Here is a 72089-nt window from a genome sequence, read left to right on the forward strand (position 1 = left end):
TACATAAAAATGGTTGCCAGCAGGGGTGCACACGTAGATTTATTAAATACACCTTGTTCGCCACCTAGGAACCAAATCTAGAACCCGACACTCGAAATATTTGCTCTGTTACAAACGTACCCTGTTACAATTGACCCCACTCTCCCCTAACTATTAGACCGTTTTTTATGATTAAAAAATATTAAAATATATTTTTGCTTGTAATTAAAGTGCCAGAAAAAAAAATATTAAAAAGACACTGGAGTCCCATCTGTCTCAAAGGCTTGAAAAGTGTTTTTACATCCGTAGAGCATAAGCTGTGTAAAACAATATAGACGTAATCAAGTCGCATTGCAATGTATTCCCTTAAAAGGCCTGCCTCTACCCTCACTATCCTCACTATCTTGGATTCTAAGTTAAATTTCTTATTCGTGTTTTATTGATATTTTTTATGCTTAAGAAAATTTTGATGATATAGTATTATAAAGCAGCACCATACCTCTCAAAAAAGGTGGAAAATAAAAGGGTTGCTTTATTAGATTAGTAGAAATATCGCTTCACAATTTTTAGAACTTCTACGAATTTTTCTTCAAAACTTAAAGACAACAAAATGATGCGAGTGGTTCTGAGTATGGGATTTAAAATTAAAAGCTGCTTAGTGTTTAGATTTTTTTTAAAATCTGATTTTATTACAATTTAAACTGATGAAACCAATTTGGATGACTTCAGAAATTTCCTTTAACTTTAATTGCATAAAAATAAAGATACTTATCAAAATTCTTTAACAGATAACCGCATATTATTTAACTCCCTATCGGAGACTGCTGATTGCCGAATTCTATTAGTATAATTTTGGCGCAAAAAATTAATGGAGAATCCATAAAACTACAGCGTTATATTTCAAATTCTTACTCTGTGGCGGCCTGCGATTTATCATGTATAGAAAAATATTGTCAAATAGAGTAAATATCCCTCATGAGTTTATTTATGAAAAATAAATGAAAAGGATTAAAAGCATATTTAGAATTTTCTCCCCCCGCCTCCACCCCTTTGACAGTTGAGTTCTTTCAGGAGGGTCACTTAACGCAGGTCAAAGAAACTTAAATAAAAACATGCTTTTATTTATATTACAACAAGTTCAAATACAAGTTTCCAACAAAACAAAGTTTCATTGAATTAGTTAAAACATAGTTTTATTCTATTGCTTTCAAATGGCCTCTTCTATTCTACTTAATTGTGGTCTAATGGACATCCAAATTAAGAAGCTATTTCATACTGGTGTTCTTATATTAAGAGCGCCTGTTCAATATTCCAGCAACGTTCATTGCCAGTGAGTAATACTCCACCCTCGATCAAGCGATTACTACATTCTCCCGAATACCACCTCCCACAGCATCTCTTAATCCAGGTTAAATCCAGGTCTCAACTCCCTCGTTTCAACCCCATTTCCCGACAGTTTCATCACCACACACACTCACTGCAGTGTGATGTCAGACGGCTGGTATAACAAAAAGGCAAATTTACACGGGGAAAAAAAACTCAAATAACTGAAACATATTTTTTTGCATTTTCTGAATGGATTCATTTAGTTCCTTTTTCTCTCATTTTGTAATTGTTTTGATTCATTTAATGAGTTCAAGGGAAACTTCTTCTAATGGGATTTTTAATTTTAATTAAAAGTAATCTTGGTTATTGATTCGGGTTTCCCAGGAGGTTTAGGAAGGAGAGATTAAAGTTGGGGCTGGTAAAAATGAAAGATGTTAAAATTCAATTGTAATTGTAAAAATTAGAATTTTTTGGATGAAGAACTATGAGGAATTATTGATTATTTGATTTATAGTTTTTTTTCCTTTTGTTATCAAGAGAGATTTCGTTAGAAAAAACAATAGTATTCGTGCTTAAATTTCATAGCAAGCGAGAAGTTTCATAGCAAGAGGAATGTTATTAAGGTTTGCAATTATTTGCAGTGTTGAATAAATTAATTGTGTTATAATAAGAAAGGATAGTACTTTGAAATGTTCTAAAAAACGATATTTTCAAGAATATTTGACAACCCACCTTGGTGAACCAAATTTAGATCTTTACACTTAGATTGGAAACCCTTGTATTAAGCCTGAAAAAATTAGGGGGAGAGACATAATAAACTGAAATGAAATTAATAACCCTAAAAAGATTTATATTTGGGCATAAATAATGTGAATTAATAACCCTAAAAAGATTTATATTTGGGCATAAATAATGCGAATTAAATGTGTAAAAGGTTATGTATGGCACATGCTTGCTTGTAGGGAAAATTTATATGGACAAAACTCGGACTGTTTGATATCTAAGGGTTGTTCCTATAAATTACGTTAGCACTTATCGAGAGGAGGAGGCTTGTGATTTGATAATTTTCGCCGACAGTGGGAGAGTACATCATAATTAACTCATTTTAAAAAGTTTCTTAAAAAGCAAAATAAAAAATGTAACTAATAGGCAGTTCAAATGCTACAGCAAACTACAGTTCAACTACATGCAAAATTGCATTTTATAATTCAAATTAATTCCAAAGTTAAATTACAATAGTAAAAATCAAAGTTAAAGAAAAAACTAGAAGGGGGCTGCTGGAACTTTTTGATTCGCTTATTTTTTGCTGATACGAGAAAAAGGAAGGCTGAAATTGAAATATGAATATATGCTTACGTAATATTTAAATGGTCCCTTATTTATTTGTTTTTTTTTTTTCTTTCTTCAAAAATGCACTCGTTCTTTTTTTTTCTTAAAAAAAAATATTTTTTCCTTAATGTTAAAATTTCTTGGCAAAGATAGCATACTTATTCAAATACACCGCTCTCTTATTAAAACATTTTTTAATGCATAAAATCTTAATTTAAAGATTAAATAAATTGTCACTAATCTTTGATGAACTTAACACTGCATCTCTCAGTGACTTAACAATCAGGCGCCCCCCTTCGACACTTTGAGCAAACCAGATGTTCATTCAGATAGCTCTAGAAAGAACAATACAAAACTCCAGACGACTTTCCCCTCCCCCTTTTTAATCATTTTTCAGCATTCGAAATCATTCTCCTACTCGCGTCGGGGGAGTTCGAGAGTTTGTCATCGTTTGTCTATGGACGATCGAAGGGGGAAGATGATCCCTTCCTTCGGAGCAGAGGGGTGGACGAAGTAATCCCGTCCGCAAATCCCTGGGATTACCTGGATCGACCCTGAATCAAGGAAAGAGAGGAAAAGGTCGTTTTTATGCAAATTAGGATGTCGCACGTTGATGGACAGTCTCTTGAGGCATCCTCTAATGTCTTAACTATGGAATAGAACAATAAACTGATACTAAAATTGTCCTCAAACTGCGGAACAGATGAATGTTTATGTTGATGATTCATCTATCTACGAGACCCATTTAATGCAGAAAATGAATCCTAATTTACGAGTATAAAGAATTCCCAACCTGCATACAATACTGTTGGGTATAGTCAATGCATGTAACTTAAACAATTTTTTACAGTTATAGAACACGATACAAAAACTTAATGATTGTACATATGAATGCATTACTAAATACTTACGCAGCTGTATAATGAAAAAAAAAAGTCGTTTTTCTGCAAATTAGGATGTCGCACGTTGATGAACAGTCTCTTGGGGCATCCTCCAATACCTTATAGTAATGGAAAAGAACAATAAGCTGATGCTGGAATCGTTCTTTAACAACGGAATAGAATGTTTATATTGATGATTCGTCTATCTATGAGGCCCATGTAATGCAAAAAATGAATCCTAATATACGAGCACATAAATAAACTAAAATAACCGAACTGTCCTAAATAGGGAATACGGAGTAATTTTTTAAATTCACAATTCAAGAAAAATTAAGTTTCAGAACATATAGGCAATGATACAAACAAACAAGTTACGCAATGATTCACCACTAAAAGTGGGTTGAGCGGCAACTACGAAATTAAATCCATAGTAAATAAACCATAGAAAAATAAAATCATGCAAGGGGATAAAACACTGGTATAAGGCAACCAAGTATAAAAGATGATTTTAAAAATGAGGGGAAAAAAAGAGTTAAATGGTGTTGAGATAGATAAATCTAAGAGAACAATAAAATCAAGTAAATTGTAAAATCAAAAGCCAAAAGGGCTTTTTGAATCAGAAAAAAGTTTAAATCAAAAGGGCTTGTAAAATCTAAAATAGTTAAAATTAATTAGAGAAGTTGTTAAAAATAAGAAAAGCCAAGATGAAAACAATTAAAATAAAAAAAGGGAGGCTAAGAACAAGAAAATTGGTTAAAATTCGAAGTTAAAACAGCGTAAAAAGTGCAAAAGTCGAGTTAAAGCAATCAAAACATTAAAAAAAACTGAGCAGACAATTAAAATTCAGCGGGATAAAAGGTGATAAAAACAGTGAGACACCCAAATAAAATGAGAAATTGGTAAAACCTAAGTAGACAAGATAAGTGATTAAGTGTCTGGAGCAGACAGGTTTTGATGCCAGGTGATTATATTTGTCAGTACCTTTGTAGGCGTGGTTTTGAAGATTGTTTTGATTTTATTCCCGCAAGCCAACTCTCCATAACACTGGTGTTGATTTTTACCTTCAAATTGATCTCCACAGAGTGTCTGGAAGTGGGCTCAGTCAAATACGAGGTGGTCTATTGTCTGTTCAATATACGAGTATAAAGAATTCCCAATCTGGCATACAATAGTATCTAAGTATATTAAATACGTATTACTTAAATGATTTTTTTTACAGTTATAGAAAATGGTGACTGGTTAAATCTGACGGGTCACAAAGGCCTCTATGTTCCCATAACAAATCAAACCTCTGGGGGTACTGAATTGGAGATTGATCGTTCTCTGGTTCGGGTCAAAATTACGATCGGTGAAAGAATGATGTATGAATGTGTCCAGCCTCTACATCGGGCTATGACGTGAGTGTGGCTGCAGTCGTATTCTTAGCCATAGATGGCACCACTGAAAAACTATGAACGCATCCTCTGCCTTAAATTCGCTTGATTTCACCAAGCCAGGATCGCTTGAATCGGCAAGTGGCATTAGAAATAACAACCAGCTATATAATAAGGGAAAAAATCTTTTTTATGTAAATTAGGATATCACACGTTGATGAACAGTCTCTTGAGGCAAGCTCCAATGCCTTAACTATGGAAAAGTACAATAAACAGATACAGAAATAGTCCTTTAACGGCGGAACAGATGAATGTTTATGTTTATTATTCGTCTATGAAGCTCATTTAATGCAGAAAATAAATTCGTTCATTTCTGCATTACGAGTATAAAGAATTTCAAAAATACAAGATGCAAAGCATTAAAATTTAATAAATGTAATTATTGCTCCATTTTTTTATGATTTGTGGAGTTTTTTATTTGGCATCAGAAATGTATTGCAGGTGTATTGGTTTTAAAATAAGTATGTCGAATCCCACTTTTTAATAGTTAGGACGCTTCGCACCCTGACCACTCATGATCGCTTCGCATATTTTATTGTTTTTCTTCTTAAAAATTTATACTTTCTACAAAAATAAAGAACATTTGGTTTATTCAATGTATATTATTGCAATTTTACGTAAGAACACTTTGTTTACAAGTTGACTGTAACGAAATGAACAATTACAGGATTTAAATAATAAATTGTACTGGAAAAAATAAATTAACCAAAAAGAAATGGGATTCAATTTCGCGACTCAATAAGAAGAAAAAGTAAATTTACTTGTTAACGAGACTTAAATCATTATAGTAGTTCAAACAGGAAACAGCTTTTCTCTCTCTTGAATTTAATTTTTTACATATTTAAAAAATTTCCATATAAATCTTGAGATCAAGATCAATCAATATTAATCTGACTATCTTTAATCTCTTTATCTTCATGGCAACATCTACGTTCGCAATCAACTCAAGCTTGAGCTTTTAAAACAAAGATCTTGAGCTCGAGATGTCTCAATGATTCTGATTCTATCTTTCAGATATCTATTCTCTATATGTTGAAGGTCAAACATACTAATCAATTCACAAATATGCATGTTTATTCAAAATAAGAAAAAAACAAGCATTAGTGTCGTATAGAAAACGCAACCATGCGGCATAGTTTAAATCTCTCCATTTTAAAAGGTCCTAAGGGCCGCCTCCGTTTTAGGTGTTAAACTCAAAGTTGAAATTTATTTTGCAGAGCAAAAATATTTAGAAATCTGAAATTAGGAAGGTGGGTAGGAAAAATGAACAGATAATACAAAGGAATAAAAAAAAATTATAATATTCAATAATTAGTTTGAGAATTATTAACTATTATACTGAAAAAATAAAATACTTGCCGAACTACAGAGTTGAAATTTGGTAGACTGAAAGAGCCAATTTGTTTTTGAACATATCACACAGTTTTTCAAAATTCTAATTTGTTCGAAAGTTATTGCAATTTTAAGTGCTTTTCTTACGATTTTTTTCCAATTTTTTTTATTTTAAGATATATTTTGTTTTGCTGCACAAAATCTATAGCACTTAGAAACGTGCAATTAAGAAGGTATGTAGAAAATGTACAAGAAATTTGAGGGAATGAAAAAATTGATCAATGATATTGAGAATTATCAATTGTTAAACTTGTAATTAAACAACAAAAACCATGTTGCCCGATCTACTGCTTGCTGAAATGCAACTAAGAGCTGTAAGTTGACTAGCTGAAAGTGCTATTTAAAATTATATATTTAACGAGAGTTAAAAGAGAGAGGGGCCTCCCTGGCCGAGCGGTATCGCCGGTCCAAACTCTCTGTTAAGCGTGGAGGTAGCGGGTTCGAATCCCGCCGTAACCCTGGATGTATTCTTTGTGATGTCTTTCTCTGAATTGTTCTATCTGTATTTTCTACTTGACAATGACTTATAAGCCTATACTGAGCACACAAGTCAGCAAATGTATGTAATTTCAATAAATCAATCTTAAAAGAGAGAGTGATTAGATGTTGCCAGAAGTATGAAAGTCGGTTTCTATTTGATCTGTGGCTTATATGTCTAACGATATTATATGTCTCGTTCGTTAATAAGTAAAATTATTTTTAACTCATCTCTTCGTATCGTACCACAAAATTCATTCCTACTTTTGATTTTTTTTAATGAAGTTAACTGCAATTTCTAATCCAGGTAATCTTTTACTTTATTAAGTAGTGAAAAAATAAGTCCAGGCAATCTTTTATTTAATCCAGTTAAGTAAAATTGGTAGATTAGGAATTTATAATTATATTTTAATTAACAATATAAAATTTAAGTACCTCCATATCGAACGAAGTTTTTTTTTTAATTTTTTATTCGCGATATGTGTATTTTTTGAAGTTATACTTCTTATGCGACTTCCAACAAGGTTGCGTTAAACGTTTAACGCTACATTTTTATTGCCCGGGAAATCACGTGGTTGGATCCAGTTTTCCATATTGTTTTGCTTCTCACTAGCATAAAAATAATAAAAGTATTGTTTTTCTATAAATATTTTTTTTAGTTTGTTTTGATACACATATAATTTAATAATGTAGTATTTTTTATTTTCAAATTTAGTGGACAACAATTGTAAAAAATGCGTGAAAACAATTCCACGGACAATGCGACGGATTTAAGGTTATGTCAAGGTACGTCTCTTGTGAATATCAATTGATTGTTAGGTTTTCTCTTCTGAAATTTCATTATGACGCATTCACATACATTATTAATACAAATACATTTTCCAGGGCGAGACGATGAGGCAACCACAAACACTTCCACTGGTTCAAGAGGTCCACGAGGGAAAAATGCACAATATTACCGTGATTACAGAGCACGGAAGTGAGCGGAGCAGGAAAAAGAGTCGTTGAATAGAACTAGTGATCCTTCTACGACTGCTGATTCTTCTACAATTAATGTCGGAGGTTGCGAAGTTTAACTTCTTCCGCGCGGAGGGACTCCACGCACTATTTTTTTTCAATTTAGTTTGAGAATTCAGAATAAAACTTAAAAATATAATATTTTAAGATTTTTTAATTTGCTTCAAGCGTATAGTTTAAAGGAAGAAAATAAAATTGAATGAAGGAAATCTTATAACTTTTATCGGGTAGACTATATTTGATTGTGCCCCTTGATTCTCCCCAAGCTGGGTGATGAAACCCAATCGTGATTCTGATTGGTTTAGATTTTAGCGTTATTTTTAAATGTTCATCGGTATATGTAATTTCAGACGTCCGTTAGTTCTAAGTTGGATACCGGCTGGTAAGGTTACTTTTGAATCTGGTCAATAAGATCGAAGGTATGTGGGCAGTCATAAAAAGAAATATCATTCTGGCTGCTATTCCTGTTACCACGGTGTTCCGCGCAAACATAAGTCGCTAATTTCGCCAAGGGGCACTCTCCAGTATATTTTCCCCCTTTTATCGTTTGATTGAGTCATTGTAAGAAACTGGGATAAAAACTGCTATCAATTATTCCACTTCAAATAAATAAAGTTTCAGATACAACTATTGCTCTGTAACTTCAATTTATATATAAATTCTTGTTCGTTTATTTTGTTCTAAATAATATTACGACTTAATGTCTTTTTTTTTTTAACAATATATTGTTGAATTTCTATTCTCCTCTATATTAAATAAAATTGGTGTTAGAATAATATTATAAAATTCTTGTTAACAAAATGTTTTTGTTTGATAATTATATTTCAATAACAAAAATTTTCTTCGCTAAGTAATTAGATACTTGCAAAAGACGGCACGCATTGGTTCACCAATCAGAATCGACATACAAGTATGATGTAGCCAAAAAGTATAAAAATAAATCGAATACAAAAATTGATTCAGCTAAACTAAAGACTTAAAGTTGTAACGTTAACACGCCACACACAACTACACGAGTAGACAAATATGAGGTTAGTTGTAAGTACCCAATCGTTTCGGTGGAAATAATTTCCACCCTCGCCACATCAGCTCATCTTGATATCCTGGAATCCTATTTTATTCTTTCGAAAGCCGATTCCCCTGTTAATGACATTAGTTCCTCCACACTTATCCATAACATGTCAAAAGTACATTTTACCCTGATTTGCCTCTCTGCCACTGTGTTTTTTCTTGTTCTGTTTTTCATCTTTTTTTTTCCTAACTTGGCTTTGGGCCGTGGTAGCCTAGAGGTTAGAGAATTGGTTTTCATTCTAGAGGACCCGATGTTCGATCCTCGACTCCGCCAAGACCCACCTGGTACATGCGATATACGTGCTCTTAAAATCTGTGGAATTGAAAACCCTGTGGTTGGTTGCTGAGCTGTACCACAAGTACAGAGATCCAAAGAAAATTTCCTTGCCCTTTAGTCTAAATTGAGGAAGTGACCTAACAAATAAGATCTCTTTTGCAGAGGATAAAAATTAAGATAGGTCTTCAGAGCATCCTCGTGGGTGTTTCCCAGAGCGTCGCTAATAGCACATTGTGCAGCTCTATTGATACCTCTTTCAGCTTCTATGGTTCTCTAATTTTTCTTTCTTACCTTTATTTCCCCATTTTTCGTTGACCACTTTATGTTTTTTTCCAAATCATTATTGTTGCACTACTTTCAAGTCAGTCAAGTCTTAAAAATGGGTGAATATTTCTGATGTGCTTGAACCATGTCGACTGTCCTTTCGTTTTTGTATATTTTTGAAGCGTATAAAGTTTTTGATCAGGTAAATTTTACCGCTTCAGTTTTTTGGAATTTATTTAAGAATGTTGTCTTTATAGCAGGTATACAAAAAGTAGGAGTGTTTCAGAACTCAATTTACTCGCATCATTATTATTTGTATTGCAGGGTCATAACTAAATGTATAGATATTTTACAGTAAAAACAAAAAAAGTGTGATTAATTGTACTTCTTTTTTTGAGAAATCCTTAAAATAACGCTAAAACAATACTGATAACAAAAAAAATTTAATAATTTAAAGCATTTCAATTGTTTACAAAAGTTCCATAAAAGTTATAAAAATATGAATTATGTACAAATAAAAATATATTAATGTACAAATATATACTCTGATAACATGGGATTAAAACAAATCCATTTCAAATTCATAAATAAAAATAGTGGTATAATATCTCAACAATGATATTATATTAAAAATATAAAAGTGAAATTTTAAAATAAAACAAAAGTGAAAAACTTAAAAGTGAAATTTTCTAACAATAAGAATTCAAAACACAAACAATAGAAAAGATTTCATATACAGTAAAAGCTCCAAGTTACAAAGCTCAATCCAGGGGGCACACTATTCTATATTGTAACCTTAAAAATTACTGATAAAAACTTTATATTTGAAGAAGGATAATTAGAATAAACATAAACTTGCATAAAATTTATCATTGACACTAATGTTGTCATTTTTAAAAAACAGCTTCAATAAAAAAATTTAATTTAGTTTACAATGAAGCTGTGGTGACAGAATTGCATGATAGAGAAATTTCATGCAATATATTAAGTACATAAAATTGAATGGTATTATTTTCAGTCATTTAAAAACATATAATTGTGCTATGTTCTCATTCGGCTGAATATTAATTCCTATACTTTTCATCATAAATTGAATAAATATTTAAAATATGGTTTCTTCTGACATGATGTCTTCACAAGTAAATGAGCATTCTAACATCGCAGCTGCTTCAGCCGTTATGATTTCATCTTCATCAGAGGTTAAATCTGAATTTGAATTTTCCTTAGATAATTCATTTGTATCTTCATTAAAAAAATTTTCATCAATGGCGCTATTAAGATAGACATTGTTATTTTCCGGTGCTTTGGAATCTGAAAAAAAAGAAGCTTATTTAAAGTAAGTGAATGAAGTTTGAAGGGAGTTTATTTCTCAATTTTTATGAATGTCAAAAATTAGAAGTAAATTTGGTTCATTTAGTAAAAATCTTATAACATGGGTAGATATTTAGGGTGGGTTAACATAAGGTAGAAATAAAACTGAAACAGACATTTGTCTTCCATATTTGACTTCAAAAAACCTGCTTGTGAAAAAAAATATATAACAACAGAAGCTTGCCTCCCCCCTTAACCCCATGCATTACTATAAATTATGAGCGCTCGCATCGGAGATTTTAAAAACTCAGAGCATTTTATGAATTTTTTACGTCTTTGATATTCTGTGAAAGGGATACAGGGTGCAAATGCAAATGTATGCAATGGCAATTAATTTTATTTTTACTCTCCTGAAGTAGTTGTAGCTTTAAAGAAACTATTTGACATTCCCTTGGAGGGGATAGTATTATTTTAAAATAAACTCTTTTGAATACCATTACGGTTTTGTCGCAAAAGACAGTGAATTTTGCTGAGCAAGGAAATTATCTACAGGTGACACTGTAGTTAGACAAGTTATAAATTGTGGAACAATAAATATTCAATTTGCTAGTCTAAAAAATTTGCATTTTGAGTATTATTGAAAATTACGTTAAGTTGACACAAAGCGTTAAGAAACTTAATCACATATGCTAAAATAATTGAGACATTAAGAAAAGAGATCGCCCATCATATTTTAAGTCGTTAAGGAGACGATTGATTTAATCATGCTGAATTAGCACAAGAATTGGACATTTACATAACATCCAAAAATATATCACACAGAGAAACATCAAGTCATAAATATGCAGAAATTACATTTTCCTGAAGCCAATGCAGAAACTTACGGGGAAAAAACCTTAATGTACAGTTTACCCAATTTCTTGATAGACTATTAAATAAAGATAAACATTGCTACCTATGTGGAGATATTAAGCAAGTCTGAAACGGTAAAAAAAATCATACGTCGTGAGAGAAGAAATAAATTAATCCTCATCAGAGAAACCTATAAATAAATCTTTGTCCTGCAATGCTGCACATTGGTAGCTTATAGATTTTGATATTAAAATATTGAAGTTAAAATATTGAGAAAAGATGGAAAATAATAAAAAATAATGACAAGAGAAGAAAATTATTAAAAATATTTTTCAAAAGTATTTAAAAAAAATATTTTTTATACATTATTATTATATTTATATATATATTATTCATTATATTTTTATTACATTATACATACAATATATATTATTATTATTACAGTCGAACTCGTTAATAACGAGCACAAAGGGACCATAACATGTACTCATTAAATCCGAGTGCTCGTAATAAACGGGTCCTTAAGGCAGGCGTGCAACCAGAAGAGGGGGGGGAGGGTTTGGAGGTCAAATTATTGAGTTTACATAAAATTTAATTTATACTTACTTACTTAATTTAATTAAATACTTTTCTTATTTTAATGACAACTATCCCCCCCTCAACCAGCAAAAAATTTCTAGTTGCGCTACAGTCTTAAAGGAATTAAGCAATAAACAGAAAGAAAAATAAAGGAAAAGATTCTTACCAAAACATTTATTTTTTTCATTAATCTACATATTTAAAATAGTAGTTTGTCAGCTTACTTTGAAGTTTCAGTTCGCGGTTTTTTTTTTATTTTGCGCGCATTTCTTATCATTTTGAAAAAAAGATTGCAAGACAGAAAAATATTGCTCCCTAAAACCGGGTCTTGTTCGTTAAAAGCGACTTCTGTTCCATAGACTTAACATTGATCCAACCAAATATTCTCGTTTCCCTCGGTAAATCCGAGTTCTCGTTAAATCAGAGCTCGTTATAAACGAGTTCGACTGTGTATATATATATATATACCGTCAAACCCCGCTATAGTGAACTCTCGGTTATAGTGAACAAAATGTTCGTTCCCGTGCCTTGCTATACGCATATAATATTATTTTTTTTGTGGAAGTAGTGAACCAAAAGAAAAGAGGAAATTGGTTATTGTGAACTTTTTTGTCTTCGACTGATTTTTTCCTTCATTTTTTGGTAATTTTGTAATTTCTACATAAAATACATATACCGATTTTTAAAACCATCTATTGAGTGAAATGTACTATAAGCATTTTTTTGTTTTGTTTGCTTCTTCTATCTCAGTTTCCCATCCCTAAATTTTTTGTACGCAAGACAACGAGTAATAAAAAATGAAAATCAACATATTTTTTGTTACTACATATTGTTTAATCATTTTTGTATTTCTTTTTATTGGTGATTTATTTTAATAATGTGTTATAAAAGGGGGCAGTTCGGAAAAATTAGTTAAAATTGTTTGCAGTACTGATATAGTGAACTCCCGGTTATAATGAACCAAAACTTTGGTCCCTTGAAGGTTCACTATAACGGGGTTTGACTGTATATATATATATTGGAGAAACTTTTATTATACAAATAAGAGCAGACATACCAGTTCTTTCTGTCATATCATCACTTTCAAAATCATTTATTGAAGCATCATCAAAATTTATATCTTGTAATGAGTTTGAATCCTCCATAACATGTTGAACTGGTGCATAAGTTTCAGTGTTAACTGAATCCTCCTTAATAGCTGGATTTAACTGAGTGAAAGGGAAACTGTCTTCAAAAAACGAATCTTCAACCAATATATCATTGAAATTTTCAACTTTCCTATCTTCTTTCTTTTCACTATTCTCTGAATTTGATAATGTTTCAGTTTGTTCCGATTTTAATTGTGAAAAACATTCCACGTCAAAGAAGTCTTCAGGTAGATACAATGATAAAGGAAGTGATATAGCTAAAAAGAGATTTTTTTAAAAAAATGAAAGCTCTTAAAACTTATAGAAAAGAAGCTTAGATGATTTTTTTAAAAATAGATTATTATCTTATCAATACATAATTTTAAATATCAATTCATATTTTTGTACTTTTTTTTTAAACAACTTTTTTTCAGATAAAGCAACGTGAACAGTTTTCTCAATACTAATGAAATTGGAAGTGCATCACTAACTGAAAATAGGCATATTTAGCAAAAGTGTTACTGTATCTTAACCAATTAATTATTAACCACTCCTCCAGAAGCAGTTAATAAATCAGGTATTTTTCATAGCCGTGCTGTTTAATGAAAAAAAGTACTGTGGGTCATAAGTGGATATTTTAATTAGTTTATCACTAGTTGATGTGACAAATTAAAGCAGAGAATTACGTAAAATAAAACTTTAACTCAATAATAATAATCCCTTAAAATTAATTAAAATTTGTAGAAAAAAACATTAAGTTTTTGTTAAAGTTATGCATTTTATTTCAGTTTATAACTTATTATTCATAATCAATTAAAAAACTCTTGATATTAATTCAAAAAAGAATTCATAACATACGCTGTATTTCAAAAATCTCTTTTTTTAAAAGAAATACTAAATAAAAATTGCAATACAAACGACTTACTTTCAGGAATATTCATTTTATTTTACATTTTACTCTTAGATGTTTTAAGTATGTCTATAAACAAATCCCCTTTGGTGACCAGCTAGGTCAACTTTCAAAATTATCTTGTACAACATATAGACTTTGATGGTAACCAAGCCGAATGTACAGCACAATTGAATTTAAATATTCTAATTTTTTAACCCTTCTTTCAATTCTAACAACTTAATTAGTTTTAAATATTATATTACCAATTTTTTTTACCATCCGGCTGTTGCCCACATGGAAGTACTTTGATTATAATTTTAGCGACTTTTAAGAAATGCCCGCGATATTGTCAAAATTCTTTATGCATTTTAAATTTCAGCAAGAGTTTAAAATTCGACCAGCAGCCATTAAATCACCAAAAACCACGATATGTAGGGACATTTAAGCATGGTAGGCTGAGATATATAAAAATATTTTGATCTCTGTCGTGAGATAAAATAAAAAACTCATTCATTATGTGCTGCACTACTTTCTCCCACATATCTCTAATCATAACTTGAGTATCATTCAATACATATATGATTTTGCTTGGAAAAGGCAAGTTCCCTCACCAATAATTGTTATGTGGCAGTATAAGGCACCATAGCATCATTTATGTTTAAAATTTCTCCTCCATTTTTAGAAAAGGTAAAAAAAATTTTTTTTTTTTTAAACAATTTATTATTTCATAAACAAGTCTTTATTTCTATAAAAATGCAAAATTATTCTAAATAAATACTTGACATATAACTAACTATTCAACACTGCTTAAATTATTACTTAAGAAAAGACAATCTAACAAAATGAATCTTAAAAAATACTTAACGTATAATTAACATTTTTACACAACTTAAATTATTACTTATGACAACTTAACAAATTGCATAAGTATAGTGTGGCAAAGAATAGACAGAGAAATACCAGAGTTTATGGTGCCACATACAAGAAATATCCATATACATAATAATGAATAAAATGTTTTAAACATATGACTCAAAAATCATTAAAACCTTTAAGTGAAATTTAATTTACATATAAGTATTATACTATTGTATATAAATTATAACATACCGACTGATTTGTAATTTTCAGCTCGGCATTCAGGATCATGGCACTTTTGGTAATAGTGTTTTTTTCTTAAATCAACAATCAGCCTGAAACAAATAACAGTACAGTAGTGCAAGAAATAAATTGTGATCAATGATAAAATTTATGAAGCATGAGAAATAAATAGGAATTTTACAAGCTTAGAATTTTAATTTATACTTAAAATATAAATATGCATAATATAAACAAACACTGCTCTTTCTGTTTACAGAAAATTTTTCATCGTTGTGGAAAACGTTTTAATACTGCTCATCATTAAAAAATAATAATAAATTTTTCCTCACTCAATATTTTCCCCCGTTCTACCCTACACTCAATATAATTTTTTGTACTATTATATATAATAAAAAAAACAAGATTATTAAGTACAAAATAATTGAAAAGTGAATATTATAGTAGTATTTATTAAATGCTAGTACCGAAAAGTTTCTGAGTGACTTAGATTTTGGATATATAAAGAAAGTCAAGTATAAGGTAAAAGAGATAAGTTAATAACTAGTTATATATATTCAAAAAACTACTAAATTTAAAGAAATATAAGTTGGTATGCATAATAATCAACATAACGTTTTATAAAACATAAAACACCGAGAAAAAAATCAGTATTTTTGGAATAAATTTTGACAAAATTAGGTGACAATGAAAGGGTTGAAACTAATTGCAAGTGTCAAAAAATTGGTTGCAGAATATTTCTCAATTCAGATTTTGCAGTCACAGAAAGTTTTTCATCTTTATCTAAGTCTCATTAGTTATCAATTATGTATAAAATTAAATACATATAAAGTAGTAATATTTGATGCAAGACATAAGTTTTATTTCAAAATACACGATAAAACAAAATCTATCTTTTGAGACCTAAAACTATAAATTTCACAGTTAGCTCATGAATATTTATTAAAAAAAAGAGAAGAATAATAGCAAATTCTTCAATAAGTACTACATGTTTTTCTTAAAAAAATGTGAAGAATTTCTTCTCGCTAGTCAAAAAGAAAACAAATATTTCCCAAACTGCATATTTTCTTAAGATAGCCTTCTTATTTTAGATCATGCAGTTGATAATCTATTTTGATTAATTTCATAATATTAAAATAAAATACAGAGTTATGAAATTGAAAGAGATACTTACATTATATTATTACTTTTATGATGGCGACCAATATTAGAGCAATACCTGTAGTTTCCTATCTCATAAACTAAAATTTCTTCTTTTTCAATGTAAGACCATTTACGAATAAAACCTGTTATTCTATGATCATTTACTTGACTCAAAACAAAATCATCAATTTCAGGGAAAGGAGATGGGCCATTGTTTGATAATCCTAAAAATTCACAAATATCATAAAATAACAGAAAAATAACACAGTAGACATTATTTTTGAAAATATAAAAAAAAAAAAATTATAACTATGTAGGAAAAAATTGGTAAAAAGTTTAAATTTTTTATAATTTAAAAAAAAAAAGAAGAGAGAAATTTATTTACCATATTCACAAAGTTTCTCCTTGTTTTTTACCTGATGGTACTCAAGTCTTTTCAAAACATCAGTTACACACTTTAAATTGTGGTGTATCTTAATTTCTAACTTATTGGTATCAATTGATTATACATAATCAATTCATGCCAGTAAGTTAAAAATAAAATAAAAACGAGAGATAAAATCCACACACTATTTTTATATAATAATTAACAAAATTTTAGCCAGGCAAATCTTATCAGTGCCATTCAATACTAGAAATCAAATACCATAGCCAAAAGTCGTAAATTTATGCCTAAATTTTTTTTATTTATATTCAATGTTATTTTAGCCACAAAATACTGTTCTAAGATCCTAATATAAACTTTAAAATCATAAATGGTTTTTAGTTCCCATGTATCGTAGAAATTATTAAGAAATAGTTTAACTATCAATTTTAACTTAATGAATAATTTCAGATAAAAGGTTTTATCAAATAAATTTAGATAAGTATATTGTATAACTTATTTGGAAAGATATTTATATGCGGAAATATTCATTGGAATACATCAAAAATGATCTAGAAAACAAATACAGAAAAAATACACTTCTTAATTTCTTCCTTATTTTTATTACAATTTTTTAAATTTTACACTAAGATTTTAACTAAGTTATCAAAAACACTTAGATCTATATAACAAAATAATAAGTATAATGATCCAGTGCGGGCTAGCAGCCCACTGAGCTTCAGATTAATTGGTACCAACTTATCTTAAAAGTAAAAGTGGCTTGGGTGCAAATATTGACCACCATTATGTTGTTGGTTATGAAATTGTGGAGTCTTAAACTCTCTGGACCACTGCAGGCTGTTGTAAAAATGGTTTTTTTAAGCATTATAATCAAAGCACAGTCAAAATCTATGCAGTTTGCATTTGCACTTTAAAAGTCAAAATTTATATTTACCAAAATTACTGCTTCGAGATTTAAATGAAAGGCCTTCTCTTGAAGAAGCTTCCATCATGAAACTATCTGAACTGGACAAAACTCGTAAATTCTGTACGTTTTTCCTGAAAAGTAAAATAATAAAAACATGTTTTTTGCCTATTTAAAAGAAAAAAATGCCAGTTTTGTGATTACAATAACAATTTTTAAAACATTAACAAGGAAAGAAACTGAACAAAGCTCCATGCTAGTAAAGTTGAAAATATAGAAGATAATGTTTTTCTTTGTTTGACTTGAGAGAATTATCATGTTTAAGATTAATGAAACTAATCCTTTTACTTCATTTAGTTTTTTTTCTTCTTAAAAAAAATTAAAGATTATTTCAAAAATTTAATCATCATATTTTAATATTTGATTCATATTTCTGAAATTTGCATTTCTGTATTATGGATATACATAACTAAAAAATAAAAATTTGGTGAATTATTTAAAAAGAGCTCTATACTCTGAATAAATATTGAATGTGCTACATTCATGTTACAATTCAGACTTAAATAGGCTTAACATTAAAAACGTTACTATCATAATACTTACAAAACAAGGTAATTTAGTCTGAGGATATGGTAATGACAGTTACAGATATTTTTATTTGGGATATGACAGAGATGAGTTTGGTAAAAAACAAAAAAGTTAAAAATAGAAATCTAAAAATCATGTGTAAAAAACACATTTTAATGGTAAAAATACCTGAAGTCTGAGCAAGAAAAAAGTGTGTGTGTGAATCATATATCCATAAAATATCATTAACGCTTTAATAAAAAAATGTCAAAGCACAAATTTTTGTTCAACTTGCTTGAATCTTGATGAGTGTTTTTTAAACCGGTGAATATGAATTATGACGAGATTTTTAAATCACATAAATAAGAGTTTTGATGAGCAATTTTTAAATTCTATAAACACAAATCCCAGAATAAGATTTTTAAATCACTTGAATATAAGTCACGATGTGTGATTTTAAATTGCATGAATATGAATTGCAATGTGAAATCTTAAAATCGCATGAATACAGAACAAGATGAGCAATTTTAAATCACGTGAATATGGATTGCAATGTGTGATTTTAAATCCTGTAATTTAGATTTGTGTTTATATAGATAAGAAAAAGCATTTCAAATTAATCTTTTTTGAGGGAGTTTAAAAAAGTACTTTTTTTGAAGAAAAAAAACAAACAGAACATTTAATTTTATTAAATTGATGAAAAGATGGAATTCTCCCCAAAAGCAGAAAAATTCCCCTCTGATATGGGGAAATTCAAATCAATGACAAAGGTCTTTAAGAAGTATTGAACAAAGAAAACAAAACAATTTCATACATCAAGACCATTTTTTGAAATATCTTAAAAATCTAGCATAATTTGTCATTTCTAAAGAATATTTCTGATTTGATTATCCATTTCATTGTTACTCTAGCTTTGAAAGAAAAGTATGAAAATGCNTATATATATATATATATAACTGCCAACATGGGTAGGAAAAAAATCCAGTCGATTTTATGAAATAATATAACTTTCATGTTAATTGTTGCATAAAGTACTAAATATTTTATGCATAGGGAATTTTAGGGATTTTTATAGTCATCAAAATAGAAAAACAGCAATATTTTCCAGCTATGATGGACATGAAGTGTTATGTATTATGTTTACTGATAATTTTGAACACCAATAAGCATTTAATTTATCAAAGATAGTTAAAATATTTTTAAATTAGTTTAAAAAGGGAGCTGTGAATAAAAATAAACTGAACATATTAGGACAAAAAATTTTTTAAACTAGTTTCTATAAATGAGGCTTATTTTAATATTCAAGTAAGCAATAATCAAAAATTCTATTTCAATAGGCATTTTTTAGGAAGCTTACACAATTTTGGAGAATTTTCTAAAATGTACAAGAACCAGAATTTTTATCAAACCAGTAGACCAGGAGAAACTGGAAAAAATCCAGTAGAGTTGCTGGCTATGTATCTATGTATTGTTTGAAATATTGTAACTTAATATGAAACTAATCTGAAGAATATTTCAGATTCCACGCCAAAAAATACTGTATTTCATATTAATACTACCAAAAATTATAAAATAAGATTTATAAATTAAATGTGAAAATGAACAAAGTCAAACATTAACTTTTAGAGTATATTTTAAAACAAGGAGAGCAAGTTTCTTCCATAGTGGGAAAAAAACATGGTAAAAACCACACAGAGAGAAATAAATGTTGTTTTCTGCGATCTAGTTTGAATGATAGCATTAATTTCCAAGCAATTTAATAAAACAATCTTGAATGTGTGATAACTAGAAAGCAACAATTGAAAAAAAAAAAAATAATAAATTTATCGCATTTCTTAAAAATAATTGTAATCCATCAGTATTTTTCTCAAATGAGTTTTGCGAAACCTTATTTGATAACTATATAAATAACTGTTAAGATATCATAATCAAATTTTATAAATGCTACTAAATTAATAAACCAAATACTAAATATATTACAAATCACATTTTGAACTCATAATTGCAAGTACAGTGAAACCTTCAGAAGAGATCCCCTTAATTTATGACCACGTTTGGAAGGCACAAAATTTTTCCCATAAGCTTGGTATTGAAGAATACTTTTAGGAGAGACAATCAAAACCTCAAACATCTCCACCAAATGATGAAAAGGTCATGTATGGAAACATAAGAAAAAAATATTAACAAAACAAATAGGTAGATCAAAATGAATTCAAATATTTGTGTAGGGCTCCTATTTGGAGAACTCTTTCTGACAATCTCTATAATAACTTTATGTAAGTGCACAAAAGACGATGTTATCAATGATTTATTTATAGAGTTGCAAGTTAAATTAGAAAAAGCTTTTTTTAGATAATGTTAAAAATCTCAAGCAAATAAACGTCTTCTCATCTTTTAAAGCCTCTCATCGTTCGGCCTGGCTACTGACAACACATGTGCCATCTGTGGTGGAGCAGGAACAGTGTGGCACTATGCGAGGGTTGGCGAACCTTTATACACCAACGTGCCATTTTTTCTAAAAAATTGTTTAATGAGGTCATAGACGTGCCGCCAAATAATTTTGACCTCGTGATTATTGTGAAAATAATAATAACAAATACTATCAACTCAAAACTCTTTATTTACATTGAAAAAAATTCTTTTTGCAATGTCTCAGTTATACGCGCAATTCAACTTAAAGTAGCATCAGTGTTCTGTTGTTGCAAATTAGATGATAAATAACTTATATTAGGTTGTAAGATGTTAGTTTCAGCAGGACTGTTAATTTTTTTTTGATAGTTATTTATTGTTAGCTTGTTTTTCATGGTTATTAATTGTTCTTTTACAATTAATTGTCAATTTTTTTATTAATAATGGTTTATTATTTTGTTTGTTTTTTGATAATTATTATTTAATTGTTACATATGCTTCATAGTGTAATAACATTTGGGTATTGATAATTCATAGAGCAATAACAATTGTGATCGGTAGCGTGCCCAAAATATTTTTTCGCGTGCCATTGGTTCGCCATCCCTGCACTATGCAATAGAATGTCTGCTTACCACATCCTACCACTTTAAACAACCAAAGCTAGAATTCCTCATAGCCTGAAAGAGATTTATCAATAAGAATCCAAAGTTGAAATAGAAGGCAACAAACCTAATTAATTTTCTCAAAGAATACGAGGAAATTCTGATGTAATTTTCATGAAAAAATTATAAAACTACGTAATGGTGAGCACCAACCATTACTTAGCTTGAACAATTAGCCCTCAATACTTTCTAATCAAAATACCCTAACTAGAAAAATCTTTTCTTTTTTTTTGCATTATTTCTTTAAATTTTATATTTGTTATTTTTTCTTCTACTTTTTCTCTTTTTTCTATCTGTCATGTCTTCCAGCCTTAACCATTAACCGATATATGCCCTTTTAAGGCACAGTGTTAAGTGGTGTGTGTGATTGATAAAGTACTTAAATATTAAAGTTTACAAAAAACAATACCTGAAATATGTAACAAGGGAATCACAGAACATTAGTTCCTCAAACTCTCTTCGTGTTACATCTTTAGCTGGCACATACTGATTATATTTTGATACCACTAAAGGAGCCCTTTTGCCAAGCTTTGTGGACAAGAATAATCGAAAATTTCGATTTTTTGTATAGACACCTACAAATAAAATACACTCTTACTTTTAAAAATAAAATGAGTTATTTTATTTCGGCAGTTTATTAGAGGTAGTTAAAGAGAGTTTAAAAAAAATGGTAAACAAATTTATATATTTCTTAACGCAACACAGGATTAGGCCATAAAAATACTATTAGTTGGCTAATAATTACTTTTCAGTGCTACATTTTGATATTGAGTTTTAAGATTAACAAATTCCACGTACATCCACATCTCACTTGTTACGCTTTAATTTATGAGTTACAAATTGAGTTTCATATTCTCACAACTTAAAAAGAGTAATTGTGAACCCCATGTCAACAGTGTTGTTGTTGTTGAGTATAGAAAATCATAACATGGGTTTTCAAAAAATTTGAATAAAGTTACAAACAATGTTTACCTTTTTTGTTTGAAGGTAGAAAACAGAAAGGAATGTATAATCATATGTTAAATAATAAGAAATTTGCTATATTTATAAACATCAAATACATTTTATGATTTTGATATCTTTGAAACATAAATTTAAAATGCTATAAAAATCTAATTAAAAGTTTAGCAAATTCATTTTAACCAAATATTTTTTATGAGCACAAAAGACATAGGTTTAAAAAAAATATAGCATTTTAAACTAAGCTTCATTAAGATTTCATTCATCTTTGTAATAACATTAAACAAATATAATTTTATAAACATAATTATCCATATAAACTCATTATGAAACAGAAAATATATGATACAAAATAGTACATATTACACTATTACATGTGAAATAGATAAAGAGGTAAAACTATTAAGTCATGAAATTAAAAGAGTTGAGAGATATTTTGGAAGTATATGGAAGACGAAAAAAAAATCAGAGAAATGATGAAGTATATAGGAAGAAAAAATGGAATACTCAAAGGGAATAGTTGGGCTTTGAATTATTAAGCAATGAAGTTAAAATGATTGAGAAATATTAATGAAGTATACACATCTTACTTTACGGTAACAGAAGAGCTTTGAACTATTAAATGGATAAGAAATATTGATAAAGTATATATAGATCTTACATTATGAGAATATATGGCTTTGAATCATTACACTACGAAATTAAAATGGTGTAGAAATATTAACAAAATATATAGATTTTACTTTAAGGAAGCAGGTTGGCTTTGAACTATTAAGCTATAAAACTAACATGCATGAGAAATATTTATGAAATGTATAGATATTACTTTATGGGAACTGATGGGCTTTGAATGAGAGAAAAAATAAATACCTTATTTTAAACTATAGAACAGTAATCTATATCTTTTTTTTTTAATTTCACATCACTCAAGGATTTTTGTTATTTATTTGATTAATAGAATAACTTAATCAGCACATATCACTCATTATAGAGCCAAAATATAAATTAAAATTTTCAATAATTTGTTGACTTTTTATTATTTCACAACTAGTTTTCATTTTGATTAATTTATACGATTTCAGCAAATCTGAGCAGAAATTTATCACAATTTATAACTAGAACAACTCTGTGCTAGTAAAATTGTATTTTCTACTCCATGACACTTTAATATTCTATATTCTACTGAGTTAAAAATGAAGGTATCATATGACTATGACATATTTTCATAATATGAGAAAGCCTTTTCGACAATTTTAATACACAAAAAATAAAAAATACAATTTTTGATTTTAAAACAATAATTTCTACTTTTTCTTTTCAGAAAGTAGAAAACAAAAATTTGTCTTCATTAAAAGTGAAACATCAGCCAGTAAAATAAGAAAATGCAAATAATCATATTAATTCAAAAATGAACAAACAAAAACATGATAAAAATAATTAGCGAGTCCAATCAAAATTATTAATTCTAAAAATAAGTAAAAAAGGAAAAAACAGAGAAATGTGGAAATGTATTCAAAAATTACCATTTGAAAAGTATGAAAGTAATTTTATGACAAAATGAAAAGACTTTTATCTTAATATAATTATACAGAATCTCACATACTTATATGCAATCAACTAAATAATTCCTTTTATGCATTGGTTTGTATAAAATAAATACTGAAATTTCACTTTTAATAGCAACTAATACCATTTAATGGTAAGTAATAGGTGAGAAAGGTAATTATTGCACAATATAATTGTTATCACAAAATAAAAATAATCATAATATTAAAAAAAAATTAAATTACTTGAATCCCAGAAAAATGATTTCTTTTCATCTGCCTTCAGAATAATTAGTGATTTCAATTGACTACTCGATGGCCATAATTGATCAGAATCGGCACTGCTTGCTATTTTGGATATTATTTTGTGAGACAAAGATGACACAAAAGAACCTACAATTAGAAAATTCAAATTAAAAGTTTACAATATTTTTAAAGAGAAAAATGAAAAATTTGTAATAGTGTAAGGTAATAAATATTTCATAGTTGCGAATAATCAAAAAAAAGAAAAGAACAAGGAACTACTGTGGACAGTGAAATAACAAAAAAAAAAAAAAAAAAAAAAAAAAAAAAAAAAAAAAAAAAAAANAAAAAAAAAAAAAACAACAAAAAAAAAGCCTTTCTTTACCCTTTAAAAATTCCAAGTGATAAAAGCTGTAACTAAGAATTAAATAAAAATTTAATAAAGCAAAACAAGAAATCAATTTATTATCCAAATAGTACTTTCCATCAGAACTCGAATTATCTTATAAAATCATAAATAATTAATTAATTGATCAAATTAAAATTACAAATGATAAGTGTTCATGATGACAAGGAAAATGTTATATTGGACACAATTTTGAACACAGTTGACATTCAAGAAAATATTTTAAACCCCTAAATTGGAAAATTTTTAAGGATTTTAATTATTTGATATAATGCAAAATAATATTGATTCTTTCCACTGTAATAATTTTTGTCTATTACTGTCTATTTTTGTCTTATTATATGCAACTAGAACAATAGAAATCATTTGACAAAATAAATTTAATATAATATAAATTACATAAATGCATTTCATGCATAACAATTTAATTAACACATAAAAAAAATCCATTCAAAGTGATCAAATGTGTAAAGAAAGTTGTGAGAAATTATTAGGAGAGTGAATAGTTGAACAAACCTGCAATAACATTGTTTTGAAAAACTGCACCAGGTGTTTGCACAATCAAGTGAGAGCTAAACTTAGTATCAGTGCTAAAAATAAATAAATAAGTAAAAAAATGGGACAAACGAAAAGTAAAATAAACATATTAAATTACTGAAATGCAAACAAATTTATTTATTATTACGCCTTAAATACAGAAATTTTCATTTAACTTTCTTCAACCTTTCTAAATATATTTTTAAAATTGGTTAAATGTATTAAATTTGATAAAAATTCAGTTATTTCCGACACTTTCATTCATAGGCTGTTGAATTTGAGGAATTCATTCTTTCTCAATTTGGTAAACCAGTTTATTCAACAAGAAGAAAAGAAAACTGATTTTTTTTCTTCGTTTAAGAGTAGGATTCTTGAAAAGTTAAATCCTTTTCCAAGATAAAGTAAATTGTATTATATATTATGTTTTACAACTAAATAAATAAAACACAGAAAATGCAATTCAACCTTATAGCTTAACCCATTTAAACTTAAGCCACAGTTTAAAAATCGGGCCACAAAAATTGTTAGCATGTTCCATGTCAAAAAATATCAACAATTCTTAAAATTTTAAACACAGAAATCAGAGTTTGGTTTCTGTAGCAAGGGAATATTGATTTCTCATTTTTTTGATGTATAGTAAATTAAGAAAAAATAGCGGCAGAGGTTTCAAAAAGGCAACTTTGTCATTTACTATTAAATCTCATTGTGCCCCTGGAAAACTAGAAAAAAAAACTACATTTAACCCCCAAACATTGGAAACTTTGCACGAAAGTGAGCAGGCGATCTCAAATTTGTATAATGTCTATTATTATATATATATATCATATTTTAAACAGACACATCACCAAACTTTAAACAAAATGTATAGAAACGAATGATTACTAAGTCAAAGGTCATTGAGTACGCCTATCTACTATCAAGCAAGTTTTTTCCTAAATCTGGGCTCAAATTTTTTAGTGGTTCTTTGACTTTGTTACATTAAATGTTAAACCATCTGTTTCTATACATTTTGTTTTAAGTTTGGTAATGTATTTGTTTTAAATTTAATATATGTATAATATAGTATATATAATATCTTACATTAGACGCATACTAGAAATTCAAGTTTGCTTGTCTACTTTCACGTAACTTTTCCCCAAAATCTGGGCTCAAAATGGAGTTTTTCCCTCCAAGGTAGTGGGGAATGTGGCATTCAATGATTTTGTAACAATTTGTTTCTTTACGATTTGTTTTAAGTTTGGTAATGTATTTGTTTTAAAAATAATATAATATATACATAGAATAGTCCATACAATATATAACATTACACATGTATTAAAGTTCGAGATCGTCTGTCTACTTTCACGCATGGTTTCCACAAAATCTGGGCTCAAAATGCATTTTTTTTCCAAGTTTTTTGGGGGAGGTGGCACTTGATGACATTTAACATTTGATTTTAAACCTTTTTAAAATATTCAAGTCTCAATAAAATGTCCCTATTTAAATGTCTAAATTTAACACTGACAAACGTTTGGAAACACTTTTGGCGCACTGTTTATTTTAGGGGATTGGGCAGAAATTGATTTACATCATCTCAAATTCTGCCAAAATTATAAACAAATAATAATATCTTGTTTCGTAATATCTAAAAACTTAAGTTTATAAAAAATCTTCTACAATGTTTACATTTTTTTTTAAATTGATGAAAATACAGTCCTTGTCAAAAGTCTGAGCACACCTCTGGTTTTCCAGAAATTTCAGAATGCACAGAACCAATCCAAAATTAGGTTCATTGGTCTTGTTTTCAAAATAAATGACATTATTAATGTAAGGAAACAAAAAGACATAATTTGCCTTCATACAGAATAATTGATTCATCAAGAACCCTTTTACATAATAAGAGCTCCTTTTGAGGCATTTGTTAGACCAATTTACTAATTTAATATTACTATTTATATTACTGCACACTATAATTTTCAAAATTGAATAAAAACTTTAAAAATTTTATTGCTAACTGAAGAAAATCAACTTCATGAAAAATCTTCAATTCAATACAAAGAATTTTTATCATAAGCACTTTTTATTTCACACTTTCATATCTCTCCAGTATTTTTTCTATATTTATAAATCATGAATAATTTGTGAAAATTTAAAATTGATAAAAACTATTATCAAAACAACTGAATTTCTGTTAAATTAAATGATCTAACATTGTAAGATTATTTATACTTTACATTCTGTAATGTTTGAAATAATTTTATTCATAAAGTTATAGGTCATATATTTAAATTTACTCTTTATATTAGATCATTAAATTTAGCACAGTTTAAGAAGAGTAATTTAAGAAGAAGTAAGATATATTTCTAGTATTGAATAAGAAAATTTCCAAGATATCCAGATAATATATAAAATTGATATCAGGAAGAAACTCTTTAGATATCAATTTTATGTGCTGGATATCTGTGAAAGTTACGTATATCTGTCAAATGTCTCCGGGATATGTAGATGTCATAATATCCAAATATCCAATAGACATAACACAGTTACAACCCCTGGATAACTGACAGATATTTCATCGATATTAAGATATCCTGGAGATCCCTGATGGATTTGGGAATGTAAACCTTTTTTTGTATAAGAGATATCTCAGTGATATTTGTTGTTGTGTAAGTAGCAGCTCAAGTAAGTGTTTTTTTGTTTTTGTTTTTTTTAATAAGATCAGTGAGACTAAATTCTTCATAATATAGTTTTGGATTATCTGTTTGGAAATTTTTTGAAAAACATGGTAGTGTTCACTCGTTTGATAAGTATGGTATATTTCATAAAATAAAATTTAAAAAAATGAGTTTTACCTAGCGTCAAGCCATAAGAAGTTTGATTCCTGTAGATGTATACCATGAACATTCGACATTTCTGCAGTGACACACTAAAAAGCGAAGCTGATAATATAAAAAACTATTTAAATAAATACAATTTTCTTTGAAATGATCAGAAAAAAATATCTACTTAATATATTTGTTAATTAAATAGTATACCTGGATAAAAAGTTTTGTCATATCATTGCCATCTTTCGCTGGATTTAAAATTTTGTTAAATTCTAAATCAAAGTAAAGCTTACAAGGAAAATCTGAATGAAAAAAAATGGTTTTAGGGATCATATTTTTAAAAAATTGCATAGTTCATTACAATGAGCATTAAATTTTAGAAAATTTATCAATATATGTTAATAAGTGCATTAAATTAATGAAATAAAATATAAATATATTTTAATGTTATTAAAATTTTTATCAAAAATGTTTAGTAAAATTCATTCATATTGATACATAAACAATCATATACATAAATACATAACATGCTTAGCATTGACATTGATACATAAACATTGCTTAAACATTCATACTGATAAGTGGCATTTTATGAGAATTTTTACATTCAAGATTGTTAAAACTAATTTATAAAGTCAAAAATAAAACTCAAATGTTTAAAGTATAAAAAAAAAAAAAAAAATAAAAATCCATTATAACATTAAACTAAGAAAACTATTTAAATAACTTACTCTCTCTGATAACTTCATAAGTACATCGCTCATCAGATGGTCGAGACCTATTTCAAAGTTAGAAGTCTAATTACTTTAATGAAACAAGTACTTCAAAACTGAAGAATTTAAAAATCAAAACTTTTACATAATATATGATTAAAAGCATATACGACGATAACTAATATGGAAAATAAAGCCATGCATATAAAAAATATAGAACATGTAAGAAAACTTAAAGTGTGTGGGGAAGGGGCATCAGTAATTTAGGTAATCCTCGATTTTTTACAAGTACCCCATCAAATATATAAACTAAGAAAATATTTTTAAAAAAAAAAACACTTTCTTTTTATTTAGCACTACAATTTTATTAGAAAGTTGGGAATTAGTACTGAAGAGCCAAAAGCCACATGATAGCAGTATCTCAAAAAGCAGATGATGGTAGCATCATGTAAGGAAGGTATAATTAAACATTATATTCATCAGAACCTTAAGTACAGTAGTCTAGCAATTTGTGTGAAACAATAATTAAAGTAATCACATTGGTCTGTCAGAAGTTATCAGACTTTGAAAACAAAAGGACAGATCATGATAAATGGGATATCAGATATTGTTATAAAAATCAACATTCCTTAATCTTCAACAGTGTAAGTTAAACTCTTAAACATTTTCTATGCTGGGCCATCATTTTGAAAATCTATACAGTAATGCACAACAGAATAATAAGTTGTTTTTTTATTAAAACACGGTAATTATAACTTGGAGAGAAAATTACTGTTCGTTGTTTTCCAATATTATTTAAAATTCTTGATAAGAATATTTTATTAATATTAATTTATCTTAGTTTGACTTCTTTTAATTCTCAGTACTTTTTTATCCTCAATCAACTTTATCCTAAGTTAAATAGCCCCTTTTAAGCAAACCAAAGTATCTATAGTTTAACAAACATTGGCTTAATTTTCAGTATCTTTCCCTTTATCAACTTTTCCTTAAGCCAAGATAACATTTCATTGCAAATTAAAGTTAATTGATCCAAATTTCATTTGCTCCTTTTTTTTTTTTTTGCAAATAAAATTAATCTTTCTTCTTAGAAATTTTGCATTTATTTTATTGATAATTTTCATACATTGTTCTTGACATTATTTTGAATTTAAAGTGTAAAATTATTCTGAATTGCAATGTTATTTTAAAATCAATACTTGTTCAATTACTCGTATGGGCTTACAGACATAATTTTATAGTTTTCAATGGGTTGGATTTGAGCATACAATTTTTAAAATAATAGATAATTTAGCATGTTTTATTTGTTAACCCTGTGGCAGAATTTTTTCTGGCTTTCTGCGACAAACCTAACTAGAACCAATATCTTTCTGCAAGATATTTTTATCGTTATAAATGTATGTGTAATGAATTTATAATAATAGATGAAATTCGTGTTTATAAAATAAGTCTACATGCATAGAATAAAACTGTGTAGATTTTTTTTTCTTAATTTCATAATATAAGTTTACATTTCTTAATAAGTTTAAATTGTTTAAGTATAAATTTGCATAATCTTCGATAATAACGAAAAGTTATAAATGTATAGATCTGCAGACAAAAATGCTTACTAGTAAAGATTACCCAGAACCTGTAATAAGACAGAACTTATAGAAATAGCTAAGAATGGACAAAAAGATTAAATTTATAAAACAAGATAACTGAATTTGAAGTATCAGTTTAAAACAGTATGATTTAATGTTTCACTATAGTAGTTATATCAGGTACAGAAACAAATCAGGTGAAAAAATTAATATTGAAGTTGAGTAATCAAAATAATAAAATAGTATTGACTATAACCGAATTCTAAAAGCAAAAAAATTAAAGCAATGTTTGTTTCAATTTTTTCTACATCTAATTAATTTTATCTAATTAATTAGATGCGATTAATATTGTACTGACTTATTGAAAGATTTTTTTTTNAGAAAGTTCTGTGAAGAGGTAAATTCTATCTCTGAAGGAGCTAGACTCCAGAGAATCCTTAGAAGGGATGAACCCATAATGGTTGGCACCTTAAAGGATGAGGATGGCAACTTTGCTACCACTGGAAAAGAGATAATGGAAGTTATGGCCAAAACTCACTTTCCAGGAGCCATTGATATGGATAGCAATGAAGGACAGCATTTCATTGGATCTGTAAAAAGAATACAAAGAAATCAATGGACCTATGCTAAGAACGTTATCAATCAAAACAATGTCAGGTGGGCTATCTCCACCTTCAAACCACTTAAAAGCCCTGGACCTGATGGAATCATTCCTGTAATGATCCAAAAGGCAGGAGATCCTATCATCCCTGTGTTAACCAGAATTTACAGAGCCAGTCTGGCACTGGGACATATTCCAAAGCTATGGCAAAAGACCAGGATTGTTTACATTCCTAAACCTGGCAAAAGTAACTATGACCAGGCTAAGTCTTTCAGACCAATTAGCTTATCTTCATTCTTTCTCAAAATTATGGAGAAAATTATTGATAGGCATATTAGGGATTACCTGGGTAGCAATAACCCCTTGCATAATCTACAGTTTGCCTACCAACCTGGTAAATCTACAGAGACAGCCTTACACAAGCTAGTATCTAAGATTGAAGACACCCTGGAGAGAAAGGAAATTGCATTGGCCACCTTCCTAGATATTCAGGGTGCTTTTGATAATACCTCTCACCCATCCATCCTTAATGCCTTAAGGGAAACAGGGATAGACCAAACTTTATGTTTATGGATTAAGTCCCTACTTATGGATAGAGCCATTCAAATGAATATCTTCAACGAGACATTAGAAAAGAAAACAACCAGAGGCTGTCCACAAGGAGGTGTACTATCACCATTACTTTGGAATCTGGTTGTAAATAGCCTAATCAAACATCTAAATAATACAGGCTACTATACCCAGGGATATGCGGATGACATTGTCATACTCATCCTTGGCAAAGATTTTCACATAACTTGCCAACTTATGCAAAACGCTCTAAGTTATGTAAGCAAATGGTGCAGGGAGAGGAATCTGGACATAAATCCACAGAAGACCAATCTAGTACCATTCACTCGTAAAATAAAAAGGGAAGGCTTTTTTATCCCAAAACTTTTTAACGTTGAAATCAATATTGCCTCTGAGGTGAAATTTTTAGGCTTAATTCTTGACCAAAAACTCACCTGGAATAAACATGTTGATTACAAAATCAATCAAGCAAAAAAATGCATAATGATGTGCAGACGCATGCTTGGTAAAAACTGGGGATTACAACCAAAAATGATGTTTTGGATGTACACAGCAATTGTCAGGCCTGCTTTCACATATGCTTCAGTGATATGGTGGTGTAAAGTGGAACAGAAAACTGTGAAGGATAAGCTGGGAAGTCTGCAAAGACTGGCCTGCTTGTGTATCACAGGTGCAATGTCCACGGCCCCTACCAGAGCACTTGAGGCAATTCTGGACCTGACTCCTTTAGATATCTTCATGTGCAGCTCTGCCAGAATGACTGCATATAGAATGAAATTGCAATATCAATGGTATGACAAGCCCTCTTCTGGAGGTCATACCAGTATTACTAAGAAAATTTACCATCCAACTCTCCTTATGCCTTCTGACTGCATGGAGAGAAAGTACGTGTTTGAAAGACCATTTGAAGTAGTTTTTCCTACCAGAGAAGAATGGGATAACAACACGATCGATACAAAAAATGATGATCTAATCTGGTATACCGATGGATCAAAGAAAGGTAACCTCTCAGGACTGGGTGTCTGTGGCTTGTCACCAAGATTCAACCTTTTTGAAGGTCTTGGGGAGTATGCTACTGTCTTTCAGGCGGAGGTACTTGCTATTGTAAACTGTCTGCAGATAAATATTAAGAAAGGCTACCATGGTAAGCGGATTCTTATTTTCAGCGACAGTCAAGCAGCCTTGATGGCTCTTTACTCATTTCAAGTAAAATCAAAAATTGTTCTGGAATGCAAGAATCTCCTAATAGAACTGGCAAAAAGGAATAAAATCATTCTTATTTGGGTACCAGGGCATATGGGAATTGATGGTAATGAAAGAGCTGATGAACTCGCAAAACAGGGATCCTCTTTCAATCCAATAGGAACGGAACCCTTCTGTGGAATCAATATGAAGACTACAAAGAAGGCTGTCCTAAAATGGGAAAAACAGGAGATGAACAAAGTTTGGCGCAATTCTCCTGGACAAAAACATGCTAAAAGCATGATCAGCAGCCCTTCTGCAAAAATTGCTTCTGAAATTCTTAGGCTCCCAAGATTGAAGATTCAAACAATTGTAGGCTTCATCACTGGGCATTATCATTTCAGGAAACATCTACATAGATTGGGACTTTTCGAACAAGAACCAATATGTCGGAAATGCCGTGAAGAGGTAGAATCAGCACATCACATCCTATACGAATGTGATGCCCTCGCCCTTACGCGCCTCACTACCTTAGGCAATCCATATCCTAAAGAGCTTCACCTTAATTCCATTAAGGGACTGTCAGACTATATTAATAAAGTAGGCGACCCGAGACAATGGAACTAGGAAAAATTGGGCTTGGAGTATGGTACAAAATGCAACATGTGCAGAGGTGCCACATATCTGACAAGCTCAAGCAAGAAGAAGAAGAAGATGGGTTTATAGACATAATTTTATTGTTTTCAATGGGTTGGAACTGTAAATACAATTTTTAAAATAATAGATAATTCAGTTTGCTTTATTTGTAAAATGGTTGATTTAGGAATAAAATATATAAAAGATGAATTATGAAATAACTATAAAAAAGCAATTAATAAATTAACAATTCTGAAATTTTTTTTCCAAAGAATAACTTACTTATAATTTAACCACAAATGATATGGATGAGTAACAAGAAATAATCTCTGACCAGTATGATCTGCATTACGTTCTTCAAAAGAAAAAATCATACAATCCTGTAACAACAAATAAAATATTTAAACATTTTTTTTTCAATTAAATTTTAAATTATTTCAGTTTGATAACATCAAACTGCTTTCAAGTAATTCATAATACAAGGCGCAAGGAATGAATATTATTATTCCTTAAATTTTTATTTTAAAATGTATATTTTTCCAGTCTGTTGATATTCTCTTTTTTAATATAAAAATTAATTTAAAAAAATGAAAACAATACCATGAATTAGGTTACTTTGCCAACAAAGCAAAGATGATTTAGACTGGTCACAAATTTTGAGTTGAGCTTTCCTTTGAAACCTTTACCCATTTTCTAAAAACAAAAGTTTGGATGGCAAAGAACAGTTTATTCATTGGCTTTACCAGGGCTCACAACACATTGTGGTAAAAAAAAGGTTAGATTAACCAGTAAAGCCATTTGTCTCTAAAAATAGAACTTGAGGAAAACCAATTTTTGTTATTAGGCAACTTATATTTATGAACCACAGTAAGTGATATAGTCAGTCTTTCTTTTCCATAAAAATATTAAAAAATCAGTTAAACACAATTTATATAAAAACAGAACCCTATTAACAACAAAATTTTATTATAAATTTTATTAATATTTAATTTATTTCTTAAATTAATATTTTACTTTAAAAGTACAAGTATCATGGTTTGTCTTTTTTAAGTTGGAATTTTCAAAACCAAAACAAGTCTGGAATGTCAAAAAAATAAGATAGCATGATTTCATAAAATTATTCTAATTACCGAAATTCAGCTTGTTTTGTGTTACAATGGTAAAAAAAATAGGAAATTATGGGTAAGAATAAAAAATTAACTGATCATAAGAATGAATAAACTAATCATAAAATGAATGAAAATTAATTTATTCAACTAATAGTAATAAAAAAATTACTTTTGTGCCAGAATCAGCAAAAGAAGCAGCCAAACTTAAACGTTTAAAAACTTTCCATGAAGTAGATGGCCCCTCTAATCTACAAAATGCAAAAATTTATGATTTTACCAAAATAACACTAAAAAGAATGTAGTAATAAAAATAATCTAACGATATGTTAAAATAAAAATACAGAGTGATACTAAAAAAAATTTCACCTAGATTTAAAGACTGATGGAATGGGTTTAGATTGCAATTCCCTATGAATCTTTCGCAAATGTAAAATGGATTCACTCCAGTTCCTAAAGGATTAAAAATAAAGCCTGTAAGTTTATTTTATATGGATAACTATTGCTCGGCCAGACATGTAAATAATATCATAAAATGTCACTTAAGAGACTTTACTGTTTTTAAAACTTAGATAAATTTACCTAAACTAGTAACATCATAAGTTAAATGATGATGCAAAATTATTAAGCTTACAAGACCTAAGTAATTATATTGCCTGAATGTTCAGAACACATATCAGACATTCACTTGCTTATAGTGCTTAATAATATTGATTATACCACTTCATTGTTATAAGAATTCTCTGCATTTACACCATCAATGTTTATTCTAGCTTAAAATACTTCTTTGTCAATAACATTTTGATGGATAGATTAATAATAGGTACAATTATAAGTTTTATTAATATGCATTCAAAAGTTTTATTTAGGTATTATCCTATAGACTAACATGCCCAGCAGGCCATGTAAAAAATAATAGAGATTTTTTGAACCCAAGATGTTTACACAAGTTAGGCAAGCACAGATAATTAGAAGTACTGTACATACTTTTGATTATACGTTCATAAATGAGGAGTTCTGTAAATTATACAGTCCTTCCTTACTTTCAAAGGAGCACCTTAGAAATTAAAAAATTTAATGCAGAACACTAAATTTTATCTTGCAGCTATAACCTTTATTTAGCTAAAGTTAATTGAATGCCAAATAGCATTAACAATGAAAGGTTGTTTGGCTCTAAGCATGAAGAGAAATAGATTTCACTGATTATATAAAATTCACACTGCGAATCATATCCATGCAATTAAAATAAATAAATAATGTACTCGGATCAATACTTTTAATAAAACATTGATAATATTCTGTGGATAAATGCTTCCTACATCTACATATATTTTTTTTCTTGCTCAAATTTCAGATATGTTTTCAATTATTTAAAAAGTGTTTTTGTAAATAACATTTTTGGATTTCTATTTTCAGCTTCTTTTTCTGGTAATTTTCCAAACTCATCCCTTCATTATGAATTAATATAGAGTTTGATAAAAATTAAACATTTTCCAAAAAATTGCACCAAAATGAGGTGGCGACGAAAGGACTGAAACTAGTTACAAGAGTAAATCAATGCATGCAGAAAGTTTTTTAATTGAAATTTTCTGTTTGCAGAAAGTTTTTTATTTTATCTAAGTGTGCTTCACCGTAAAAGAGCAAAAACTCATAAAATATAAAAAAAATTTCCCACTTTTTTTTAAAATTTAAAACATGTCCTTAGATTTTTACATAGCACTGGGAAATGTTTTAGAGAGCACAGTTAGAAAATCTATCTAGAGATATGATGTAGTTACCTATAATTATAAACCTTCCACAAACTAGGCAAATCAAAAAATTTACACATATTTATAAAGATCAGTTTTCACTCATTTAGATTTAGAAATAACAAACATTTTGATTTAAAAAAAAATCTGAATTCCTTTCACTCAATATGAGCAGTGGTGCAAGTGGCAAAACATGGTTTTGGAGCATCTTTGGAGCAACAAAACGAAAATTCCATAAGCAATTCCACAAAAAATGTAAAATTTCACTGAAAAATATTGTTTTCTGCAACAATGCAGAGTTATAAATTCAATATGGTTACCGTCTAGAGGCATGAAGTGTAGGTCCATAAAACTGTTTTGCTATGAAATCATCAGTCACATCTAAAGGGTAAAAGAATATATGCTCTTAAAAAAAGATTTATATCACAGAAGAAACAATAATGAACTAAGACAATGAAAAAGAGAAATATAGATATTAAACATGTAAATTCAAGTAATTTTATGAAGTCTACTGTAACATATAATGTACTATATTTCTTACACCCGCACAGCTTAATAGGGAAATTTCTGTATCATGATTTGTAGCTCCAACTACAACCACTAAGACACCAAGTGGATTTTAAACCAACAAATTTCTTTAAAGAAGTACACAGAGGTTTGCTGGGGATTTTTTTCTCTTTAGTTCCTCAAGGAGCCACTGCCCAGAAGTTGCCAAGGCTTGGCAATTATTCTGCAGCAAATTACGATGCAGAAATCTACCCTGCATTAATTTCAATTTATAGGTAAATGCAGTGAAACTGCACATTAAGCATTACTTAAGTAGAACATTAAATTAGTAATTTATACTGACTTATTTGTTAGCGGTTTTAAGCTGGGCCCTTTACTTGGAGCTTTTACAATGTATGAAATCTTCAATTTTCTTATTAATTTTATCGCAATTTCTTATATATTAGAAAATCCCACTTGTAATTCAATTTTCTGTTTTCAGTAAGAACATAAAATAGTGACAAAATAAGAGGGGCACATTATTGCAAACTTTTACCATAGAATGAACTAATTTAAATGAAAATCAAATTTTTTTTGTGAAACATCGTAAGTAACTAAACATAAATTCATTTTATTTACACATATAATCTTTAAATATCTTCAGTTTATTCTTACTTGAGTCATCGAAATGCTCCATTAATACGATTGAAAATAAAGTATAAAATCACGTTTAAAGAGTGTAATAAAATATATGATAAATAAAAAAGAAGAATATCTCCCGCTAAGATTTAAATTTTTGAATTGCAGAATTAGAGAGCAATAACAAACAAAAATGACGAAATGTTAACCCTACACGCTACAAACGCAGTTAACTTTAATGATACCTATTTTCCGAAATAGTTTTGTAGAATTTTTTAAGTTGAACGTTTGTTTTTAGAGTTCAGTGCAAACAGTTTTTCAAGTGGTAGTTCTAAAATACTTTATTTATCAGTAATAAACCGATAAAAGTGAAGTTAATAGGTTTTTGCAGTTGTTAATCGTCATTCTTTTAAATTCTAAATACCGCAGATGTTTTGATTCTTTTTCTTTCTTTTTTGACGGACAACATTTGTATATTATTGTAATTTAATTTATATTGTAGAAAGTTTTTGTTAAGTATTTATGTAGCAGGAAACGTCCAGATATTAGTGTTTATTAGATGTACAACACTTCCTATTTACCAAAATGTTATCTCTTCAATATTGCTAATTAAAAAGTATTTTTTGTCAGCTTGTTAAAAGTTAGCGCGTAATCTAATTATCAGTAGCCACTGATAGAACTACGCGTAAATTGAGCCGCTAAACGAAGTAGATAAAACTTACCCCCATGTGTTTTTAGCGTGTAGAATATATTCAATATGGCTCGATTACGTTTATGGATTATTTTCTGTTTGTGTTTCATTTTTAAATTATCTCAAGGAAATGATGAGGAAGAAACACCGGAAGAAGAAATGTATGGTGTTAAATATGCAAAAAATTGTGAAGGTAAATTTGTATGCTGTTAATCAGTAGGTAAAATATAATTAATTGATAAAATAATTAAAAGTCCGCAAATTAAGAAGTAGATAAAATATCTGCAAGCGTTGATAATTTATATAATATTCAATATGGTATAGGATCTATTCAATATTGTTTGATTGCACGTATTGATAATTTTATTTATGAGTTTTCCATTAATTTTTAAATTATCTCTTGGAAATAATTTGGAAAAATCAAAAGAAATGTGCGGTATTAATTTTGCTAAAAATTATAAAGTTAAATTTGTATGCTGTTAATTGAATACAATAATTAAAAGCAGATAGGAGGTATGAACAAATTAATTAATCAGGGTTCAATATAGACCTTACAAAGGACAAGGCGTTAGAAACTGAAAAGGACACCTATCACCAAAAGGACATTATTCTCTTAATATTTTCTTGGCTTTAGGATACAAATAATATACAAAGTTCTAAATTTTGTCTAGCCATGGAATCGTCAAGAATTTAACTCTTCTTAATATTGCATTAAAAGCCATGTAAAAAGAATTTAAAAAATTATTAATAACTTAAGAAAAAAATAGCTATCAAACAATATGTAGTTACCATGGAATCGTGTTGAAACAAAAGCTTCAGGAAAGTTATAGATGAAGCTCAAAATATGCATGCATCATATTGACAGATTAATTATATCTTAATTTACAAAACTGTCAAGCAATATGTAATTAAATCGTGTTGAAATAAATGCTTCAAGAAAGTGATAGATGAAGTTCAAAATACGCATATCATAATGACATATTAACTATATCGGAATTTACGAAACTATCAAACAATATGTAATTACCATGGAATCGTTTTAGAACAATTGCTTCAAGAAAGTAATAGATGAATTTCAAAATATGCATATCATAATGACATATTAATTATGTTTTGAAACTAAAGGGGAAATGATTGAAAAAAAATTATTGCCTTGAAAATAATCAGAAAATCATAAAGATTTAGAAAAAAATAGCGCTAATGTTTTTTTTTTAACTCGTTATATATATAAATATATTGGGGCGGTTAATTGCTTTCAAAGGGCATGTAGGGTGGAAATATTTCATTTAAGTGACTCTCCTGAAATGAACCCTGATTTCTGAGAAGTTTTTATTCATATTAAAATAAAATGTTTTGACCTATATGCTGTAAGATTTTATTTGAAACTCATTAATAAATTCATTCATTTTTTAAAAATTTTTATTAGTTCTTATGTACCTTCAAAAATCTAAAGCCAATTTATTTAAAATATGTAAAAATATTTGCTAAATTAAATTCAGCATTTGTCAAATACCGAATTTCATAATTTGGCGAATTCAGCATTTATCTATGCTTACTAACATATGGCTGGATTCAGGATTATGCTTGGTAGAAGTGTAGAAAAAATGAGCTAATGTAATGGTATCAAATTAATGTTTTTAGTGAGTTCTCAACCATTTTACGAAACTTATTTATAGCAATAAAAGGAACCAAAATTCATTATCTCTTAGCCTTTGAAGATAATGCAATGTTTATTTTTCATAGGTTTTGATTATCTTAAGGAAGATATATGTCCTGATCTGCTGCAGAATGGGAGCAGCTTCAGTACAGAGATCTAATTATTTCCCAATAAGGATTTGCCTTTGCAAAAAGTCCTAGGCACAAAACATTATAAATTGACACATATCTTGAAATAAATCACACTCCTAGAAATCAATTCAAATTCCGCAGAACCATCTACAAATTTGCAATATAATATAAAAAAAATTAACATTTCGATTAGCCGGACGCTAGCGAAAAATCAACCAAAAAATTTAGACTACCGTAAATGTTTTACTATTTTTTTTATTTTATTTCTTTGAAACACTAAGCAAAATAAATGTTTGTGAAAAAAATATTGAATAAACTGAAGTAAAAAAAATAATAGTTGAATTTTTTTCGCACTTGTCAAACCAAAAAATATCATAAAAAATATGAGGCCAATAATTTTATTTTGTGTTTGTATTATTAAAAAACAGACTTAATATTTTCTTGTGAAATATCTATAATTACTTTATAAATACCTTTGTATTATATTATTATTAATTTTGTAAATATAACTTAACTTTTAACACGGCTCTAGTTCAAGATAAACTTTTATAACTGTTTAACTTAATACAAGTAAATAAACTAGACATCTTTATGATTTATAAATAGATCAACATATACTGATATGAAAATATTTTCCAACACTTGTTGAATTTTACTTTTTCCGTTATAAATGTATTTATATATTTTTTTTAGTTTGCAAATATTTAGTATTGGAATTGGAAAATAGGCTTTCTGAAACTGGCAAAACGCATGAAGTAATTGAAATGGGATATGAATTGGACCCTGCTGCAAGAAAAAAGAAAAAATATACCGTATCGTAAGTTATGAATGATCACATAATGCTAATCTGAAGGGCACCATTTTTGAATAACATACACATGGCAAAATATTTTGATTCATTATAATAGCAATGGTCTAAGAATAATTTCTCCTGAAGAATTTATTTTTATTATTAATTTAGGCGTGTCAAAATATCACATTACTTCTAAAAAAAAGTAACTGTAATTTCTTGAAGAAACGCCTCCTTGGTATATACGCCGCACCCTCAACGATCGGCCCAAAAAATTTTACTTTGATTTACTATACTAACCCAGGTATTGATTACAGACTCAACACATGTTCTAAATATGCATATATATAATTTAAATAGCTTTTTGAAAATCAATAAAAGGATATTGAATATACAAAAAAAGAGAAACAATCCTATTGTATAAAATGGATTTCAATAACTTTTTAAGTTTATTTTCTAATTTTAATTTGAAGTATCCATTAAAATATGAATCAAATAATTAATGTAACAAAAATCATTAAAATTGCTAAAAATAAAACAATCTTACTTTTAAATCACCATTAAATGGTAAATCCAAGCAAATTTAGTTTACAGAAAAACTAACGAATAATTCATTCAGATATCACATATACATGCATCGCTTGAAAACCTACAAAATCAGAGCTCTTCGTATAGGAGCAAAATAAGTTTATCTGTTCATTGTTTATTTCGGGTTTATCCCTGTCACTAACACTTTCAGCATCACTTTCGGTTTCACTTTTTCCTGGGATCCCAACCTTTTGGAAATGCCAGCATGGCAAGCAATCACTTGTGCAACTGCTCTAAATTCAAAATGTGCCTGTATACTACTCTATGATTCAGTGATTAACGGCTAGATAAATTAAAATGTTGAATTATCTAAAAAAATTTCCTTTTAAGTGTTTTTAAATTACCATATGTTGTTTATGTTAATTGTATTGCCTTAATTATATAATAAGAGTAATTATTTCAATTTAAAGTAACTTATTAAAATTGAAAACTGCTTCTTATACTATTGATAAATGATTAGTAATGTTTATTTTGTAATATTTTTTGTTTGTTTTTCAACGCCTTAATAATTTTATAATGTGGCATAAGAAAAACTGAATTTATATTTTTAAATTTCTTTTTGGCACAGTTAAAATTAAGCAGTTAATTATAATATTAGCATCTTTGTAAAATATATGCATGGTACTTAATTAAATATTATTTTGCAGCTAAGTTTTTATTGAATCGGGGTAATGTATTTTTACATACACTTACGACATTTTCCATTTTTTATAGAGAACTACGTCTTGTGGAATCATTAGAAGGTATTTGTGATAGATTACTTGACTACAATATTCACAAGGAACGGAAAGATAGTACGAGATTTGCAAAAGGCATGAGCACTACATTTAAAGTTCTTCACGACTTAGTGTGCGTATAAATATTGTATTTTATTCTTTTTTTAAATGTTTTGTTTCTTAGTGTGGTTTTTATCTAGTGGCACCCTTGTCGTCCTTTACCTGTAATAAATCTTTATTTTTTTCCCTATTTAGTTGCACATTTATATTATAACTATATTTAATTTCATATTTATAATCATTAAAAAAATAATTTAACAATCTATGTTTGAGATGTTTAGAAGTAAAGTACCATACTTATTTATAATGAATTGCATAGGAATCAATTTAAAAAATAAGAATTGCAGTGAAGTGAGCCAATAAACAAAATTGTTTCTTGTAGTTAATATTTTCTTTGCACTTTAATTAAGAACATGTTTGCTTCCTATTTCTTGCAGCTAATAAAAAGAAAATATGCATTAATCAGTAGTAAAAAAAATAGTCAGAAAAAATAAAAAATTAAAAAAACACACTATAAGCAGCCAAATATCTTTATTCAGCAAATCAGTTGAAAGTTTATTGCAACAGCAATTAATAGTGTGCATACAACAGCATTGTTAACACAGCGTATACATGCTAACTGTTTGCATGTTATAATTTGCATAACCCTACAACTAACCAGGGTTGGCAAGTTTTTGACACATGGCAGTTTTTCCCGGTTTGTACCATGGTTTTTACCGTCATGTCAGAAACCCATAGTTTTGATAAAACTGTATTTTAATTTGAGTTTAACTGCTTATGATTTTTTAATTTTTGGACAATAAAATTAGAAAAAAGTTGTTAAAAGATATTTAAGAACAGATTTTTGCATTTTCCCAACATGATTATATCAAATCATACTATTTGAAGTAAAATATTAGGATACTAAACAAAATTTTTAACATTTCCAAGCATAATTTTGTTTGGCATATTACATTACTGAGAGTTTGTTAGTAGTTACAAGTTTTGTTTAGCTTATTTCTAATATTTAAGAAATGCCAAATTTTAAATTCTTCTTTTTAGTTCTTGAATTTATTAATAGTTCCAAGTTTTTTTGTTTGTTTGTTTATTTCTAACAATTAAGATGTGCAAAATTTTGAAACCTTTTCAAATCAAGCTATAATGATAAAAGTTAAGTATCACTATTTTCAATAAGTATGTTACAATATTTCTGTATGAATGTATATCCTTCTATAAGAATACATGTATATAGTTGCAAAATCAATAGCAATCATTTACAACATTCATTTATAAAGGCAATTAAGTGAAAATAATATATTGTCCGCTATATGCCATAAATTAAAGAAAACAGTAGGCTTTTGACGGTTTTTGCCGGTAAAAACACGGTTTTTACCACTGTCATGTCAAAAACCAGTTTTTGATGGCAAAAACCCAACCCTGCAACTAACCCTAAGTATAGTTTTGAAATATAAGATTTTACTTAGAACAGGGTTGGCAATTTGTCTGGAAGAAACTGGACAAAATTGAAGAAACTAAAATTGACCGATACAAATGTTTTACGAAAGTTTATTAATGAATAATTGAAATTTAAAACGAATAAATTTGTGAAAGGTAAAAAATTTACATTTAACTATTTTTAAAAATAACTATTTTTATAAAAAATTTTCTTTTAATATTTTTTAAAAATAACTATTTATGAAAATTGTATTTTTTACTTTTTTTAAAATTAATTAAATTATTTAAATTTTATTCAGAATTTTAAAATGTACCTAATTTATTAATATAATTATTTTGATTTATGTTATCCGTATTTCCTGAAATAAATATGTGCACTTATATCTAGATAAGTAGGTCTAGATAAATTATTTGTAATTGTATTATTTAATATTTGAAAATTTAATTTCCTGTTTAATATTTTTTAGTAAAGAAAATTTTTCTGCATTGGTTGGAAAAAACCCATTTTTCAGAGTGTGGCTTTTTCAATGTTTTTTTACTCTGTAGAAAAAAACTTGTCATCCCTGCCTGAAAAATTCATTAAATTGAACCTAATTAAAAAATTATTAGATGTTTTGTTGATAAATATAGAAGTTGGTGAATAGTGATCTAAAAATTTTTAATATATTCTGCTTTACTATATTTCATTTTTATAAAATCTGAATAAAATTTCAGTAAAAGCTCAACTATCTGGAACTTGAAGGAAAAGGCACATTTCAGATATAGGATAATTCCTTATATTTGGGCACCGCAAACTCATTTTTGCTGTAACCTTATTTTTTTAGAAAAAATGCTTTGCAGAGCAAGAAAAATCCCAATCAACACTTATAAAAAAAAAAATAACAATAAAGAAAAAGAAAACTATTATAAATAGTTTGCTACCGAAGTTATTTAAGTTATCTATAAAAAAAATTTACTTGCAAAATGGAAACAAAGCACAAGTAAGAAACGGAAAAAAATTGTACAATTTGTATTTATTATTTAATATTGAAATGTTTGCCATGTTGTAATATTTACTTGCACTATAGTAAAAACATCAATCAAAACAAAATTATATTAGAATTGCTGCTAGCAGAAAAATAATGAAGTTAACATGAAAATGAATTAATATATTATTATAGCTGAAAAATAAGAATTTAAAGAAATAAAAATTTCAGAAATTTGCAAAATTTTAGTTATTTAATCTTTTTGGTTTGTCAAATTCAGGATAGCATGGCTTTTAATGTTTCTACAATTGCAAAAGTTATAAAAGCCAAAATCTGTGAAACCAAATTTAATTTATAAATAAAGTGAAGGCTGTTATTTTGAAATCTTTAATTTGGCAAAGAGAAGTTTTTGTAAAAAAAATTTTTCAACTTAGCTCCTAAATTGTATTTCTTTTACTTTAAAAATTTGTAAGCAAAATCATGGTAATCAATGTGAATTATTCTTTTCACAACATAAATAATTTTTTTTAGCTTCCAATTTAATGTAAAAATCTTTTTCATTATTTTTTTATTTTTAGGTTTTTATAGATAATGAAATTTAGGAAAATATTAACAGTTGAAAGTTTCAGCAATTTCATCCACAATCATTTCTAGAGTGCTATTTGAATGTACATTTAATACTAAAATGTTATAATTCAATTTTATCCCATCCATCATTAATTCCATCATCCTTCCATTTTTATCCCATCCATTTTCATCCTATTCATTGTTTAGAAAGAAATAAAAAAGAGGTATATTACTCTGTAACACTGAATTTGGTATTGCCCTTCCAGAGAAAGTTGCAACCATTAAGTATGTAACTATAATAATTAAAAAAAATTCTAATCAGTTTTTAACTTGTTTCATTGTTTTCTTTAGTAATTATATCTCATTTCCTTATTATTCATGATTTTATCACTAATAATGATAAAAATGTTATTCTTTCTATTTTTTTATAAGAGAAAGCAAATATATTTTTTTAAATTTGTTTATTAATGGTTTATAATTTCTTGATTATATTTTAATTTTAATCATTTACCATGCTTAAATTTTATTAAGTATGTTTCTTTAAGCAAAACATTTCATCAACCGTATATACTTATCATTGTTTTCAATATTAATGCTTATAGATTTTTGCAAAGTGTTTATATCAAATCTGAATATCCTTAAAATTCTTTTTAAACATTCAAGTTTCTAATTATGTTTTTATTTAATGGAGAATAGCGTATACTGTTTCGACCAAAAATATTGGAAAATTATTAAAATTTCCCTCACAAGAGTTATTTAAATCTTTGAGTAAAAAAAATATCTTTGTTTAAAAAAAATCTTTTTTAATTATTCCTATTCTGTGAGTGACACTTGTTATTTTCTAATTTTTTTATTCTTTATAATGTATTAGTGATAAAGGTGTGAAGGTTGAGCTAGGAATACCCGAAGAATTATGGGACAAACCTTCGGCTGAAGTAACAAATTTGAAAATGCAGGTAATTTTTATAACAATTTTACAAAATTATTCTTTGTACTTCATGTATCTAGAATAATTATTATGAAAAATATTATTAACATATCACAACATCAGCTTTTTTTCTTCTTTTTTGTTTGCTGCTAGGAAAGAAAAGTTGAACTAATTTTTGCAACACAAATTTTTCAATATTGATTTTTTTAGTTGCTGTAACTACTTACTTTGTTATGTTGTTTGCTGCTTTATTAATTTTAGTTACTCCGCTTATACTAATGTTAATAGTATTAGAATGTATAAGTTTTTTTTTTATATTTAATGATTGATGTTTAATGATATTTAATGATAATTAAATTATTTTTACAAATTAAATCTTTCTACTAACTCATGTTATTTTAAATATTTTTAACTGAAAATTTGATTACATCAGCTTTTTTCTCTCCTTATTTCAGCTTTAAAAAATAAAAATATCTGAAAAATGACATTAATGCATGGCGTTAAATGGCATTAATAGATTTTAATTATAGTATATAGTTAATTATAGTAATGGCATTAATAGATTTTAATATTCAGGAGTGATTGTTTTCCGGGTACCCCCTTGAAGTCATCATTCTTTTTTTTTTTTTAGGTTTTAAAATTGAGTGCACAGCATTAATGTATTTTCATATACTCCTGAGACCGTTGAATATGGAACCTTGCGAATTAAAAACTTATATTCCGACAAAATGGTCATGGAGTTTCACTATCCGCAAATTCTGAATTTCGAATTAGATATTTAAGTAATCACTTTTAACGCTCTTGCATCACTTTTGCATCTTGAATCACTTTTAACTCTAAGAAAATTTTCTTTTCAAATCCATGTGGCGTTCTAATTGCTCTTTCAATTATTGTTTTTGATTTTCACAAAGATTTGAATAACTCAATATTTTTTAAGCAATATTGTTCTGACATGCAAAATTCAAATCAAGCATTTTGAGAATCACTTTTTGTTGTGCTGGATTCCATCATAAATCCATGTGGAGTTATAAGAAAATAGAATAGAAAAAAAATTATTAATCCTGTAGCTTTAATATAATTTTTTTTTACTTTAAAAATTGCTTAAATATTATAACTATTATCTATAAATTAACTTGGTGTCATTTGTAATAGCTTTTTATTCCTGTAGTTGAATCTTGTAAGAACTAATAGTTTTAAGTTTTTTCTTAAATTAGTTAGTATAAAGATGTGATATATTTATCATTGGTAGGTATTTAAAATACCAATCTTAGTTCAAAGAATTATGTTAAATGTGTAGTTAGTAAAACTATTTGTGTATTATTTTTGGTGTATAAATTAATATCTTGATATTAATTTTTACAATAAATTTTTGCTTATAAAATTTTTAGGGGTTTTGACTTAGTATCAAAATTATCCCTGAATATCACATCACTCAAAGCATTTCATATAGTGCCCTTTTTGGGTAAACTGTGCATTATATCATCGTTATTTCTTGAAAAAATAAGTTAAATGCATGTAACCTCTTTTTAAACTAATTTTTCTTTTCCTAAAAATCTTTACTGAATTTTATATTAGAGTTTCTTAAATCATTTGTTACGGTAAATGTATGCCTACTCTCATAATTTTTTCAGGATATTCTCTATTTTTATTTTAATAACTAATAAAATATTACTTTATATTCTGAGATGGAAAAAATGGTTTTTGCATAAAAATATTCTGGTATTGCCTTGTTTTTTATAATAACAATGTCTTTAGATTCTTTTCCTCAAGAGGTTCATTTATATGAAACTGAATTTTCAAGTTCAGTAAGTGGTACTTGTGGTATTGCTATATTGTCGACATGATAATAATGCATTCATTTCATAAGGACATACATTATAAGTAACTAAATAGATTAAAACTAAATACATTTTTAGATTTGTAATTTCGTTTTTCATGTCTAGTTTAAATTTTTATCTAATTTCTGAAAGGGAAAGAGTAATGCAAAAATAAATAAATGAATGAATTACATATGTATCTTTATATGTTAGTATCCTTAATCCTTGCACATTAATTTTTAAAGTGTTTAATTTAATGACTAATTAATATATTTCTACAAATATATTAATTAGTCATTAAGATACTGCTTTTTAGACCCACTGGAATTAGAAAGCAGGGATGGCCGCGGTTGAGAAGGGCTGACTCAGTGGAGTCTGATTTTCTCGCAATTAATGAAAATAATTGGAGATGTAAGATAAATCGGAAATCTTCAGAGGAAGGCATTTGCTCACATTGGGCTGTCTAGCCAACTATGATGATGATGATGAATTAATATATTTTCCAAATACTGTGACCTCTCCTTTCTATGCTCTTTTTTTTAATTCACGTTGGAACATCATGCATTATCATTTATCACTCACAAAGGTTAATGATTTGTAGTATTTTTGTATATGAAATACCCGGTAGGAGAATTTATGAAATAAATCTGCAGCACTATCTTCATAAATTTCAAATTCCTCTGATTTTACCGTAAAGCAATTAGACAGAGATTATTGTTGTATAAATTCAACTTATTCTAATTTATATTGAGTACAATTTGCAAATATAAGGTCCTTTGGAATCATAATAATTGAGGTAGTGGTCAACTATCATTAATGAATGGTGCACAAACTCTGATTAAACAACCCCTAAAATTATGAATAATTCAAATTTCTCTTCTATAAAAAAGTTGCTTTTCAAGTAAAATGAAGTTAATCCTTATAAATATTTGATAGATCTTTCACACTTTTCCTCTTTTTTACTACAGTACGGAACCTGATATCCGGAAATCAGAAAACCAAAAAACCGGAACGAAATTTGATAAATTTTCCCACCATTTTTTTAAAAAAAATGTTTTTTCCCTCATAAGAGTTTAGGATTTTTCTTTCTTTTTTGAAAGATGTTTACCTTACCATCATTTTGGAAATAATCATTAGTGTATCTTCATCGTTTTTTCTTCTTGTTAAGATTATTTCCAAATATTTCTTTTTAGTTGGGTTTAACACTTAAAAAAAACAGCTTTTTGTAGCGATTCAGAAAAACGGAAAAATCAGTTATCCGGAATAGCGGTGGTCCTAATCGGTTCCCTACTGTACTTGGTTTCTTGTTTTATTTCTAAGGAAAACACCCCAATTTTTTCCCTGTATTCTGTTATGTAAACTTCCATCTTTTCTAACTTTTAAACATTTAATTAGTTTTGATTTTATGTGCAATTATTCACATTTATCAAACTATTTTTGGACATTTTTTTTAAATAAATTATTAAATATATACTTATTAATTATCATAAAAATACACACATTTAATATTATCACAGAAATTGTTATGTATAATATAAACTGTATAATTTTTTTTCAGTGTGAAAATTTACTAGAGAAACATGAAGCTGATATTGAAGATTGGTATTTTAATCATCAAGCTGTTCCTTTAAAGCAGTTTTTATGTATGGATAAGGCTTTGCATAAAGGAGATACAGGTATAAAATTATTTTATTCTGAATGTTTCATATATTTTGTATCTTATTTTATTATTTATTTATTTCAATATTGAACAATTGTAAGGCCGCTGCTGCTTTGGATGTTCATTTTGTTTATAGTGAAAAAACTATAAGATTTAGAAACTTGAAATTACTAAAATGTATAGAAAAGTGTACTGGGGATGGAATAAAAAATACAATTTGACTGTTAGTTAATTATTAGTTGTTAAACTTGTAGTTAAAAAAAACCTTGTTAGACATTCAATTGTCCGTGAAAATGACTTTGTTGAAATTCTATGTGCTGATTGGACCTTTTTGAATTATAACTTAAATGAGAGTTTTTTTTTTTTCAAAATTCCTATTTGCTTGAAATTTATTACAATTTGAAGTGTTTTTTTGCAGTTTTTTCTTTAAATAATTAATTTACAGAAAAAGTTGTAGAACTCTTACAAACAATTCTTGAATCCCAAGAAAATATTGGCTATCAGGGATTTGCTGCTCTTTCTAACCTGAAAAGAATTATCGAAACAAAGAAGGTTAATAGTCAGAAATCTTTGAAAAATTATTTGCAGTGTTAAATGTATGTTTAAAAACTTTTATGTGAATAGATGTGTGTGGTACAATTAATTAACAAAAATGCCAGTATTTTTTCTACTAAAAACAATTAAAGCACTTTAAATAGAATTTTTTAATTAAATTGAATTTTTTAAAGTACCTGTATAACTCGAAACCTCTTTATCTCAAATTTTCATCCTTGGATTCAAGATAAGCAGGTTCGACTGTATAAGGTTATCATTTTACCTTGTTAACAAGTAAAATTACTTCTCATTTATTAATGCTTATTGTATCCCATATTCTGTATTCATAAGTTTTTTTTTTTTTTCAAGTTTATTTTAATCTAGCTATCATTTCTTTTCATGACGATTAACATATTAATACAATGTGTTTATATAAAATTGTAATTATTATATTTCTCTACATAATTATCTTTTTTTCTTAACTTTTAAGAAAATCAATTTGAAAAAAAACGGTATCTATCATTAAATCTGATTCTGAGAAAAAACCGATATGCTCGTGGACATGAACTGTTTTTTTTTTCATAGCATGTTCTATCTTCACTAAGGAAAAACTCGTGGGGGTAAAAGAGTTCCAATTTTCCATGTGCAACAGATGGCAATCCAATCGGAACTTCTGTAAAAAATTGACATTCCCCTTGATCTTCAGTGATTAATAAAAAGCAACTACGGGATTTGGTAAGCAAAGCAGACCGCATGTAGAGCCTCCTAGTATATATGTAAAAAAAAAATTTATTTACACCTTCAAGTCCTTTTTATTTTTATTGAAATGTTAAATGCAAGCTTTGAGCATTGTTTATCTTCTCACTCTCCTTTTTTTTTTTAACATATAAGCAATGTTATATAATTTCATAGACTCTACTTACATTTGTAATTATTACCATGCCTTATAATTGTAAATTAATTTCAGTCATAAAAAGTAGTTAGTTAAATTACACGCCTTAAAATGATAAGGGTAGCTTTTGCTCACTCATAAAAATTGTACATTCTTATTCCAAAAGTGTTATTTTAAATTCTTAAATTGTAATTTTGCATTCTTGTAGACTACACAAAAGCATTTTTGTGACTGTTTGATAGATAGTAGGAGTGCTCTAGAACAAGAATTATATCATATCTTCTGTAACAAGACATATTAAATACAAATGTTCTGTTGGTCAAAAACAACTCTCCTTAGTAAATTACGTTTTTTAGTGACAAATAATTTTATTTTCCGAACTAAAATTATAAAAAGGAACCTTTTTATTTAAACAAAATTATTTATAGTTGCATTATATTATAAATTTACTATTATATTACATTATAAATGGAATAAAAATTATGATTAGATTTTTATCTTAAACTGTCACGTGTAGGATGTTGGGCATAAATAGTTCTATTCTTAACATAAGTTTTTCTGTAGGGACTTGGATTGTTCTGTGTTGTTTCATCATAGTTTTAATTGATTTCTGTTTTAAAGTTTATAAGAGAGTTTTTAAAAAAACAAAAAACTTTTCTTGATTCTGATATATTTCTCTACATTAAATGTCACTCATGTATGACTGGCATCTCTAACAACTAAACAGCTTGCCTACGTCTTTTTTTTAAAACTTTTTATCTTTTTAACATAGTCTTTGCATGTACAGTGTATCCCAAGCAAAGAATAGTCTATATATGCCATAAGGTTTATTCCATACTTTTTATGAACAGTCCTTTTTATGAAAGGTATAATCATAAAAATGGTTTAATGAATTTTCAAAAATAGGTGCCCAATCTTGGGAAAAACAACAAAAATCAGTAGTTTGTTCAGACTTTTTGTAAAACGTACGCTTTTTGTGAAAAATCTACTCATAGTTTTGGGAATAGGAAAGAAAAAAGTCCCATTTTTGTGAGGGGAAAAGAAAAAACAATTTATATCTTTTAAGGAATTTCAGTGCTAAATTGAGTTAGAAACATAATTTTTCAAAAGTTTTGTGAAGGATGATAAAATATACTCATGATAAACTGTTTAATGAAGGATGCATTTTAAGGGCAAAAAGTTTAGTGAAGAGTCTGCTAAGAAACCCAAATTTCTCCTTATATTTCTGTTGCACTAAGAAGAACAAAATAATGCTGTTTTCTAATAGTAGACAGGGTTTAATAAAAAAAAAATATAGAAAGTTTTATCTATTTTTAAGTAAAAAGAATTTTGTTTTATTTGTGAATTTCTTTAAATAATGAATCAATTCGAAATTTTCATTATTGAATGTATTTTCAAAAGTCAAGGCATTTATACTATTCTCAATAAATTCTGGAAAAATAAAAACATAAGAAATTCAACAAAAATTAGAATTTTCAATGCTAATCTTAAATTTGTCCTACTGTATAGATCTGTAAAATGGCACTGCAACAAAAATAACATGAAAAACCTTTAAGTTTTTATTAACAACTGTTTAAGAAGAATCTTGCATTCCAAGTGGTGCCATAAAATTTGTAATGCAGAAATCTGTAGAAAAGCAAAACAGAAACCGATTGATCTGGAAATTAAAAAATAGGAATGAATTGATCATGTTCTCTGTGAGATGGAAAACTATTATAGAAGCCCTATGCTGCAATTCGGAGTGAAAAAGGAATATATGTACACCTTTGTTTAACGTGTTTCCTCGGAACAAAGTGGGAGTGAAATAGTCACTAAGCCTAACCTTAGAAGAAAAACATCACAAATTACAAAGGTTAAACCTTAATGCCATAATTTTTGGTTAATTTATTATGAGAGTATATTGATCCTGAGACAAATATTGCTTTTTCGCCATAAAAATCTGGAGTCGATGTCTTCAGGAAAAAAAGAGAAGTACAAAAAATATTTTTAACAGTAACACAATGGACACAGGAGGAAATTAAGTGGTCTTTAAAGATTATTTGAGCTTAAAATACACATATGCCTCACCCTTTCACTAAACTAGTTCTCCTACAACGCATGAGTGATCTGCCTGGATGTGACAAATATTCTTACTGAATGCATATTGACTCACCTGTCCCAAAGAGATTAAAGGTGGTATAATAGTTTGACAGAAATGAGCTATATTGCCTGTCTCAAGTTTATCTCATTGTAGAATAAATACTAAGAAAAATAATTTATTTAATATTAATTTAATTTCAATAACTTGCACTATTTCTTTTCTTGCAAATATATTAGATATTTTTTTTTTTTTTTCAGAATATTTTAAGTTTTTGCCTAGTTTATGATAGTTAATCGATCGACACAAGTGATAAATTTTCAAAATCAATGTGAAAGTAAATCAATTTCTCTCATCCCTTATGAGATTGATGACCACCCGTCTTTTATATATAAATAACAAGAGACAGATTAAAAACTAAATCTGATAATAATTTGAAAATGTGTGTATGGAATGTGTAATTGTATAGCAAATATGAATTAAGCTCAGTTCAAAGTTCACTCTTTGTTTAAAGTCTTGTCATTGTTTATTTGCGTAGTTTTCTATAATTTAAGTTATCTTGGGGAGTTATTCTCTATGAATGCCTCCTTTATATGAATCTCAAGAGAACTTTACTTTTGTTTCTTTTGTGAAAGCTTATCATTTAAAACTGTTTTTGTGAATGACCTAAAATGAAATAATCCTTAAAAGAAATTTTCTTTCTGCCCTCTGCAATTTTACCACAATTTTTTCATAAACTATCAGAAGTTTAATAGGCAAATAAAGAAAAAATATTTCTTTTCAAAAAATAAATGTTTTTATTGTACTTAGACACAATTAGGAAATAAACGCAAACGTCTTATGAGCAAAAAAGAAAACTCTGATATGGGTATGTTTGTTTGTATTGTAAATCACTTATAAGGGAACTTGATATGGAAATGGATATTGTTGAAATATTTTAAGTCTTTCTAGATTCAATAGATGTAAATCCTAAACTGGACCTATATTGCAAGCCTGTAATGTTTCTGTAATGGCTTTCAATATGGACCCAGTTTTGTGTATCTATATTTTGAACATTGATCCTAGAATGGTTTTGAATATGGGACCAAAGTTAATTTCTATATGGGACCCTTACAGGCTTATAATATTGGGATGTCTAGATTTTTTTCGTGTTTGTCCTAGAATGACTTTCAGTAATGAACCATGATTCATTTCTTTTCAATCTAGATCTACAATATTGGAATGTCTATATTTTGTAATATNGACATTTTTGACAGTGAGGTTTCTGACGTGATGGTTTAAACCATGGTTTAAACTGTCAAAAACTGTCACATGTCAAAAACCTGCCAACCCTGGTCATAGATAGCTGGAAAAGAGCAGATTCATAGCCATTCTAGAACCAATATATTTTTATTTTTACTTTATAACCGTCATTGACCAGCCGACCCAATTTTGGGTTTACAACTACGAATGTTCTACTCCGTAGCCTTGTAATTTTGAACCAATCCAGAAGACAAGGAAAATCCTGGATCAGTGCCCCCAGAGGTATGATTTGTTACGAGATTATGGAGGACTTAGTGACTCGACAGATATAACGTGAATCAATCACCATTTACTACACAGGGATTCTTGAGCCTGCAGGGATCAAACCTACGACCTCTTGGACATGGTCCCAAACCCCTACCAACCATTCTATCCCAGCCCTTAGGACCAATATTAAAAAAATTTAGACAGCCCAATATTTGTCATTTGGCACATGTTATTATAGGAAGCATATTTAGCCAATTTTGAGTCAGAACTGTGGCCAAGGTGAAATTGATTCTAGGGATATTATGTGCGAGTGATAGTGTATATTATATTTTAATTTTTTATGCTTTTAATTGCATTTCTCCAGCATTGATATTTTAATTTGTTTTGTGTTATGTTATACTCAGGGTGGCCACCCACCTGGAAAACCTTGAAAACCTGGAATTATCAGGGAATTTTTTTTATACTGGAAAAAACCTGGAAATATCAGGGAAATTTGGATAAAAACCTGGAAAATCAGGGAATTTTAAAGAAAAGCTGGAAATTTTTTCTTTGATAATTTTTTTAATTTCACTAATTTAAATTATTTACTAATTTTCTTAAGCTAAATTATTTCATCCATTATACCCACTTTTTTTTAAACGGAAATGTATCGCCAAACCGTTGAAATATCATCAACTTAGCGATACTTTGCTTGCATCAAAATTTGCTCCATTACAGCTCTGTCAAACTAGAATACCACATAAAATTCTCCCACGGTTGCTAAACAAATGCAGAAACCTTTGACCGCTATGGGACTGTGCAATTTAAGAAAGATTCTGGTGGAGATGGAAGAAGAGATGAGGATATTAGCTTCTGTTTTTAAATTCTGTCCTTGGGCTGAATATATTTATGGCTCAAGTTTGTTCCGATACTCTGGCGGTAATTTTTTTTTCTATTTTGACAAAATATTTTTGTATTTTTAACTTTATAAAATTCTCCAAAAATTAGTTGGTTATAATTTAATAATAATAGATTTTATATCGCACTCTTTTTCTGAAAGCTTTTCTACTCCTATTCAAAGAAATCTGTGAATTATTTTTTCTGAGCAAACCAACCAATCACACATTTTTTTACAATCACTAACAGCAATGTTTGTCGACAAATTGTTACAATTGTTGCATTAATGCTAATTTTTTCTATTTCATTTTAACCTCTTATAACATATTTTAATTTTAAACAAAAAAGGCTCCTTTGTTGGTCAATATATGATTTTTGATTCAAAATTTTGTGCCAAAACATTAAAAAATAAATAAAAAATCTTGAAAATTGTCAAAATAAATTATTTTTTTCAAGATGATATGTTAAAAAAATAACATTTTGAATAAAATATTTTATAATATAGACACTTTTCTTGTACACATCCTATACTTTATAAGAAAAAAGAAGCAAAAACCTGGAAATTTTAAGATTTTTATCTGGATAACCTGGAAAAATCAGGGAAATTTGAAATCTGATTTGAGTGGCCACCCTGTATACTGTGTGCATTCAATGTTTTGGACTATTGTTATGGAAAGTTGTGAAGAGCTCCAAGATTTTGGGTATGGTACCCTGATAAGGTTTCTAGATTTAATTCTGTCCATCATCAAATCAAAAAAAAAAAAGGGTAAACTGTTGCTGAAGTTGTATAAACAACTATATTGGCTAGTTGCATTTGGCCCTGTGTACTGAGTTTTTAAAATTTTATGCATGTAGCTTATAAATTAAAAAAACAAAATTGGAAACTTTTTATGATACCAGTAAGTTTGTAACAGAAATGTTTGGTTCACTAAAATGTATTTTGGTTTGTCTTACTAAAATGAATTATTTTGTGTATTTAGAATGTTTAGATGAAAATTATGTTCCTCCACCACCTGAGAAAAAGCCGAAAGGAGATTCTAAAGATGCCAAAAAGAAAAAAAGAACAAAACATAAAAAGGAAGAGAGTAATAAAAAAGAAAATAGAAAAGGTGAAACAAAAGATGAATTGTAGAGAGAAAAAAAATTTATAAGTAGTTTTATTTTATGTAATTTAAATTTAATAAATCTTTTATAATTTTTTACTTTCAATTTATTTACTTTTTTAAAAAAATTTTGAATATTCCCATTTATTAATGGCATGTTTGTAAATATTACTTTAAAGAAAGTAATGTAGTTTTTATTATACAGTTGAACCTTGATCCATCAATTCTGTTATCTTTGGGTTTAGACGTCTGTATCATTTTGTTTTAATAGTACCGTCACAAATGCTAATCTTATAACGCTAATGATACTCGTCTTGATCGTTTCTAAAGATAGCTGTTTCCTGTGTCTATCGTTCAGAATTTCTAAAATTCTGAACGATTCCTCTGCACCAGTTTCTTTCCCATATAGCAAGGAAGTCAGCCTCCCTTAGCTCCATCCATCCCATTGTCAATCTGAATCTACTCCTTTTCGTGCTTGTTGGCTGTTTGTGAAATTTTTTTTTTTTTTTAATGTGGAATCATCATCCATTTTAAGTACATGAAGCCGCCTAGTTCATACGGCTATTTTAAGAATTTTACTTGGCCCTTTTTAGATTTTATATATCAATACTCAAAGCTATATCTTCTCCAAACATAGTTGGTTTCTATCCCACCAAAAATAGCTTGCAAAACTCTTCTCTCGAAAATGCCTATTTTATTGTCTCCAGCTTTGGTCAGGATCCAGTTCTCTGAGTTATAGGTAAGTATTGGTCTGTTATGGATGGTTCTCAATAGTAGTGAAGATTAACTATAAAACCAAGATAAGTAAAACTGTCTAATAACCTGAAATTTGTGAGAACCAATTTCCAGATGAGATTCATGAAAGATTTCATTGCCTAGTATAGACATATATTTCGTCTTAGCACAGTTTATGCTATTAGTAGCACTCTCTAAAGTAAGGATAGTCTCTATTAATGTGGGAACAGTTCTTAAAATGATGTCAATATCACCCACAAAAGCCAGAATTTATATTGATTTTGAAAAATGAAGCCTCTGTTAATTCTTGCATCTCGTATGACTTTCTATAAAGCGATGCTAAAAAGAAGACAAGGTAAAGAATCACCCTGACTATTATTGATTTTGATTTCTTTAGATAAAAACCCCAAAAATTTCATCCTGTATGTAGATATACTTGCAACTAGCTACTACAAGTATGATTTATTTAGGAGGTATTTGATAGTCAACCAGAGCTTCATTAAAGCAATTTCTATTAATACTATAGTAAGCTTCTTTAAAGTTAATGAAAAGATGTGTGGCAATATCGAATTCTCTGGTCTTTTCCAAAATTTGTCTTAAGTACAAAGATCTGATTTTTAGTAGATTTCCTTATGTAAAAATCACATTGATAACTTTCAATTTAAGAGTCTATATAGTTTAAGTCTTTTAAATAAGATGTTAGATAAAATTTTATAAGTAATATATAACAAACTGATGTCTCTATGATTATAACAAACCTATATATCACATATATATATAGGTTTGTTATAACAAACCTATAAATCTATATATCATAAAAGAAAAAAGTTCTCACAAGTAAACTTTTATATAACCAGAAAGCAAAACTGAAACTAGTTAACTTGAAAAACAGTTTAAGCTGAAGAAAATTAGCTTTGGCAAAAGTATTTATCCAAAAAAAAGTTCTTAAGAGAAAGTCTTAGGTGATATTACACCTTTTTGTTTTTTTGAGAAAAATATAAAAAAAACTTCAACTGTCTTAAATGCACATCAGTTTTTATCAGAGATGATTATCATTAATCCAGGATGACTGCCATTTAAGGAAGAAAAAAATTTACAGTCAAATGTTCTTTCAATTTTATGTTGAAAGTTCATTTTCAAAAGACTATCTACATTTTTATACATAATGTTTGTTGCATTAATCTGCCTTTTTTCCTGGTCATTTCTTACGTTTTACTTTTAAATAAATTATTTCTCTTTACTGTAACATACAAGCATTAAAATAGAAAAATTATTACTTTTGGACGGTCGATTGGTTTTCTCCCTCAAAATGTGTATTAGAAACCAAGCAAGCAAAGCATCTATCAAATGCAATGTATCTAAATATATATATATATATATTTTTATTAAAGAATTCATGTCATTATTCTTGGTATATATGTAGTATGTATTTAGTATAGCAGGTGTTTACTTTCTATAAAAAAAAAATTTATATATATATATTTTAGAATTCAGAGAATATAATAGAAAATTATTTTCCAAAGCCCAATTCTTGAAGTTTAGTCAAGTGTTAGTGATGCAATATTTTTGTGCAAATGTAGACTACATTTTGGAAACTATTTATTTTCTTTGGAAATTTTCCCTGTTTTTTATTAGTGTTTTATAAGGAGCCCTATAGTACACAAAATATTAAAAATGTTTCTTGGATATTAAGAAATAACATTTTCTGTAAAACAATAAGTATAACAATATAAATTTTTTTATAACATATCAGGCCTAAAATAAAAAATGCTAAAACTGCTGTATAAACATTTAATATGTAAACATTCAAACAAAACATCCAAACACAACATAGAAATATATATATAGCTTCCGAACATTTTACAGACACATTTTGACTTCAAATACATTCAAGGAATGAATTTTCATTGTATAACAAACATCAACTGATTTTTCTAATGCTATACTAATGTGCATAATTTATAAAGAATTTACAACATTTTATATCACCGGATTATAGTTAATACATCAAACAATAAGTATAACACACCATAGTATATAATTTTTAAAAAAAACTATAGCTAAAAGGAACATTTCATTTAAGAAAATTTACAACGAATAAAAATTAAATTGAGCTATTTGGCACTGTACATTTAAAATGTGTTACAGAACATAGATAACATATATTTATAAAATAACATACTGACATATTGATAACATATTTTGTTATCAAAACTCTATCAGTTACAAAAAGAATCAAGAAACAATGAATGTAATTAAAAAATGTTGAAAAGACTCTATATATGGAAAGGAAATAATCTAATTAGAAAATACAATAGAAATAACCTTTTTTTTAAAAAATTACACTTCATTTTAGGTTGGGATAAATCTTTTAAAAAAATAGATTTGATCAAATTCAAACATTTGTATGAAGATAAAAGAACTAAAATGCATAATTACAATTAAAATTCAGTATCATATTCAGTATTATATCATATTTTTTTCAGTATCATATTCAACATACTGGATAATGCATTAATTTTACATTTAAATAATTTTACTATCTTATATTATTAAATTAATAACAATTTTTGAAATTGTATTTTCATATATACAATTGTGTTGCTGTAAATTTATTGCTCTCAGGTAAAGGAGTTGTTTAAAAATTGTAGAAGAACGCCTAGAAATTTTATGCCATTTTAACAGTAGGTCAACCAAAAGAGCTCAAAGAAATAAAATTTCTATTGAAGTATATTACATTTTGGCTGTGACTGAGTAATGTTATGTCAAATTTTTAAATTCTGTGAAATCTAAATGTTTAAATTATATAAAAGAAATAAGCATAATGAGCATAGATTAAATTGACTTAGATTCACATAAGTTAAACTATTTAGTTTAGAGAAAACGTGGAAATATTATAAACCAAAACCGCATTTATAGATAAAAATATAATAGGAAAAATCAATAAAATTACGATGAACATAAAGAGTAATACTAGTTTTAAAAATTATAATAACTTATAATTCAAATAATTTTAATGAATTAATCATTGTGAGTAGGGAGAATGAGATCTAATAGTTGAACACAAAAGTTTGTAAAAATGTTGAGTTAGATAATTATGTATGCTAAAAAATTAGCTACCATATTTATACAATTTGAGGAATAATAAAATTAAACTTCTGACATAACATAAAAAACTGATATGATAAATCAGGAAACTTAAAGTAATATCACATGGCAACAGAAATTGAAAAATAAATGTGAATTTACAGAATTCATTCAAAGAAATGTTCAATATTGTTACAAAAGTAATCTAGTAGCAATGTCTAACTGAAATATTATTAATTTTAAAGCCAAGAATTAAGTAAAATTATATATTTTCTTCTCGATGTACTATTTTGTGTTAAATTACAAATAAAAACCTGTTTTATTTCAAGGAAAAGCAGAATTTCTGAAGTTTTGAACAGAGAAAGAACCAATTTTCAAAAGGTTAATAAAGGAGAAAAAAAAATAAAGGAAAACATAACATTTAAAAATACTGAAGGATGAAATGAAACACTTAAATTTTTATTTATATTTAGTTGACACTTTTTTTTGTAGAAAATTTTTGTTAAAATATAGTTGCTACAAGTCAGTTTTTTTTCAATAAAATTAAAAAAAAAAAAAGATTTTTGAAATATACATGTTACACGTTGAAAAAAACATTTATGAAAAAATTACATGTTTAAAATTTTTTTTGCAAAAGAATAGCATACTGCAATAACATTATGCTGTTTTTTAGCAAAAAAATAGCATTTTTTTTGCAAAAAAAAAGAAAACATACAAAAAATAGCAATACACTTCATAATTCTAAACTACATAGCAGTTTAATTGAGCATAGAATTTCACACAGTATATTTAAAATGAACTAGTTACACATTCACAATCTTTAAAAACAAGGGAATGAGAAAAAAAATGAATGAATATAAATGCAATGCACTTTGATATAAACATGCAGTTTAAGTACTCGCTAAAAAATAAAGTTAAATGTTAACACAAATATTACAGAAATGAGATTCTAATAGCAAGAACAGAAAACAATTTAATGATCAACATAGAATGACAATATTAAATTTAAGCCAAAGAACTCAGACAATTTGATAATTCAGTTTTGCAACCAGTAGTCATTCAAATGATGCATTGTTTAATTAGAGTAATACTATCTCTTGAACAATGACATTTCAAAGATTAAAGCAGCTGCATAAAACAAAATGTCACAATTGCAAGACACGTGAGACTTCAAACATGAAATATGATTGCGGCTTTTTGGAATAATGAATTAATTCTTGTAATGAAATTAAAAAAATATATGCCTATAAATTCTTGAACATGTAATGTTAAACATTAAATAAGAAGCAGGGGTTAAATTTAAGCAGAAAAACTTGAACAATTTGCCAGTCCCTTTTGGACTATGAACCATCAAACAATTTTATGGTAATAATGAAAATAGCGATAGCAATAAATTCATTTAAAACACCAAGAAAATTTACTGACTGCATTTGTAGGGAACACAACTAAGATTTTTCAAGTAATCTAATAACTAACTAGAAACAATATCTTTTGAACAATGAGTGCCTTCAATATTTCTAACACTGCAGCATAAAATAAACAGTCTTTGCAATTACAAAACAAAGGAAACATCAAGTGAAAACCATGATTCATGTTTTTCTAATAATGAATTAATTAGATTTTTAATATATGCTTAAAAACTTGAAAGAATGTTAATGATAAACTTAAAATAAGAGGCTGGAATTTATAAATTCAAGCTGAAGAACTTAGGCAATTTACCAGTTCTTTTTTGCAACCAATAATCATAAGACAGCTTTATGATAATAATACAAATGGTGATAGCAATAAGTCCATTTAAAACATCAAGATAATTTACCAACTGCTCTTGTTGTGGACACAACTGAGATTTCTTCAAGCGATGTATTGGTTGATTGGAAAACACACTATCTCTTGAACAACAAATGCCTTGAAAATTGCGAACAGCTCGGTAGTTGTCCTGTAACCATGTTTGAAAACGAACAGTGTTACAATCACAAGTCCAGGGATTATCAGAAAGGTACATCTCATCCAATAAGCCACCACGGAATTGTTCCAGAATATGAATTGGTATTTCTGTCAAACTATTATTAGAAAGATGCAAAGCAACAAGATTCCTTAGCAGCCATGTGCCTTCTAATCCCTTTAAAGAATCAATAGCATTATTGTTTAAATACAAAAATGAGACATCTGACCATAAAGTGACATTAATGTGATCAATATTAAGAGATTTAATGTTATTGTTGTACAGGTCAAGAACTTTAGTTTTGTATGGTACTGCTCCAGGTAGTTTAACTAATCCCTTATTGCTGCAGTTAACCGTAACTATAACTTTATCTTTAGAGATTGTGCAATTACACATAGTTTCATTACAAATGGGACTCTCGTCTATTTTTCGTTCAATATATAATATTTCCAAAGCGCTTTGCACTGTATAATTGTAATATTCAGGTGGATCTTTACATATGGCTCCTTCTTTGTAAGCTTCATATTTTTTTAACCAATCATTCATATGGAGTAACTTTTCATCACAAATCCAGGGATTACCTGCAAGAAGAAAACCTTTCAAAAAAAATTCCATGTTCACCTTAAGCATAGACAGACATTTGATTACAAGCAAAGCACATAGCAAGATTCAAAATTTAAAAAAACTAAGATTTAAATTTCAGTAACATAAAAATATTGGAAGTTGTCTGATCAGTAAGCAGTTTGCATTGGGTTGTCCAAAAAAATTGTGCTGATAAATACATTATCTAGTGTTATACAATTGGCACGAAATTTCTGGATAATCCAATGCTTATTACTTATATGTAACTATTTGATAGTAACACAAATATAAACAGCAATATGTAAGAAATATGCTTTAAATTTAGAACTAGGTATGAAAGAGATTTAAAAAAAATATAATAAGTTTAAAATATTCAAATTCGGGAATTGGATGACTTATACAGCGTGGTGCTTATGATCTGCATAGATTTTACCCAGTTTTACTGTAATTTAAGGTGACAATGTTTGCTGGTTCAATTTTATTATTTTTTGGGTGCATATATCAGTCCATGCACCCAAAAGACCATTCTCTAGCTTCGTGTCTGTTCGTCAGTTCAAATAATTTAAACTCAATGATAAACAGTTAAATTCACTATGTCAAAAATGTTTCGATGTTTGTATTATCTTGATTTTTTTTTTATGTATGTTCATTAATTTGTATGGACTTTTCCTATTAACTTAATTTCCCACAGAGTAACATTGTAAAAGCTGGTTTGTCACATCTGTAAATAACTAGACTTCGTTGCATGAAATTACAGACTAAATATTTAAAAGGATTTTCTAGCAAGACTAAAGTGCCAAAATAACTATAATTAAAAAGGAATTATAAATTATGGCACTATAATGCCTATGAGAATGTGACACCATGAGTGTTGTGGTAAACCTGGCAGAGGGAATATACCTTTGTTAGACCTGAGAAGCACAAAGTTTTCTTTGTGCTAAAATGACTAACACTTGCAAGTAACTATGCCCAGTATATGTGTCTGATAATAATGTGATTTTATTGAAGGTGAATGTTATGACAGAATTAGGTAGCTAGACTGAATTACCACCTCTAACCACTTCAACATCAACAACGCTGAGCACCTCTCTATTCATTTGAGCACTTTGCCATTTAATGAAGAATAAGAACTATGTTTTATTCATGACATGATTTTAATTTAAAATAATATACTGCTACAAAAGTAACAAACCATAAATTTATTATAATGTAACACATAAAACTAAGGGCTTTGGGCCCGTGCCTAAGGTATTGTGAGTTCGATCCCTACTGAACGAAGATTCCCCATGTAGCAAATGGTGCCTATCAGATCACAAAGTCCTCCTTGTTCCCATAGAAAATCATACCTCTTGTGGTACTAAATTGGAGGTTAATCATTGTCTGGTTCAGGTGAAAATTACGATCAGTGGATGTATAAATGGATCCGCCATATAAAAGAGCTGTGACGTATGTGTATAAAAAGAGCCGTGATGTGTGTGTATGGTAGAAATCGAATTCTTGGCCATAGATGGCGCCATTGGAAAACAAGAAGCACACATCCTTTGCCTTAATGGTATATATCAATAATAACATATAAAACTAAGTTTACACAAATAAAAAGCTATAAGGGAATATAAATGTTTCTGTATTTATACAAGTTACATTATCAGACTAAAGATGTCCCACAGTAGACTAATCATAGGACACAGTTCCCAGTACATCACCGAAATCAGGGATGAGATTAGCCAAAAGGCAAAAAAGCTGAATTTCCACGATGGTAAATTTTACGCAAGCGCAACCCTTTAATAATAAATTCCAGACAGTTTAAGGTAATAAATAATGTGTTGACATACAATTGTGTACTAATCTATTATTATATAAATGATTACATTGATACTTAACATTTAGTGAAAATAAAAATTACCAATTGAAAAAATAAAGCTGGAAATTATATTTTTCCTCAGTTCACATAAGAGACAATTATTACTTGAAAAACTACCTGGTTTAGCAAATTAAAACTACTGAGAATATACATTAATATTTCATTTCTTTTAATAAATACTGTTATGTGATTTATAGCAAATATATCAGTAATATTACTTTTTAAATTATATTGGAAAAAAAAACTTTAACAATGGACCGAATCATTATGTTCATATTATAGTCTAATCTAACTAGAACCTTTTGAAACATATCAATAACAGTGAAGTAGAAATATATAGTAACTCCTTAACATACAAAAATTGCTATTTTAGTTTGAAAAATTACATGACAATCAGAAACTGTTTAGATAATTATTTTTTATTTGATAAGAATTTTGCATTTTATAGCATAAATAACAGCAATTATAAATTAAATTTTGATGATGAGTTAATTAACTCTTTTCCCCCCCGAAAAAAATTTTATTTAAATCCCTTTTTAAGTGATAGCTTTTGTTTGCTATATCTTTTAGGTCTGCTATGTTTAGTCATTAGTCCATCTTCAAACATCTTGAGACAAATTCTGTTTTTTCCAAATACAAACTGGGATATAGAATTTTTAAAACGCGTAAATACAAATCACGATTCATAATTTTTAGATCGCGTAAATTCGAATCATGATGCATAATTTTTAGATTGCATAAATAAGAATTATCAATTTTTAGAATGCATGACTGCGAATCCCAATGCCTTATTTTAAAATCACATATAAATACGAAAATCAACGTTTGATATTATAAACCGCATGAACAAATCAAGACATTGAATTTTAAACTTGCGTGAATACGAATCACTACATAGGTTTTTAAAAAGGCGTAAATATGAATCACAATATCGGATTTTTAAATCTCGTAAATAAGAATTGCAACGTACAATATTCACATCGCGTGAATAAGAATCGCAACACGCAAATATTAAAAGCTATGTTTGATATTAAAATCGTGTGAATAAGATCGAGATATTAGCAGATTCCAGGCTTGGGACCTCGAGAAAGCTTGTCAGAAGCAGAGTCGTTTGAACTACAAAAATCGGATGTATCAAGAGGGTGGGTAAAAAATTCAGAAAATCTTATCTGCCGCGAGTAAAAAGGGAGAAAATAGTTAAAATAAGTAAAAATGAGAAAGGATTGGTAGCTATGTAGTTTGAATTTTCTGTTTCTCTTTGAAAATCGGTGAATTTTCTGAAAAAGCGGAATACTTATTAAAAAAAAGTGAAATTTTTAGAAAAATCTGAAATTCAAGAGATAAAAGTGAAAAAAGCGGAAATCCGCTAAAAAGCGGAAAAATCTCATCCCTGCGAAATCAAGCATCACTCGTCTGCGATCAGTGAACTGTTGGGTGACCCTTATCATCAGCCTATGAGCGGACCAAGGGTGCGCAGCATCGGTCCTCATTAAACTGTACTACCATAAAGTGCTTGTTGCATCCCGTCTGTAAAGTGACCATACCAAAACAATTGCCATGGCAGCAGGTTGGGAAAAACTTTTTAAAAAATCACAGAAGGGGTCTAAGTTATAGCCACCCTACGACATTTCGGGCCTTGGTGATTATAGCTGGCGTGGCAAATCTTGATACAAAAATTTTTTAAGCCTGGAGTTTGACCAAAGATGCACAATATTGGTCATTGTTTAACTGTTATACCATAAATTGCTCAACTTGGCCCGCAGATCATCTGGCTACCAAAGTGGAGGAGCCATTCCCTTTGCAGATAGATTGAAATTGTGCTGGTACGTGATCAGACCATCCTCACTGATGTTTCTACCACCGTTAACAGTAGCCCATTGAGTAGCTCTAGTGTGATGTATTTAATCACAAAATTGTCCCAAATAATAATATTTAACCACATATAATATTATTTTGATTGATACCTATATGCTTTAATTATATATAGGATTATTATATATGCTGGAATATTAAGTAACCAAAGCTCCTTTACCTGTGAGGTTTACTTGCTCCAATAATAGATTTTGTTTCAATGGATTTTCTTTAAAAGTAGTTAACTCATTCATAGACAGTGAAAGAAATTTCAGGCCTTTCATTCGTTGAAATCCGACATGAGAAATAGCTTTTAAGTTGTTGTAAGACAGATCCAAATACTGCAAATGGCTAAGATGACCAAAACTATTGTTATTAATTAATTCAATTCTATTGTGACTTAAAGAAAGGTAAAGAAGATATCTGAGTGGTGAGAACCACTTACTTTTAACGAGTTCTATATCATTGTCCGAAAGATCTAAAAATAAAAGATTGTGCAAGTTTGAAAAAGTATCTTCCCCAATGGTTTTAATTTTATTTCTTGAAACTGTGAGATTTTTTAAACTCATTAAATGGTTAAAATCAGAATTTTGTAATTCATTTAAATCATTGATGGATAAATCAAGGATTTCCAAATATTTCTGCTCTTTAAATGCCTCATCTCCGATGGAAGATATTTTATTATTTGAAAAATTAAGTATCTTTGCAGATGAAAAGACTCTTAGATCACTACTGCCAATAGTGGTAAATGTACCATTGCGTAGAACCACACTTACAAAATCTCGAACATCATTTTGAGATTTGGTGGCTTTCATAGCAGCCTGTAAAGCATCAGGCCCTTCACATAACAAATTAAACTGAAGTTGCTCTTCTTCGGGAGATAATACACTCTCACATTTACAAATGCTATTTAAAATTTTTCTAGTAAAACAGACATTACCTGAATCATCCAAGATAGCATTGGATTTTATAAATAATAAAGAGACAATTAATAACAATAAAGCCATTACAGTATTTCTAGAAAAGCATCTCACAGTGTTGTTTTTTAAAGGCTAAAAAAGAAAGAAATAATCTTATTAGACACTATAAAAAACAGTTAATTTAAACACTTAAAAAGGCAATATAAACTAACTATTTTTTTCCTTCATAATAACTACCAGAAAACATATGTTGTCAACCAATATGATATAAAAATATTCATATAACATTAATGCAATACTTCTATTCTTCCGAATATAAAAGAAAGAGTATTTGAGAGTCATTTTAGGAGAAATTTCCGTCGATTAACGGATTCTTTACAAAAGTTTTTATCATGAAAAAGAACCCTTCACAAAATAGTTTACCCTTAAAACAAATCCTTTATAAAATTTTTATCACGGGAACGGTTCCTTCTTTCAGAAAGTTCGAACCAACTACTGGTATTTGTAATTTTTTTAAAAATCAGGTCCATAATTTAACGATATCACAAAATTATGAGTAGATTTTTCACGATTTTATGAAAACTGACCTTTCACAAAAAGTACAGAATAACCATTAAATGCAGATAAATTGGCCACCCCGTAAGCGGAATTTTTTCAGGCTTTCTGTAACAAAACTCTCTAGCACTAATATCTTTCTGCAAGATACTTTCAGTAATAACAAAGATGTATGAAACTAACATGGAATAAATATGCATAAGTACATACCCTCCAACTTATGAGAATTTTGAAAATAATTCTTTCTAGTTGTAGCGAACCAAAGTAGAAATTTTTAAAGCAAATGGATCTCTCATAAAGCTTTTATCAGAACTTAAGAATCTAGCCATATGGCCTGCACTTTTATAAGTAATAGTGGACAAGTTACGCTAAAATAAATTTTTTTTAAATATTAAGGCATTAATTTTGCTACCGTCTGAAAAGAAGATTTCTGAAACTACGGAAATTCCGTAGCAGTTGGAGGGTATGTAAGTAGATACCTCTTTTTTGAAAATAAATTTGTCAGTTATTGAATCTTATTCTTATTTACAATCAGAAGCACTTAAAAATCTTTTTTAAGTTTTCTCAAGATAAAATTAAAACACCTTTTAATGAAAAAAAAGATATTGTAATATATTTACTAAAATAGTAACCTTAAATACTAATATACTTTTAAAAAATATTTTCTAGAGCAATTTCCTTACAAATTTTATAAAATACTGATGGAAAACTTTGATATTCATGGTACAAACGCGAGTATATTTAAAGTTATCAGTGTTTTCACAACAGTGTGAGAACGCGAGAATCTCGCATATTTCTTTCTTTTCTCTCATTAAAAAATTATTAATGTGAGAAGTTCGCGCACTCTATTAATCAATTTTAAAATGTGGGAATCTCTTAAATTTTGGAAAAAATTTCATCTTATGCCATTTAGAAAAAGACATGAAAGCAGCTATAGCAAGTGTTGAGAAAAAAAAAATGAGTCCTGTATAATAAGTTGTTTAAAGTTAGCTCTATTTTTAGCTGTTAATGAATTACCAAACTCCCTCATATACAATTTACAGCAATTTGTAAAATTTGAAGTCTGTGAAAATTACACTGGAAGACCTAATAAGAAGTATGAACATGGAAATAACTTCAGCAAACTTCACTATTCTATAACAGAAATAATTCAAAAGCCTATGCTGGCAGATGTAGAGGACAGGAAAGTGTGTGCACAATGCTACAAATTTAATTAGTGATTCCGAATAGTTCAGAATCTGTTACAAGGTCATTTAGCACCCAAAACCAAATTAAAATAAAATATCACAACAGATTGACTGATGAGCATTTGAGCAACCTAATGAGAATAGCTGATGAAAAAGTTGATATGGAACATTTTCCATATGCAATGAAAATATTCTATGGTTTAGAAGGTAGAGAATGTTAAAAATGTATTATAAATTAAAGAATTTTTTTTCAAAGTCTATTCATGTTTTTTTTTTTTTTTNCCAGAAATGATCAGGATTTACCCCAGAATTGATCAAGAGATGGGGTAATTCCTGATCACTAAAAATTTAAACTCTTTTAAATTCTAATTAGATTTTTAAACAAAAGAATGTAGCATAGGACTCATCTCAAATAGCCTCAAACTTCCAGAAAATATTAAAATTCTATCTTGAATAGTTTTTTCACAAAATAGATGTTTGCATTTTTTGATCAGGAATTACCCCAGGTCACCCTAATTCCAATCCCCATCAAACAAATAAAATATTTTGCTAATGGAAACATCAAGCTCAAATTCGTATTAGGGTCTACTTGTAAAACAATAGCTGTGTGTATTTTGAGATAAAAATAAAGAAAATAAGAAAAAAGGTGTAATAAAAATTTTGGTTATATAATGGTAAGGAAAGTAATACTTTATGTGAATCGCATTTATTATGCTGCTACCTGCTGGCGATATCTACGGGACATCTCATTAAGGCAGCACGGAGATCTCAAAACTTTTAATAAAAGTGTAAAAGTTAATGTTGATGAGAGATTAATGTTTGGAAATTAAATTTGAAACCAAAACCAGTCCTTTTTTATTCTTATAACTCAAGTAAATATTATAAAATGATGCTATTTTTTTTAAAGAAAAAATGCAACAAAAATAATTTAAAATATAATATTAACTAAATCAGTAAACTGCACCAATACATTTGAATAATGAATTAAAGACTTACTAATAATTACATTTAAACACGATTTCATGAAACTTCTTTTACCTTTCTAAAATCAAAACTGACTGTAAACAAACAGAAATATTATTTGTTGCCAGATTATCGATTTAGTAAGCACATGATTTCAGATGTTAGCATTTTTCTCTGTTAGGCTTATTCTCGCTGTAATAAAATCAATCGATGCAATTGCACCAATCAGATTCTCAGTCGCATAGGCAAATATTCGCGTCATTTAATCCAGTTTCAATCAGCTTTCCATTAGCCTCTCGTAAGGCAGATAATATTTACTTGCCTAATCATATAAGAGTCGGACGAAGGATGGTTTATGACTTTATTTTGAAAACAATCGAAAAGTTTTTAGTTTCTAAGCTTTTATGAAAGTAACAGAGTCCCGCAGTGGACTGATCGATAAGACACGGTTCCCAGCAGATCACCGAAGTCAAGCATCACTGGCTACGGTCAGTGTGCGGGTGGGTGACCACTTGGATCAGTCTGCGTAGTGACCGAGGGTGGCGGTATTGGTCCTCGTTAAACTGTTCTATCGTAAAGTGCTAGACTTCGCGTGCAGGTCGTCAGGCTACCCAAGCGGGGGAGCCAATCCCTCTGCAGAGGAACAAAATTGTGATGGTATGTCTTCGGATCATCCTCGAGGATGTTTCCCAGACCGTCGCCAATAGCCCATTGTGCAGCTCTAGTGCGACGTAAATTAACAACAACAAAAGTAACAGAACAGAAACTGCGAAAGACGGGAGTTTATCGAGAGATTAAGTCAGCAGAGTGATTTCACATAGCATGAATTTAGTACAGCAGCGCCGACTAAGTTATTTAACAATGAAAAATAAACATACGACTTTTTGGAAAATTTTAAGAATTTTCTATCCCGAATATATTTATTAGAATGAACTATCCCGGCCATTTTCCAATTTAAATGGACAACTAGCCAAATTTTCATCTTGTAGTTAAGTTAACTGACTATGCGGCAGGTCACCGAGGTCAAACATCACTGGCTGCGGTCAGTTTGTGGGTGGGTGGTCACTTGGATTAGTCTGCGTAGGGACCAAGGGTGTGCGGTATTGTTCATCTTTCAACTATATTCTAACGCAAAGTGCTCAACTTCGCTTGCAGGTTGACGGGCTACCAAAGCGGGTGTGTCATCCCCTATGCAGAGGATCAAAATTGTGATGGCATGTCTTCGGGTCATCCTAAGGGATGTTTCCTAGATTGTCACCCATGGCCCATTGTGCAGTCCTAGTGCAACGTGAATAAACTACAACAACAAGCACGTAAAGAGTCATATCCTGACCTGCAGTTTTCGCCACATAGCAAAACAGGTTTTTTTCTTACAGGTTAACAGGTTAATTAACCTTTCATTTTTTTTTTTAAATAAACTGTTGTTTGGTATTTTTTTACTTATTATTTTCCCTTTTTTTCATATGTCTATAATTTTTCTTTGTTTTATTCTTCATTTTGAACTTATATATATATATATACATTTTGAAAAACAAATATGATTTTAATATTTTGCGTGAGCATGGGTAAAATCCCTCCTTGCCAACTAAAAGTTAATCACAATACCCCAATCCCCTTTAGTTTCTTATGTCTTATGTAATATTTGGACGTAACCGTAAAGAAATTTTTAAATCTAAGACTTTAGATGAAATAAATTCCAGAAATATATACCGAAATGCATTATAGAAATATTTATTAATAAACATTTTAATTTTAGCACTNTATTACTGTTTTTTTTAACGATGCGAGTCTCTGTTGAGCGGATTTGTTCAATGTATTTTTATTTTTCTAACTTTTTCATAACTATTAATATTTTATTCGTTATTAAAATAGTTATAATTCGTAAAAATAGTTGTATTTTTAACGCGTTTCATTAAATAGTAACTAAAACCTACGCTAAATATTATTATAATGAAGTCAGTTTTGGAAACAAATATGGGTTTGCGCAATTTTAAAATTTTTTTTTCTTTTTGAAACTATAATGACATGATTTTTTTCTTTCCAGTTTTTGATCTTTCCGTCTTGATATATGCAAGCTTTCAGACGTGAATTAAGGATTAATAAATGAGTTTTATTAACATTTTTTAAGAAGCATTTAAAAGCTTTATTAAATGAAACAAGCAAGATAATTTTGTCTTGATATAAAATGTGCAACAAAGTTGTAAAGATAATTCTGTTTCACCCTGTATATTACCATTCCAAGACCTTTGTTTTAAATCTATTTAAAATTCTAAATTTGATT

General features: G+C 28.4%; 3 protein-coding genes across 7 annotated transcripts; 1 reads left to right on the forward strand and 2 right to left on the reverse strand.

The window, feature by feature from the left end:
- Nucleotides 1–9870: 9870 nt before the first annotated feature.
- On the reverse strand, nucleotides 9871–37361 carry LOC107438307 (DNA-directed primase/polymerase protein). Of its 3 annotated transcripts, XM_016050566.3 has the most exons (16): nucleotides 37167–37361; nucleotides 36326–36386; nucleotides 34627–34710; nucleotides 34430–34508; nucleotides 33434–33531; nucleotides 28601–28647; nucleotides 28080–28171; nucleotides 27897–27970; nucleotides 25045–25118; nucleotides 24126–24272; nucleotides 21785–21950; nucleotides 17768–17871; nucleotides 16480–16672; nucleotides 15318–15400; nucleotides 13246–13593; nucleotides 9871–10757 (listed from the first exon to the last, which is right to left on the reverse strand). In XM_016050566.3, the coding sequence occupies exons 1-16, from the start codon at nucleotides 37186–37188 to the stop codon at nucleotides 10549–10551; spliced, it is 1881 nt and encodes a 626-aa protein (XP_015906052.2). In that variant the 5' UTR covers nucleotides 37189–37361; the 3' UTR covers nucleotides 9871–10548. The 3 variants fall into 3 exon arrangements, with proteins under 3 accessions (XP_015906052.2, XP_071034604.1, XP_071034605.1); XM_071178503.1 differs by lacking the exons at nucleotides 34430–34508; nucleotides 34627–34710 and having other exon boundaries at nucleotides 37167–37240; XM_071178504.1 differs by lacking the exons at nucleotides 34430–34508; nucleotides 36326–36386; nucleotides 37167–37361.
- Nucleotides 37362–37433: 72 nt separating this feature from the next.
- LOC107438308 (protein canopy b) lies at nucleotides 37434–56231 on the forward strand. Its single transcript, XM_043038555.2, has 6 exons — nucleotides 37434–38014; nucleotides 40303–40426; nucleotides 41702–41836; nucleotides 45601–45685; nucleotides 49033–49150; nucleotides 56003–56231. The coding sequence occupies exons 1-6, from the start codon at nucleotides 37888–37890 to the stop codon at nucleotides 56152–56154; spliced, it is 741 nt and encodes a 246-aa protein (XP_042894489.1). The 5' UTR covers nucleotides 37434–37887; the 3' UTR covers nucleotides 56155–56231.
- A 2406-nt stretch (nucleotides 56232–58637) lies between these two features.
- On the reverse strand, nucleotides 58638–69942 carry LOC107438309 (protein halfway). 3 transcript variants are annotated; one of them, XM_071178506.1, is made up of 3 exons: nucleotides 69842–69942; nucleotides 66365–67235; nucleotides 58638–62470 (listed from the first exon to the last, which is right to left on the reverse strand). In XM_071178506.1, the coding sequence occupies exons 2-3, from the start codon at nucleotides 67188–67190 to the stop codon at nucleotides 61632–61634; spliced, it is 1665 nt and encodes a 554-aa protein (XP_071034607.1). In that variant the 5' UTR covers nucleotides 67191–67235; nucleotides 69842–69942; the 3' UTR covers nucleotides 58638–61631. The 3 variants fall into 3 exon arrangements, with proteins under 3 accessions (XP_071034607.1, XP_015906056.1, XP_071034606.1); XM_016050570.3 differs by having other exon boundaries at nucleotides 69884–69939; XM_071178505.1 differs by having other exon boundaries at nucleotides 69852–69933.
- Between the last annotated feature and the right edge of the window lie 2147 nt (nucleotides 69943–72089).

Source organism: Parasteatoda tepidariorum, chromosome 3 (assembly GCF_043381705.1).
Source record: "Parasteatoda tepidariorum isolate YZ-2023 chromosome 3, CAS_Ptep_4.0, whole genome shotgun sequence".
In the NCBI taxonomy this organism is placed as follows: domain Eukaryota; kingdom Metazoa; phylum Arthropoda; class Arachnida; order Araneae; family Theridiidae; genus Parasteatoda; species Parasteatoda tepidariorum.

What these genes read in the sequence shown, in the direction of transcription:
- LOC107438307 (XM_016050566.3), bottom strand. Translation starts at nt 37,188, where the DNA reads ATGGAGCATTTCGATGACTCAA. An exon ending in CCATCAGTCTTTAAATCTAG is followed by an intron (nt 34,509 to 34,626) that starts GTGAAATTTTTT and finishes TGCATTTTGTAG; the next exon opens with ATTAGAGGGGCCATCTACTT. An exon ending in TGATATGACAGAAAGAACTG is followed by an intron (nt 10,758 to 13,245) that starts GTATGTCTGCTC and finishes CTTTTTTTTCAG; the next exon opens with ATTCCAAAGCACCGGAAAAT.
- LOC107438308 (XM_043038555.2), top strand. Translation starts at nt 37,888, where the DNA reads ATGGCTCGATTACGTTTATGGATTATTTTCTGTTTGTGTTTCATTTTT. An exon ending in AAAGTTCTTCACGACTTAGT is followed by an intron (nt 41,837 to 45,600) that starts GTGCGTATAAAT and finishes ATAATGTATTAG; the next exon opens with TGATAAAGGTGTGAAGGTTG. An exon ending in TTTGCATAAAGGAGATACAG is followed by an intron (nt 49,151 to 56,002) that starts GTATAAAATTAT and finishes TTGTGTATTTAG; the next exon opens with AATGTTTAGATGAAAATTAT.
- LOC107438309 (XM_071178505.1), bottom strand. An exon ending in GGAGCAAGTAAACCTCACAG is followed by an intron (nt 62,471 to 66,364) that starts GTAAAGGAGCTT and finishes TTCTTCTTGCAG; the next exon opens with GTAATCCCTGGATTTGTGAT.